At 37.1% G+C, this 72,089-nt stretch overlaps 1 protein-coding gene and 1 pseudogene across 1 annotated transcript; both read right to left on the reverse strand.

Moving 5' to 3' along the window:
- Positions 1-9,001: 9,001 nt before the first annotated feature.
- LOC140820694 (uncharacterized) lies at positions 9,002-21,835 on the reverse strand. Its single transcript, XM_073181020.1, has 16 exons — positions 21,632-21,835; positions 20,074-20,135; positions 19,876-19,966; positions 19,680-19,771; positions 19,483-19,576; positions 19,309-19,388; positions 18,707-18,790; positions 16,288-16,387; positions 16,162-16,230; positions 13,057-13,119; positions 12,663-12,754; positions 12,466-12,559; positions 12,291-12,370; positions 10,469-10,568; positions 10,343-10,411; positions 9,002-9,133 (listed from the first exon to the last, which is right to left on the reverse strand). The coding sequence occupies exons 1-16, from the start codon at positions 21,833-21,835 to the stop codon at positions 9,002-9,004; spliced, it is 1,506 nt and encodes a 501-aa protein (XP_073037121.1).
- A 3,625-nt stretch (positions 21,836-25,460) lies between these two features.
- Positions 25,461-28,224, reverse strand: LOC140820695 (probable U3 small nucleolar RNA-associated protein 11; annotated as a pseudogene).
- Between the last annotated feature and the right edge of the window lie 43,865 nt (positions 28,225-72,089).

The following is a 72,089-nucleotide window of genomic DNA, read 5'->3' on the forward strand; positions in this document are numbered from 1 at the left end:
GTGGCATTTCAGAAGCACTTATGTATAGTTAGAGATTCTGCTGAAACCATTGTATTAACTGGAAAAAGAGAAGGCAACACCTACAGAGTCTCTTGGAACTCAAATCATGTCAATACTCCTACATGCTTAGTTGCTTCTCTTAGTAATAAACACTGGCTATGGCACAAGAAATTGAATCATCTGAATTTCAAGTCAATCACTCATCTCAAAAAGCATAACATAGTTGATGGCTTACATGATATTAATTTTGTTAAAAATCATGTTTGTTCTGCTTGTCAACTTGGAAAATAAATAAGATCTAGTTTCAAGAACAAAGATAGCAAATCAACTTCAAGATGTCTGGAGTTACTGCATATGGATCTATTTGGTCCAATCCCTATCATGAGCTTAGGGGGAGAATGAAATATACTCTTGTTGTTATTAATGATTTTTCTAGATTCACTTGGGTAATTTTCCTTGCAGGAAAAGATCAAACCAGTAGCCTCCTGATCAAGCTTCTGAAAAGAATTCAAAATGAAAAATCTTCTTCCATCATTAAAATCAGAAGTGATCGGGGTACTGAGTTTACTAACAAAATCTTGAGTTATATTTGGATGAACAGGGGATTCATCATGAATATTCAGCTGCCAGAACACCTCAACAAAACGGAGTAGCTGAGAGGAGAAATAGAACTCTAAAAGAAGCAGCTAGAAAAATGCTAGCAGATGCAGACATCTCTCAGCGCTTCTGGGCTGAAGCAATTAACACTGCTTGTTATACGCAAAACAGATCTATGATAAACAAAAGGCATAATCAAACTCCTTATGAAATATGGAAAGGAAATAAACCTAACGTATCTTATTTTCATGTGTTTGGTTGCAAATGTTTTGTACTGAATAATGGCAAAAATCACTTAACTGCATTTGACTCAAAATCAGATGCTGGATTATTTCTTGGTTACTCTGCTGTAAGCAAAGCCTTTAGAATTTTTAACAATAGAACTCTTAATGTTGAAGAGTCGATTCATGTTGTCTTCGATGAAGACAGCAGTGCTCCTGAAATATCTAACATGTCAGATTTGAGTAACAGGCTAGACATGATACACTTGGAACTGGACAGTGAAGATGATGTAGAAGCAAACGTCAAGGATCTTCAAAGTCCAGAACCAGACATTCTGATAGTTGAACCAGAAGTACAGACATTAGATCTGCCAATACCAGCAGAAGACACTCAACAACCCACTACTGATTCCGTCGAGAACAATCTCAACACATCAAATCAGGAAGATATCCACTTAAATCCTTTATTTAGAGAAAATCTCATCATCCATCATTGGTTATTGGTAATCCAGCAGCGCCTTTGAGAACCAGAAGGCAAATGATCAATGAATACATGCATGCTGGTTTTATCTCTCAGGACGAACCAAAGAAAATTGAAGAAGATCTTCTGGATCCTAGTTGGATTGAAGCTATGCAAGAAGAACTGAATCAATTCAAACGGAACGAAGTTTGGTTTCTAGTACCTAGACCTACGCACCAGTAGCAAGACTCGAAGCTCTCAGAATATTTTTGGCCTTTGCTGCTTTCAAGAATTTCAAAGTATATCAAATGAATGTGAAAAGTGCTTTTCTGAATGGTCTTCTACAAGAAGAAGTTTACGTCGAACAACCTCCAGGTTTTATCGATCATTTCTCACCTCATCATGTATTCAAGTTACACAAAGCATTATATGGTTTAAAACAAGCACCTAGAGCGTGGTATGACACCTTATCGCAATTTCTTATTAATCATGACTTTACAATTGGAACAGTAGACAAAACTTTGTTTACTTTAGTTAAAAATAAGCATGTCTTTTTAGTACAGATCTATGTTGATGATATTATCTTTGGGTCAGCTAACCCCAAATTGTGTACAAAGTTTGGAAAATTGATGCAGGATAAATTCGAAATGAGTATGATGGGAGAGTTAACATTCTTCTTAGGACTACAGATTAAATAACTTGATGCTGGAATTTTTATAAACCAAGTCAAGTACACCAAAGAGCTTCTGAAAAAGTTCGGTATGGAAGCATGCTCTGCTGCTTCTACCCCAATGAGCTCATCTATAAACTTGATAAAGATGAAAGTGGAATTCCAGTAGAGGTAACTCAGTATCGTGGTCTTATTGGTTCATTATTGTATCTGACTGCCAGTAGACCAGATATAATGTTTGCTGTTTGCATTTGTGCTAGATTTCAATCTAACCCCAAACAATCTCATTATATTGCTGCTAAACGTATTTTGAAGTACTTAAAAGGAACTCAAAATGTCGGTTTATGGTATCCCAATGATTCATCGTTAAATCTTATTGAATATTCAGATGCTGATTACGCAGGTTGCAAATTAGACAGAAAAAGCACAAGTGGTTTTTGTCAATTTCTTGGTGATAGACTGATATCCCGGTTCAGTAAAAAATAGACTTCCATAGCCACATCTACTGCAGAAGCAGAATATCTGGCTGCTGGAAGTTGCTGCTCTCAAATATTATGGATTCAGCAACAGTTAAAAGACTATGGAATTCAAGCCTCCGAATCACCTATTTTCTGTGACAATACCAGTACCATTGCAATCACACAAAATCCAGTACTTCATTCCAGAACGAAGCACATTGACATCAGACATCACTTTATCAGAGATCATGTGCAGAAGAAGAACATTCGTCTGGAATATGTTTCTACTGATCAACAAACAGCAGATATCTTCACAAAACCTCTGCCAGAAAATAAGTTTTCTTATTTTCGAAACTCTCTTGGATTAATAGATTTAAATTAATTATTTGTTATCTTAACAATTATGCTGTGATTTCATTTGTCTCTTTAGAGTTATTTTGCAGAAAAATAAAAGACAGGAAAAAGAAAAATCAGCAGACAAATATGAAGCTTTATTAAAAAGGAAAGCGGGAGCGTACATCCTTAACCTCCTCCCTAATGTGCTCTATCCAAAAAGCCAACCAAGTGGTCAACTCTCCAGTAGAGGTACGTAGGAACTCCTCTGAAAAAGAAATCTTTTTCAGAGTCTTCAGCTCCTTTAAGAGCATGAGAAGGTAGACGCCATCATCAGAGAAGACGTCTGCACTATCAGCTCTTAGGAGACGGCGATAATGCTTCTGCATTGCTACCAACTGCTTGGTAGTACCCGTCATCCCAGCTTCAAAGGTGGATAGAAGCTCATGAAGCTTAGTCCAAGTGGAAAGTACTTTGTTCAGAACCTCGTCTTCTATTGCTTGTTTTCTAGCAGCAGTTATCATGAATTCCTCAGCTAGATCAGGACTATTCTCTTTTGACATTCTGTTTTGTGATTATTTGGCTTAAACCTCTATTCTTATTTATAGATGTCAAAAAGCACCAAAAATCGAGATTATCACACCTATAGTAAAGGATACTGAAATGTCCTATGTCTGGCTCTTGACAGTTTACATATCTAAATTATCATTAATTTAGAAAGAACATTTTTCTGATTATATGAGATTTCGGTCAGACATAGAAAGAAATTTGTCTTATTATCAAATAGGGCTTTTCGTATATTCCAGTAGAAGCTATCTCAAGTCGACCTCTTTTCTTCTGAACTTCAATTCATAAATTATTTATCTTATTTAGCTAACAATATGTTATTTGCAGAAAAGCAGAAAGGAACTTCAAGTACTTAAACTGAAACTTTATTAGAAACCATTTCAGTACATTAAACGATACAGAAGTAAAAGCAGTAGATCTACAAATGCCTTTTAACCAGAAACTTTACATTTAACTTCTGCTTTCAGTTATCTCAGCAGATCGTAGTATCTTCAACAGGAGAAGGATGATCTTCTTCGAAAAGATTCCAGCAAGCTTGGGTCTAGTAAGAATCTAGCAAGCTTGGGTCTTGTCAGCACTAATGTATTGGAAAAAGATTTGCAGGGGTACAACTGAAGACATCAGTATCATCGATCCACCAGCACTCTCTTATTGCATTAGAGAGTCTCTGGAAAAGATCGATGCTGCATTTCAGAGTAAATGATAGCAACAAATCTTTTTGATTGTTGACATTACATCTCCAAGAGTTTGATCCAAGGATCATTGAGTAAAGAATTAAATCTTCAATCTTCCTTCTGAACATTTTTGCTTCGACTCCTGCATCAAACTTTAACTCTTCTTTGACTTGAGATTTCATTTTAGATTATGAATGATTAACTTCAGCTTAAGTTATGCAGGTATTTATAGCAATCTTAAGAAGAAACAAAGACCCTTGCGACTGTTCATTCTCAAAGGCTCAGATCTCCAAGAGTCGCGTAGTATTTAATAGCCACTTATTAGTTGCAGTTACCGAGGGAGAACAGTATCTTAGTCAGACTAAGATTTTATATCTTTTCAGAAAACAGATAGAATATTTGTCTTTTCGATAAAACAACGAGTCTGCTGGTTTTATCAAACTGCTCAAACTTTTCAGCATTTTGAAACTTCCAGCATACGTTATCATAAAACGACAAATCTTCTTCTGGTTATTCTCAGTAACCGTCTGGACAGCCCGCCTTTTTTTTCAAAATTTTGAAATCATTCGCGTCTCTGACATACTCTACAAGTCTTTTCACACATTCAATCATAAACATACCGACACGTGTCTTTATGTTTACTTGACGGCTGTACATCTAATTTTAAAATATCATCTTTTAACTTTTCACTTTTACCGCTTCAAAACTATTGTGAATCAGCTACTGCTTTCTCTCATCTCTTATCTACTACAAATTTTATCTAATCTTTTGATCGTTAAGAAATGGCCGGAGCATACACTCTTAATGCATATCAAGTCAAATTTTCTTCAGTTCTCAAGATTAAAGATGAGAACCTTGTCAAAATGTTTCAAGTTCTTGAGAAATCAGGACTTCGAAAGTTCCTGGAAGCACCAGCTGTGATTTACAAAACCGCTCTTCTGGATTTCTATGCGAAGGCAACTATGCATGAAGGAAAGATTGTTCACTCTCAAGGAGATGCATTCATCTCCATTGATGCCGGACTGTTAGGAGCAACTTTCCTAATCCCACTTTCAGGTATTTCTGAACTATCAAATATTTCAAAGCTAGATATGTCTATTGCTCTCAGCACCTTCTCAGCCTCTGGAGAAGAAGTGTCTCCGTCTTGCCACAAAAAGTTACTCAAAATGGAATATCAAATTCTTGCTGATATTGTGGCAAAAGCTATTTTGGTCAAGGCTGGCACATTCGATAAGTAAACAAAGGAGAAAGTTCAAGTGATGGTTGCCATCACTAAAGGAACTAAAATGGATTGGAGTCGTTTCATATTCAGAATAATTAAAGACATGGTTACCAAGAGAAGTTCTGGATTTGCTGTTCAATTCAGCACAATGCTTAAGGATGCTGGTTTTTCTTTTACAAGTGAACAGGATGCTGTTTCGGTTACAATGATTGATGCTGAGAATGTACTCGCTTTAAGGCCCAAGCCAACTGTGGCTGAATTTGTTGCCTTGAAAAAGGAGATTGGAGAGACTCTTTTTGAAGCTCAGAAGTCTCAACGAAAAATTAAAAGAAAAAGAGTGATCATTTCTACTGATTCTGATAAAACAATATCAGAAGAATCTGCTGCTGATGATCAACCATCTCTACCAACTCCAATAAAAAAGAAAGCACGCACTGTGCTTAAAATCAAGAAGACTGCAACAATTTCTGAACTTGAGAAAGTGCCAATCAGACAAGTGTTTCCAGCATTGGTTCCATCAGCACGACCCTCTGCACCTACTTCAGGGAAACTACTGCATCTATTCCAGCAACCTCTACTGCTTCTACTTTCAGACCCACATCTGGAATAGTAATTCGAGAACCTTCAAGGGGGTCTTCTGTATTTCGACTCATTTTCCCTATCTCATCAACCGATAAAGGAAAAGGAAAGATGATTGAAGAACCACAATCTTTTGGACTTAAAACAACTGTGACCACAGGTGTTGATCTGCATTTGGCAGAAATAGAAAGTTCTGCAAATGATGATATGACTTTCTTTGATGAATGGCACAAGGTTCGAATTTTCCATTCTTTTGCTTACTTCAAAAAGAAAGGATCCTATGGGAAGATAATGATTGCTGAGAAGAAGGTGTTTCAACTTGCCAAAACAGAAAATGTGATCGAGGCTTTACGAAGAAGAAGCTATATCCTCGAACAGTTGAAATGTCAGAAGTTAGAGTCGGTTCTAAAAACTCTTGAATCAAATTTTGATCCTTCAAATCCTACTGCTGTTCAAGATCAGAACGTCATTCTAATTCTCACTGACAAATTGAAACAGATGAGAGAGCTACTTCTTGAGCAAGAAAAGGGCTTTGGAAAGCCAATTGAATATCAAGTCGGCCTTATTACAGAATTTCCACAAATACAGACAGTTGAGGAACGGACTACAGCTTCACCAAAAGCTTCTGCTCTCAGTACTCCTGCCTCACCGACAAGGCCTATTCAGTCTTCATCTCTTTTATCTGTGCATGAACTGGCTTCAGTTGAAGAAGTCATTGAGTCCATTGTTTCCACGTCTCCTACCACTCAAGAAGCAGTTCCAGCAACTTCATTGCCACCATCACCATCACCAACCACATAACAAATTTTGGCAGAATCAGATGCGGTATCTCTTTTGTCAAATTTAGAGAAGTTTTCTGCTGCTCATCAAGCAGAGATGAAAGTTCTTCTGGATCAGCAATCTGAACCAATGACGGCAGCACAATCAGCTTCACCTACTGCGATTGTTCCAATAGAAGAGAACCTGGTCTCTGACTTGGTTGCTCCTAAAGAAGAGATTGTCCCAACAATGATTGCTGCTGAACCTACTGTCTCTGCTATTCCAGAACAAAGGTCTGCTGACCCTGGTCCATCTACTGCTGTGATGGATGCCATTCCTCTCAACCCTATTCAAGTCTCTACGGCGCTGGTCGCCACTGATCAAACACAGTCAAACACCCGTCTTGATGAAATAAAGCGACAAATGCTTCAGCGAACTCCCTCCCCTGAGTCCGAAACATTCAATCTGGAGTATCAAATTGATGTTCTGCAAAGGGAACTCAATAACCTGATTGATTTAGTCAAGAGGATCTCCTATGAAAATGCATCAGAAAATAGTGGTGCTCAGTTCTTCAGAGAACGAATGAGCAAAGAGATACATAAAACGGCGGAATCCATGGAAAGAATGCACGCTGATACCATTGTTTTCAGACAAGCCGTATCCAGACATAACAGTAACATCGTGCTCGCTCAAACTGACATTCACAATCGACTCACCGAGCATGATGATCTACTTCGATCATTCTCTGCCTCTATGGAAGTAATGGATGCCAAGATTGATTCTCAAATTCAATCTCTCACTATTATCAATGATCATATCTTCACTCAAACTCCGTATCTGGAGATGTTAACAAATGGCATCCAGAACTTATCTGGAAGAATGGATGATCTTTTGGCCCATGTGATTGCCGCTGATGCCAAAAAGAGGGAAGAAAAAGGAAGAGATGCATCTGGAGCAGAACCAAGGCAATCAGAAGCTGAACCTTCGAAAAGAAGATTTCAGGATCCTCAAGATGAAGATATTATTTACAGGGACATTGGAACTGATTGAAAATTTACTTTGTTAATTGCGCTGATACTATCTTGTTTTAAATGATTATCTGTTGTTTAACTATTTCTTACTGTATAGGTTTTGGCATCACAACAAAGGGGGAAATTGATAGACATAAATTAATTGTGGCGATGAGAATAAAAACCAGCAGACCAGCAGCACTGTTTCAAGAAAACAGTAGACATTAAGAATATCAGAAGCTACTGGTTTTGCAAAACAAAAGCAGTAGAAAGATAGAAAAACAGAATCAGTAGAAGATGTTGTCTAACGTGACTATTTTAAATGTTACCGTTAAGGTTTCCATGTACTAGTATTAATTGCAGCATTAAATACTATACGGAGTCATTTAATTCACTATACCGAGTTTAATATAAAACAAGACTGATTGTTTTATAGCTTTTCTGCAGGAACCATTTTTGGTAACAAAGCTGACTCTATCAGAAACCTGAAGACATCCTCTGATTATGAACGTTGAACTCAGTCGCTTATATATACTTGGAACAAATCTTTACAGCGACACGACGCCACGCATAATATCTTTTCAAGGATCAACGTTTTCTTTTACTCAACGAGACAATCTCGAATTCCTTGATAACCATGAGTTCAACACAAAAAAAGTAGCACACGCTTCATAGCAATATCTGATCTCTTGAAGATCATCTCGTGCTACTGATTCTTACACTCTTCACAATCTCATACAACACTTACACTTTATCAAGAAGAGCTTGTAATCTGAAAAGAGTCTTTTCAGAACTTTGTGTATCACATTATTTTCAGTCGTCGAGTAACTAAGAGTTTCAGTAGGGAAAGGTGTGAGTCCTACTGAAGTGGGTGTGTACAAGAGTTGTACTGTAATATCCAAAGTCTTTTAGTTATACCTTCTGGAAACAGGAGAAAGGGAGACGTAGAAGATTTCATCTTCGAACTTCCATAAACAACTGCCGCCTACTATTTTTATTGTTTCACATTTACTTCATCAGATTGTTTCCGCACGTATTATTGTTATCTTGGTGAAAGTACACGTAACAAGATAAACTACCATCTCTAACAGGATTGTAGTACCTCTTTCAAAGAAAGAAAAACGAATAGAGTTTATTCACCCCCCCTCTAAACTCAACTTCGATCCTCAACACGTCGCTATATAGCGACGGTTTTAATTAAGCGACAGTTTATTTAAACTGTCGCTCTATAGAGACTGTTTTGATAAAACACGTCGTCTTTAAAATTAAGCGACGGTTGATTGAAAACCGTCGCTAACATAGCGACGGTAGAATACAAAACCGTCGCACGTGGGCGACGGTTTGTTGAATTGTCGCAATATGAGCGACAGTTTATAAACCCGTCGCTATTATAGCGACGGGTGTTAGGAAAAACCGTCGCTATAATAGCGACGGTTTTATTAAAAACGTCGCTACGCCTTCCGTTTTTTGTAGTGAACCGTGCTATGAATGACAGTTGTAAGTTTATCCACTCTCAGATCCAAATCACGTTCTAATAACTTCACTACTCTATTCTTCAATTCTAAAGCCATCAATCTTTGTTCCTGATGTAACAATCAATATCTCAGCCCACAATCGGACACCATATATCTTCAATGGCTTATAAAAAAAACATGGTCTGAATCTCTTTCAGCCGATACAAGATCATTTTCCACGAACTTAGGAATCTCTTTATTCGTGTTTAATAGTAATTCTTGAACTTCCTTATCAAACCCATTAAAGTAAACATTGATCAACATCGAACTCAAGGCAGATTCTTGAGGCAGACCCCTGCCTAAACAAACCCCACCCAATTCAATGTTGACTATCTCACATTCAAACAACCTTTTTATCAAATCTAGAAATGGCTTATCTTCAATTTTCTCACCCAGTATCAAAAACAACTTATCAATATGGCCAGAACAAATAATTCACGATCAAATTTAACAATAAATCACCAACTTGGGTTCACCACCGAATTCTTTAAATACCAAATCGATGTGTGGCGGCCCAAGTTCGCTCGCTTGTCATAGCAAAAGGTAGAAAACCTAAAAACTTATGCATAAACCATAAAACTTGTTTGAACTCTCTCCAAAGTAACTCTTTTATTACACATATATCTAAATAGAACATATTTTTAAATGTTAGTTTTCTAAATATATATATATATATATATATATATATATATAAAAACATTCAAAACAACACTCTATTTTCCCACTTTTTTCTATTATATTTTTATGGAAAAGAATTTCGACAATGAAAATATAAGCTATAAACTTTAGACACATTATTGTAGTTCTTCGCAGTAAAATTTGATGGATCTGACTGCTCTAATGACAGAGTATTTTTGGGAACTTAAAAGCATGAAATATCACTATATCGGTAACTATATCTTTTTCATTATTTATAATATTATATTATTATTTTATATAATATAACAATTTTCAGTCACACCATAAATTCAACATGTGTTTTTCGATTCGATCAACGGTCCGGTTATGAAGGTGATCCGGTTATGAAAACATTGAAGTATACTTTTGTTTCCAACATCAGTCACAGAAAAATTATGTTTCAACGTTTACGGTTGTTCCGATTAAAAAATCACGCAGTTTCCACACAGTTACAAAAATTGTGCCTCCCAGATGACTACAGGATATTGTTGCACGTCCCCTCCTCAGGTTCTCATTCAAGAAATCTTCGTTATATAAGTATTCTATTAAACGTTTCCTTTCATGTCGCCATTTATACACGGGTCTTGAAGTGGGACTAACCATTTCATCTTCACGCAGTTTGCGTTTATTACCCCTTTTCTGCACCAATGATGCATTAAAATGATTACCCTACAGCGAAACAAGGAAAAAATGAAGCGTATAACGTACTCTCTAAAATATTGATACATGTAACTCTTTCTGCATACACATATCCGTGTATATTTTCTCTAGATCTTTTAACCGTTTTTTTCTAGCCTCTAGCTCTCGATATGAAGAATCTGTCTTCCTGCATGTTGACCGTGTTTCTATACACGATTAAACTAAACTCCTCAACCACAAATTCTAGTCAAACTTCCTCGATGTAGAAGAGAAACAAAAGTAATATAAAGGCCTAAAGCCAAGGAGAGACTGAAAAGAAATTTGGAAATCAACCAAAGCAAAACTCATCAAAAGGAAAAGGATTTGTGCACGGTGGACAGATAACCAACCATTTGATTCGATAAAGTTATGTTCTACAAGAAACAGAAAAGTCATTTGGAATAAAACTAAATACCCAAAATCAAAGTAGAAAGATACATCATAGAAAAAGGATTAAATTTTAGGAAAATGCAGCAACGATTGCCAACAAACAAGACCCTTTAGGGAATATGATAGATAGTAGTTCATGATACAAGAAACGTCGGTTGGGTTTAAATGCTCTAGCACTTGTGCATCAATTCGATTTCTTGAACCAAAGTTCGTCAAGTGGCAAGGATAAATGATGGAGAAAAGTATCATCCCCTAATTCCCTTAAAATTTATACAAAGATACAGCACTCACAATGACGGGATAGTATTGATCTCTAGGAAGAAATAGAAGCCCAGTAGAAAGTCCAGACAAGTCAAAAAGGACACACGGCCATAAATATTTATCATGCACGCATAAATGGAATTATAATTAACTCACATAGCATGCGATTGATATTCCCAATTGGTATATATTTGTGACCAACAAATCCAAAAAAGTTTTTGAAGAGAAAACTCGAACAATAGCAGGGAATACCAAAGAAGTAGAAATTGAAAGCTAAATTCAATAAGACAAATAAGATATTATGACAAGGCACCAAATATCACCATATTCAATCAACAAGTGAGGTATTGATAACTTAAAGGGCGTAAAGTATGGGTGGTGAAGAGACAAATGAAAGAGCTGTGAGGACAGGCAGACTAAAGCAAATTATTTCTGATTGTCAAAGAAAATTTGTAGTCCACTTCGTTTTTGCAATATAGCTTATGGATTGACGGTAATGATATCATTCGGTACTCGGTAGGGATCTTAATTGTGGCGAGGCAAGTAGAAACAGGTTATCAACATGGCAATCCAATTTCGTAGGAGGCAATTGACTAAAAAAAATAGCTTTCAGTACCTCAAAATAACTTTAGGAAAATCTTTAAAAGCTGATGGGTTCCCTTGTTCTGAAACTTTTTTGCGTACTTCTCTTGCCTCCTCCCCAGAAAGAGAATCAACAGCCAGCCAACATACTTCATGAAACACAAAAATATCTACTAAGCTCAAAATGCTATACTACTGAGCAATATTTGCCCTGAACTATTTTATGCATTAATACTTTGTGTGACCAGTACATTACCACCAAATCACTGTCTTGGATGAAAAAAAAAATCTGTCATTTGCAGACACACAAGTGTAAACATGGAATTCAAGTGATTCAAACAGAAGTTCCAGAGAAGACAGTCTCATTGCCCCTTGGTCATTGAACTTTTGAAATTGGCCTTCGGGTAGTTTTATCTTAATTGCCTAGATTACATATTAGACGTTCTTTCCAAAGCAGAAGGGAATAAAATGACTTTGAAGAAATAAATTAATTGAGCTATCAAAAGCGACCATATCTAATAATGAGAAAAGAATAAACTTTGGTGGTGACATAACTGTTATAACATGAAATTAACTACTCTAAAAAATGGGTATGAAAACTATCAAGAATCAGCAGAAAAAGGGCTTGATCACTCACCTGTTGCCGGCATAATAAACATGTTTGGATGATGACTGATTGTCAAGAGAATGCAGCATACCATTAAGTCTTTCAATTTTCTGCATTCAAAAAGTTAAATTTCAGAATAAAGAACCTGCATGACAGCTATCTCGAGAATCCGAGACCCAAAAAACCAGAAACTCTAAAATAAAACATTATTTTCAGTTTGAAGCTTCTGCAAAATATATCCAATGTCTTGGGTCTTCATCAACATCAGCTCTTCGTTAGTGTACTTATTAGCCTGGCTCCTTTACAAAATCCACATTCAACAGCTAATATTCAAATTACACTCAAATAAATATCCTCAAAAGAGAACAGATAACCTCATAAAAATAAAATTTTCCAGCTTACTCGGGTTTATGGAGTCCTCCAACAGTTTTTGTTTTAATCATCTTGAAGTAAAATTCATCTGGGTTCCTCAATGCTGCTTTTTCCTTAAGTTTCTGTTATAAACACGCAGAAGCGACTTACCATAAAATAAGAACTCGCCAAATTTCGTTCATAAAATGCTACCAAAACCAACAAGACGCAGGGTAGTAGAAATTACCAGTAAAGTCTACTCCTTCTGGTGATAGGCTCGTGCACGAATGACATAATCTTTATGTTTTTCGAGCAGCCCAAATTTCCTTCTCAAATGCCTGGTACACACAACAAATCATCAATTGAGTGAACCGGAAATATACGTCAAAATATTTCAAAACGGGCAATAAAGAAATTAATGGCCCCAAAAAATAATCACACTTACGGCTGAGCGCGCTCCTTGTGAGCTTTTCTTGGAATAGCATTCCTTAAAGACGACATCTTTATGCTAGCAAAAAAAATTCACAGAACTTTAAAATCAATTTACGCACTTCAGAAAGGCAAAAACCACTACAGAAAACATAAAGGGATAACAAAAATCTTGAGTTGAAATAATTTAACCGTGAAACAGAGAAGATTATCGGTACAGAAAAAAAAACAACGGATTTCTTTCGTATTTACACCAAATTCAAAATAAATATTAAGCACAGAAGACTCGCCTGTGGAAAGCGGTGAAGGCTTAGGGTTTAAAGGAGACACCAATGCAGAGAATCTTGATTTGATGAAAAGTATTTTATATTGTGGCAAAAAAATTATTCTAAATTAACTAAAATTCAATCATGCAAATTGGCTTCCGGATTGAGTGCAAAAACTTATGTGAGACGATATCACGAATCGTATTTTGTGAGATGGATCTCTTATTTGGATCTTCCATGAAAAATATTACTTTTTATGCTAAGAGTATTATTTTTTATTGTTAATATCGGTAGAGTTGACTCGTCTCACAGATAAAGATTCGTGAGACCGTCTCACAAGAGACCTACTCCTGATTGAGTATACAAATACACACACAACACACAAAATTATGATATCACAGAAATAAAAAAACAAATTCTTGATATTATATTAAAAAATTTAGAAATAATTTTTATATGATTTTCTTATAATTAACTAGAATAATTACTTAAATATGATAGTATTTTATTATTTCAAATTTATGAAATTGTTAGAGATGATATCATATTTTAAAAGATTAATTTGGTTTATAAACATAAAGAAATATTTATTAGCATATGATAATTATAGACGAACCACAAATTTTATAAAAATAGGCTTTGGCGATATTTTTTATTAAACAAAATAAAATATTTTATCATTTGTTTGAGTTGATTTTTGTTACATAAAAATTAGATAATGACATTAAATTTAATTACTTCAGGTCTCTTAATGTTTAATAATACTAATATCATTGTGCATGCAATTATTTGATTAGAGTTTCATTAATTTTTAGATTAAACTATGAAGATTGATATTGAAAATATTAATGATTCTTTTGTTATAGTTTGGAATTATTATTTAGATAATGAAAAGGGTAAGGCGACGGTTTTAACGACGGTTTCGCGATCCGTCACCGGAGGCTGCATCGCATTCTAGAAGCGACGGTTTTTCAACTCCCGTCGCTTATAGCGACGGTTCTTTGGAAGAAGATCGTCGCTATTTTTGCGACGGTTTTAAGAAACCGTCAACGGTTTATACAAAACCGTCGTTAATATTAGCGACGGGTTTTAAAAACCCGTCGCTATATTTAGCGACGGTTTCGTAAAATCCGTCGCTATATTTAGCTTGAACCGTCGCTATATAGCGACGGTTTTATGAAAACTGTGGCTTATCAAATTAAGCGACGGTTTATGTAAATTGTCGCTCTATAGAGACTGTTTTGATCAAACCCGTCGTCTTTAAAATTAAGCGACGGTTGATATAAAACGGTCGCTAACATAGTGACGGTAGAATACAAGACCGTCGCACATGGGCGACGGTTTGTGGAATTGTCATAATATTAGCGACGGTTGATGAAAAATCGTCGCTAATATAGCGACGGTTTTAATAAACCCGTCGCTATTATAGCATCGGGTGTTAGTAAATTGTCGCTAAATTTAATAGGCGACGGTTTTTATTTTTAATAAAAATACCGACGGTTTTTATTTTAATAAAAATAGCGACGGTTTATTTTTTGTAGTGAACCGCGCTATGAATGACAGTTGTAAGTTTATCCACTCTCAGATCCAAATCACGTTCTAATAACTTCACTACTCTATTCTTCAATTCTAAAGCCATCAATCTTTGTTCCTGAAGTAACAATCAATTTCTCATCCCATAATCGGACAGCATAAATCTTCAATGGCTTATAAAAAAAACATGGTCTGAATCTCTTTCAGCCGATACAAGATCATTTTCCACGAACTTAGGAATCTCTTTATTCGTGTTTAATAGTAATTCTTAAACTTCCTTATCAAACCCATTAAAGTAAACATTGATCAACATCGAACTCAAGGCAGATTCTTGAGGCAGACCCCTGCCTAAACAAACCCCACCCAATTCAATGTTGACTATCTTACATTCAAACAACCTTTTTATCAAATCTAGAAATGCCTTATCTTCAATTTTCTCACCAAGTATCAAAAACAACTTATCAATATGGCCAGAACTAAATAATTCATGATCAAATTAACAATAAATCACCAACTTGGGTTCACCACCAAATTCTTTAAATACCAAATCGATGTGTGGCGGCCCAAGTTTGCTCGCTAGTCATAGCAAAAGATAGCAAACCTAAAAACTTATGCATACACCATAAAACTTGTTTGAACTCTCTCCAAAGTAACTCTTTTATTACACATATATCTAAATAGAACATATTTTTAAATGTTAGTTTTCTAAATATATATATATATATATATATATATATATAACATTCAAAACAACACTCTATTTTCCCTCTTTTTTCTATTATATTTTTATGGAAAAGAATTTCGACAATGAAAATATAAACTATAAACTTTACACACATTATTGTATTTCTTCGCAGTGAAATTTGATGGATCTGACTGCTCTAATGGCAGAGTATTTTTGGGAACTTAAAAGCATGAAATATCACTATATCGGTAACTATATCTTTTTCATTATTTATAATATTATATTATTATTTTATATAATATAACAATTTTCAGTCACACCATAAATTCAACATGTGTTTTTCGATTCGATCACCGGTCCGGTTATGAAGGTGACCCGGTTATGAAAACATTGAAGTATATTTTTGTTTCCAACATCAGTCACAGAAAAATTATGTTTCAACGTTTACGGTTGTTCCGATTAAAAAATCACACAGTTTCCGCACAGTTACGAAAATTGTGCTTCCCAGATGACTACAGGATATTGTTGCACGTCCCCTCCTCAGGTTATCATTCAAGAAATCTTCGTTATATAAGTATTCTATTCAACGTTTCCTTTCCTGTCGCCATTTATACACGGATCTTGAAGTGGGACTAACCATTTCATCTTCACGCAGTTTGCGTTTCTTACCCCTTTTCTGCACCAATGATGCATTAAAATGATAACACTACAGCGAAACAAGGAACAAATGAAGCGTATAACGTACTCTCTGAAATATTGATACCTGTAACTCTTTCTGCATAGACATATCCGTGTATATTTTCTCTAAATCTTTTAACTGTTTTTTTCTAGCCTCTAGCTCTCGATATGAAGAATCTGTCTTCCTGCATGTTGACCATGTTTGTAGAACCCGAAAATCAGATTACGTATAAGCCATGCATAATTTATATTATTTAAATTAAAAATGAATTTTTATGAAAATATGAAGTGTTTTATTTATTTTAAAAAGTAGATGTTTAGTTTTACCTTTTCAGGATAAATACGCGAGGTCGGACCGGAGTTTGGAGATTTGAGATAAGATTAATAATAAGACAAATATTCCTAAATTTAATTTAAGTCAAGAAATAATTTAATTTGAAGAAAAAGAATGTTTTAGGATTTATTAAATTAATGGGAGTCAAATTAGTAAATAAATTCTATTATGTTCAATATTTAATTAAAGTTTAATAAAATGTGTAAACATTTGGGGATGAACTAACATAGGGTAAATATATTCAAGAAATTAAAAGTAGCATTTAAACATTTAAATTGAGGTCATGTATGCCATGCAAAAGTTCTAAGCAAGATGCTAAACTAAATTAATTTGTTAATGCATTAAAATAAATATAATGAAGGTTTAAAATCTTAAACAATTAAAATGCAATGTTTAAATAAAAATATACAATGCAAATTAATAATAATGACCAACATTTAAAATATTTCAAAGGTTGATAACTCTCCATTCAAACTATCTCTAATTACACTTCATGGTGTATTCATGTCCTATTCTAATTCTCTAATTAGTAGGAAATTTAAATGCAATAAAGCACCTCATTTCTCCCAAACTAATTACCGAGAAAATGAATCAGACGCTTACGTTATGTTATGGGCCACTAGCTTAGAAACATTATCTCTACCAGAAAATTATGATATGATATGACAGAGCTCTATTGAGCAAAGATTTTACGTATGATTTTCAGATATGCACGTAGTTATAATTATTCATTATACGTTTATCACCGCACGCTTTATGATATGATGATATTTATAAGTTTCATGCGATTTTACGGTAAATTTATTTGTTATTCACGATATATTTTGTTGAGTCTTTAGACTCACTAGACTTGATTGTTGTAGATATTGATGAGGCCGACCAGTGAGCGATCTTGGGACAGCAGTAGTAAACCCGAGGACCTCATGTTTTAGTTTATGCACCTGTTATCTTTCAAACTCGATTTTATATGTTGGATTATTTTTAAATTTTTGTTTGAAATATTACGTTGATTTCCGCTGTTATTTTTAAAGTTTAAATTATTTACATGTTTATTTTATAAATGAGGCAAGTTATTTATTTATTTAGAAAAATTTTAATAATTCCGCAAAATTATGAATACGAAATACGGACCTTTACAGTGTTTCTATACACGATTAAACTAAACTCCTCAACCACAAATTTTAGTCTAACTTCCTCGATGTAGAAGAGAAACAAAAGTAATACGAAGGCCTAAAGCCAAGGAGAGACTGAAAAGAAATTTGGAAATCAACCAAAGCAAAACTCATCAAAAGGAAAAGGATTTGTGCACGGCGGACAGATAACCAACCATTTGATTCGATAAAGTTATGTTCTACAAGAAACAGAAAAGTCATTTGGAATAAAACTAAATACCCAAAATCAAAGTAGAAAGATACAGCATAGAAAAAGGATTAAATTTTAGGAAAATGCAGCAACGATTGCCAACAAGCAAGACCCTTTAGAGAATATGATAGATATTAGTTCATGATACAAGAAACGTCAGTTGGGTTTAAATGCTCTAGCACTTGTGCATCAATTTGATTTCTTGAACCAAAGTTCGTCAAGTGGCGAGGATAAATGATGGAGAAAAGTATCATCACCTAATTCCCATAAAATTTATACAAAGAGATACAGCACTCACGGCCATAAATATTTATCATGCACGCATAAATGGAATTATAATTAACTCACATAGCATGCGATTGATATTCCCAATTGGTATATATTTGTGACCAACAAATCCAAAAAAATTTTTGAAGAGAAAACTCGAACAACAGCAGGGAATACCAAAGAAGTAGAAATTGAAAACTAAATTCAATAAGAAAAATAAGATATTATGACAAGGCGCCAAATATCACCATATTCAATCAACAAGTGAGGTATTGATAACTTAAAGGGCGTAAAGTATGGGTGTTGAAGAGACAAATGAAAGAGCTGTGAGGACAGGCAGACTAAAGCAAATTATTTCTGATTGTCAAGGAAAATTTGTAGTCCACTTCGTTTTTGCAATATAGCTTATGGATTGACGGTAATGATATCATTCGGTACTCGGTAGGGATCTTAATTGTGGGGAGGCAAGTAGAAACAGGTTATCAACCTGGCAATCCAATTTCGTAGGAGGCAATTGACTAAAAAAAATAGCTTTCAGTACCTCAAAATAACTTTAGGCAAGTCTTTAAAAGCTGATGGGTTCCCTTGTTCTGAAACTTTTTTGCGTACTTCTCTTGCCTCCTCCCTAGAAAGAGAATCAACAGCCAGCCAACATACTTCATGAAACACAAAAATATCTACTAAGCTCAAAATGCTATACTATTGAGCAATATTTGCCATGCACTATTTTATGCATTAATACTTTGTGTGACCAGTACATTACCACCAAATCACTGTCTTGGATGAAAAAAAAATCTGTCATTTGCAGACACACAAGTGTAAACATGGAATTCAAGTGATTCAAACAGAAGTTCCAGAGAAGACAGTCTCATTGCCCCTTGGTCATTGAACTTTTGAAATTGGCCTTCGGATAGTTTTATCTTAATTGCCTAGATTACATATTAGACGTTCTTTCTAAAGCAGAAGGGAATAAAATGACTTTGAAGAAATAAATTAATTGAGCTATCAGAAGCGACCATATCTAATAATGAGAAAAGAATAAACTTTGGTGGTGACATAACTGTTATAACATGAAATTGACTACTCTAAAAAATGGGTATGAAAACTATCAAGAGTCAGCAGAAAAAGGGCTTGATCACTCACCTGTTGCCGGCATAATAAACATGTTTGGATGATGACTGATTGTCAAGAGAATGCAGCATACCATTAAGTCTTTCAATTTTCTGCATCAAAAAGTTAAATTTCAGAATAAAGAACCTGCATGACAGCTATCTCGAGAATCCGAGACCCAAAAAACCAGAAACACTAAAATAAAACCTTTTTTTCAGTTTGAAGTTTCTGCAAAATATATCCAATGTCTTGGGTCTTCATCAACATCAGCTCTTCGTTAGTGTACTTATTAGCCTGGCTCCTTTACAAAATCCACATTCAACAGCTAATATTCAAATTACACTCAAATAAATATCCTCAAAAGAGAACAGATAACCTCATAAAAATAAAATTTTCCAGCTTACTCAGGTTTATGGACTCCGCCAACAGTTTTTGTTTTAATCATCTTGAAGTAAAATTCATCTGGGTTCCTCAATGCTGCTTTTTCCTTAAGTTTCTGTTATAAACACGCAGAAGCGACTTACCATAAAATAAGAACTCGCCAAATTTCGTTCATAAAATGCTACCAAAACCAACAAGACGCAGGGTAGTAGAAATTACCAGTAAAGTCTGCTCCTTCTGGTGATAGGCTCGTGCACGAATGACATAATCTTTATGTTTTTCGAGCAGCCCAAATTTCCTTCTCAAATGCCTGGTACACACAACAAATCATCAATTGAGTGAACCGGAAATATACGTCAAAATATTTCAAAACGGGCAATAAAGAAATTAATGGCCCCAAAAAATAATCACACTTACGGCTGAGCGCGCTCCTTGTGAGCTTTTCTTGGAATAGCATTCTTAAAGACGACATCTTTATGCTAGCAAAAAAAATTCACAGAACTTTAAAATCAATTTACGCACTTCAGAAAGGCAAAAACCACTACAGAAAACATAAAGGGATAACAAAAATCTTGAGTTGAAATAATTTAACCGTGAAACAGAGAAGATTATCGGTACAGAAAAAAAAACAACGGATTTCTTTCGTATTTACACCAAATTCAAAATAAATATTAAGCACAGAAGACTCGCCTGTGGAATAGCGGTGAAGGCTTAGGGTTTAAAGGAGACACCAATGCAGAGAATCTTGATTTGATGAAAAGTATTTTATATTGTGGCAAAAAAATTATTCTAAATTAACTAAAATTCAATCATGCAAATTGGCTTCCGGATTGAGTGCAAAAACTTATGTGAGACGATATCACGAATCGTATTTTGTGAGATGGATCTCTTATTTGGATCTTCCATGAAAAATATTACTTTTTATGCTAAGAGTATCATTTTTTATTGTTAATATCGATAGGGTTGACCCGTCTCACAGATAAAGATTCGTGAGACCGTCTCACAAGAGACTTACTCCTGATTGAGTATACAAATACACACACAACACACAAAATTATGATATCACAGAAATAGAAAAAAAAATCTTGATATTATATTAAAAAATTTAGAAATAATTTTTATATGATTTTCTTATAATTAACTAGAATAATTACTTAAATATGATATTATTTTATTATTTCAAATTTATGAAATTATTAGAGATGATATAATATTTTAAAAGATTAATTTGGTTTATAAACATAAAGAAATATTTATTAGCATATGATAATTATAGACGAACCACAAATTTTATAAAAATAGGCTTTGGCGATATTTTTTATTAAACAAAATAAAATATTTTATCATTTGTTTGAGCTGATTTTTGTTACATAAAAATTAGATAATGACATTAAATTTAATTACTTCAGGTCTCTTAATGTTTAATAATACTAATATCATTGTGCATGCAATTATTTGATTAGAGATTCATTAATTTTTAGATTAAACTATGAAGATTGATATTGAAAATATTAATGATTCTTTAGTTATAGTTTGGAATTAATACTTAGATAATGAAAAGGGTAAGACGACAGTTTTAACGACGGTTTCGCGATCTGTCACCAGGAGGCTGCGTCGCATTCTATAAGCAACGGGAGTTGAGCGTACGGTTCTTTGGAAGAAGATCGTCGCTATTTTTGCGACGGTTTTAAGAAATCGTCGTTAATATTAAGCGACGGTTTATACAAAACCATCGTTAATATTAACGTCGGTTTTAAAAACCCGTCGCTATATTTAGCAATGATTTCGTAAAATCCGTCGCTATATTTAGCAACGATTTCGTAAAATCCGTCGCCATATTTATCGGCGGTTTTTTTAAAAAACCGCCGTTTAAGAAGCGACGGTGTTTATCAATAAAATCTATACAAAATAACTACTATGCAAAAATTAAAATTATATATTAAATTTTTTGTAAAAAAAAAAAGAACTTTAAAACCTGATTTGCGCGAAGATATGCAGTTTCACGTAACGCTGGAAGATCGCACCGACGAGGAAATCTACGAAATAAATAGGAAAAAATGTTAGTACAAAATAAAAAAAATCGAAACTTCGAAAAATTTGATAGAGTTTCGCTACTACCTGAGATAGATGAAAAATCGTTCAAGGAAATGATCGCGAACCTCGGTATATATAGAATCATAGCGACGGTTTTTCACAAAGGGTCGCTATATAGCGACGGGTTTCTCTAAAACTGTCGCTATATAGCGACGGGTTTACCAAACTGTCGCTATTATAGCGATAGTTCGGCATATACCTTCGCCGATCTAGATCGGCGACGGTATTTTCATAACTGTTGCAGATCTAGATCGGCGATGGTTGATGCATAACTGTCGCTAATATTCCGACAGTTAGCTTGAACCGTCGCTATATATAGAATCATAACGACGGTTTATGCCCAAACAGTCGCTATCTAGCGACAGGTTTTTCATAAACCGTCGCTATATCGGTTTATGCCCAAACAGTCGCTATCTAGCGACAGGTTTTTCATAAACCGTCGCTATATAGCGACGGTTTACATAAACCGTTGCTCAAATAGCGACGGTTTGGCAAATACCGTGGCCGATTAAGATCGGCGACAGTTTATTCATAACCGTCGCGGATCTAGAAGGACACACATCATTACTTATCAAATTAAGCGACGGTTTATTTAATCTGTTGCTGTATAGCGACCGTTTTGATAAAACCCGTCGTCTTTAAAATTAAGCAACAGTTGATTGAAAACGGTCGCTAACATAGCGACGGTAGAATACAAGACTGTCGCACATGGGCGACGGTTTGTGGAATTGTCGCAATATTAGCGACGGTGGATGAAAAATCGTCGCTAATAGCGACGATTTTAAAAAAACTGTCGCTATATAGCGACGGTTTAGGAAAAACCGTCGCTACGCCTTCCTTTTTTTGTAGGGCCATTAACTCGTAATCGTGATTACAATGCAATTAGATTAGCATTAATTAATTATAGCGGAAAACTAGTTAAAATTTTCTTTACAATGAGCCCAAAACATATTATTTGAATACTAAAAATAATATTTCATCTCACATCATAAAACATGCCCACACGTAATCAAAACCAACTAAATACAAACAACCACTAAACCTCAACTCAACCATGACTTCCTCCAGAAGTACTATCTCCGGTCTCCTGATAACTCGAAGTACCTGTCATTGTCAACATACAAAGACAACAACAGCCCCCTCTGGAGTGAGCAAAGCTCAGTCTGAAACAACCACAACATATACCACAGATATCTAAACAATGATATATGATATGCAATGCATGTATGTCGTGGAGGTATCAGGTCAAATGTCCAATCCACTAAGCACATGTCAGAATCAAACAAATCGCTATAAAATCAATGCTCGAGCTGGCACACCTGCCTCAATCAGAGATACTCGTATGATAGCGTCGAAAAAGCGCCATCAAATCCCAAATCTCAATCAATCATCGGGGCCACAAATGATTATGCTTTAAGGGTCATATAATACCAAACATAGCATCGTGTTCACAAACCCAAGAATCAAATCAAATCATATCAGGGTATCCAAGGATCATAGCTCAACGTGCATGTCATGTATGCCACATAAAATCAACAAATATGGCATATAGACATGTATTCTCAATCCATTCATTCACACATATCATAATACAGATACCTGTTGTATGTTACCCGGTCGCAACATACCTCAGTTCTTCGTTTCCAGTCCACTGTAGATTTAGATTTCAGTATAAAAATCTATCTACATCAATAGCATATTCATTTCAATCAATAACCTAATTCAAATTCAATAATATAAGTTTCAAATATCTTTTGAAACTTCAAAAATTGATATCAAATTCAAATTGTAGCATAATTCAATTCCGACTTCAAAACTTAGTTTCTTGTCGGTTATTCTACTGCATATATTTATCAGAATTAATAAAACTGACAAATAATTCTCCAATCTCAATCAAACGATTAAAATTCTCTAATTATAATAAATTAGGAATAATTCAAAATAACATCACTATAATATTCTCTACTCCGTTAAAATCATACACTACTCAACAATTTTCAATTTTAGTATGATTTAAAGATTTATCGGATTTATTCCAAAAATCGACGAATTTAAAACATCATCAAAAATATAAAATTTATACCTCAAATCGAAGACCTCATGTCACCGATCCCAGAACTGAAGTCGGTTCGTCGATTAGATAAACCGATAAATCGCACGATCGAAAAGAAAATATCAAAACTCTTAATATTCCCTCGTTCTCTCGACTCACTGCAAGAGTCGAATGAATCAATTCAATTTATTCATATTTATATTTTTTGGTTTGTTTAATAATATTATATTATTTACGAAATTGCCATCATTGCCATCACATAATTACGAAAATGACATCAAATAATTACGAAAATGCCATCACATAATTACGAAAATACCATTGACATTTTAGCATCAGTATATCATTTTGGACCAGTCAAACGATCCAATTTTTCAAAACTCAAAACATGAAACTTCTATATCTTTGAGTTTTCTTCGTTATATCCAAATCTCAAATCATTTAGACTTCATATGAAAAAGATATGTCACTATTTACCATTTTACCCTTAAAATTTATTCATTATTTTTCAACTTATATTTTTCAACTTATTTACCAAAATGCCATCAAAGCTATTTTACAAGTGTTTAGTCTCGGGGTCTCAAATTTTTGTAGTGAACCGCGCTATGAATGACAGTTGTAAGTTTATCCACTCTCAAATCCAAATCACGTTCTAATAACTTCACTACTCTATTCTTCAATTCTAAAGCCATCGATCTTTGTTCCTGAAATAACAATCAATATCTCATCCAATAATCGGACAGCATAAATCTTCAATGGCTTATAAAAAAACATGGTCTGAATCTCTTTCAGCCGATACAAGATCATTTTCCACGAACTTAGGAATCTCTTTATTCGTGTTTAACAGTAATTCTTGAACTTCCTTATCAAACCCATTAAAGTAAACATTGATCAACATCGAACTCAAGGCAGATTCTTGAGGCAGACCCCTGCCTAAACAAAGCCCACCCAATTCAATGTTGACTATCTTACATTCAAACAACCTTTTTATCAAATCTAGAAATGTCTTATCTTCAATTTTCTCACCCAGTAACTCTTTTATTACACATATATCTAAATAGAACATATTTTTAAATGTTAGTTTTCTAAATATATATATATATATATATATATATATATATATATAAAAAACATTCAAAACAACACTCTATTTTCCCACTTTTTCTATTATATTTTTATGGAAAAGAATTTCGACAATGAAAATATAAGCTATAAACTTTACACACATTATTGTAGTTCTTCGCAGTGAAATTTGATGGATCTGACTGCTCTAATGGAAGAGTATTTTTGGGAACTTAAAAGCATGAAATATCACTATATCGGTAACTATATCTTTTTCATTATTTATAATATTATATTATTATTTTATATAATATAACAATTTTCACTCACACCATAAATTCAACATGTGTTTTTCGATTCGATCACCGGTCCGGTTATGAAGGTGATCCGGTTATGAAAACATTGAAGTATAATTTTGTTTCCAACATCAGTCACAGAAAAATTATGTTTCAACGTTTACGGTTGTTCCGATTAAAAAATCACTCAGTTTCCACACAGTTACGAAAATTGTTCATCCCAGATAACTACAGGATAATGTTTCACATCCCCTCCTAAGGTTCTCATTCAAGAAATCTTCGTTATATAAGTATTCTATTCAACGTTTCCTTTCATGTCGCCATTTATACACGGGTCTTGAAGTGGGACTAACCATTTCATCTTCACGCAGTTTGCGTTTCTTAACCCTTTTCTGCACCAATGATGCATTAAAATGATTACCCTACAGCGAAACAAGGAAAAAATGAACCGTATAACGTACTCTCTGAAATATTGATACTTGTAACTCTTTCTGCATAGACATATCCGTGTATATTTTCTCTAGATCTTTTAACCATTTTTTTCTAGCCTCTAGCTCTCGATATGAAGAATCTGTCTTCCTGCATGTTGACCGTGTTTCTATACACGATTAAACCAAACTCCTCAACCACAAGTTCTAGTCTAACTTCCTCGATGTAGAAGAGAAACAAAAGTAATATGAAGGCCTAAAGCCAAGGAGAGACTGAAAAGAAATTTGGAAATCAACCAAAGCAAAACTCATCAAGAGGAAAATGATTTGTGCACGGCGGACAGATAACCAACCATTTGATTCGATAAAGTTATGTTCTACAAGAAACAGAAAAGTCATTTGGAATAAAACTAAATGCCCAAAATCAAAGTAGAAAGATACAACATAGAAAAAGGATTAAATTTTAGGAAAATGCAGCAACGATTGCCAACAAGCAAGACCCTTTAGGTAATATGATAGATAGTAGTTCATGATACAAGAAACGTCAGTTGGGTTTAAATGCTCTAGCACTTGTGCATCAATTCGATTTCTTGAACCAAAGTTCGTCAAGTGGCGAGGATAAATGATGGAGAAAAGTATCATCCCCTAATTCCCATAAAATTTATACAAAGATACAGCACTCACAATGACGGGATAGTATTGATCTCTGGTAAGAAATAGAAACCCAGTAGAAAGTCCAGACAAGACAAAAAGGACACACGGCTATAAATATTTATCATGCACGCATATATGGAATTATAATTAACTCACATAGCATGCGATTGATATTCCCAATTGGTATATATTTGTGACCAACAAATCCAAAAAAGTTTTTGAAGAGAAAACTCGAACAATAGCAGGGAATACCAAAGAAGTAGAAATGGAAATCTAAATTCAATAAGAAAAATAAGATATTATGACAAGGCGCAAAATATCACCATATTCAATCAACAAGTGAGGTATTGATAAATTAAAGGGGGTAAAGTATGGGTGGTGAAGAGACAAATGAAAGAGCTGTGAGGACAGGCAGACTAAAGCAAATTATTTCTGATTGTCAAGGAAAATTTGTAGTCCACTTCGTTTTTGCAATATAGCTTATGAATTGACGGTAATGATATCATTCGGTACTCGGTAGGGATCTTAATTGTGGGGAAGCAAGTAGAAACAGGTTATCAACCTGGCAATCCAATTTCGTAGGAGGCAATTGACTAAAAAAAATAGCTTTCAGTACCTCAAAATAACTTTAGACAAGTCTTTAAAAGCTGATGGGTTCCCTTGTTCTGAAACTTTTTTGCGTACTTCTCTTGCCTCCTCCCTAGAAAGAGAATCAACAGCCAGCCAACATACTTCATGAAACACAAAAATATCTACTAAGCTCAAAATGCTATACTACTGAGCAATATTTGCCCTGCACCATTTTATGCATTAATACTTTGTGTGACAAGTACATTACCACCAAATCACTGTCTTGGATTAAAAAAAAAATCTGTCATTTGCAGGCACACAAGTGTAAACATGGAATTCAAGTGATTCAAACAGAAGTTCCAGAGAAGACAGTCTCATTGCCCCTTGGTCATTGAAATTTTGAAATTGGCCTTCGGATAGTTTTATCTTAATTGCCTAGATTACATATTAGACGTTCTTTCTAAAGCAGAAGGGAATAAAATGACTTTGAAGAAATAAATTATCTGAGCTATCAGAAGCGACCATATCTAATAATGAGAAAAGAATAAACTTTGGTGGTGACATAACTGTTATAACATGAAATTGACTACTCTAAAAAATGGGTATGAAAACTATCAAGAGTCAGCAGAAAAAGGGCTTGATCACTCACCTGTTGCCGGCATAATAAACATGTTTGGATGATGACTAGTTGTCAAGAGAATGCAGCATACCATTAAGTCTTTCAATTTTATGCATCCAAAAATTTAAAATTCAGAATAAAGAACCTGCATGACAGCTATCTCGAGAATCCGAGACCCAAAAAACCCGAAACCCAAAAATAAAACCTTTTTTTCAGTTTGAAGCTTCTGCAAAATATATCCAATGTCTTGGGTCTTCATCAACAGCTAATATTCAAATTACACTCAATAAATATCCTCAAAAGAGAACAGATAACCTCATAAAAATAAAATTTTCCAACTTACTCAGGTTTATGGACTCCGCCAACAGTTTTTGTTTTAACATCTTGAAGTAAAATTCATCTGGGTTCCTCAATGCTGTTTTTTCCTTAAGTTTATGTTATAAACACGGAGAAGCAACTTACCATAAAATAAGAACTCGCCAAATTTCGTTCATAAAATGCTACCAAAACCAACAAGACGCAGGGTAGTAGAAATTACCAGTAAAGTTTGCTCATTCTGGTGATAGGCTCGTGCATGAATGACATAATCTTTATGTTTTTCGAGCAGCCCAAATTTCCTTCTCAAATGCCTGGTACACACAACAATTCATCAATTGAGTGAACAGGAAATATACGTCAAAATATTTCAAAACGGGCAACAAAGAAATTAATGGCCCCAAAAAATAATCACACTTACGGCTGAGCGCGCTCCTTGTATGCTTTTCTTGGAATAGCATTCCTTAAAGATGACATCTTTATGCTAGCAAAAAAAATTCACAGAACTTTAAAATCAATTTACGCACTTCAGAAAGACAAAAACCACTACAGAAAACATAAAGGGCTAACAAAAATCTTGAGTTGAAATAATTTAACCGTGAAATAGCGAAGGTTATCGGTACAGAAAAAACAACGGATTTCTTTCGTATTTACACCAAATTCAAAATAATTATTAAGCACAGAAGACTCGCCTGTGGAAAGCGGTGAAGGCTTAGGGTTTAAAGGAGACACCAATGCAGAGAATCTTGATTTGATGAAAAGTATTTTATATTGTGGCAAAAAATTTATTCTAAATTAACTAAAATTCAATCATGCAAAATGACTTCCGGATTGAGTGAAAAAACTTATGTGAGACGATATCACAAATCATATTTTGTGAGATGGATATCTTATTTTGATCTTCAATGAAAAATATTACTTTTTATGCTAAGAGTATTATTTTTTATTGTTAATATCGGTAGGGTTGACCCGTCTCACAGATAAAGATTCGTGAGACCGTCTCACAAGAGGCCTACTCCTGATTGAGTATACAAATACACACACAACACACAAAATTATGATATCACAGAAATAAAAAAAAAAACAAAATCTTGATATTATATTAAAAAATTTAGAAATAATTTTGATATGATTTTCTTATAATTAACTAGAATAATTACTTAAATATGATATTATTTTATTATTTCAAATTTATGAAATTGTTAGAGATGATATGTAGTGCCCAAATTCAGTACACGTATAACCCATGCATTTATTTAATTATTGAAGCACGCATTTAATTTTAAAGCGAGTCCTAGTAGTGCATGATTTATGAAAATGCATTATTTTAAATTATTCATGTTTATGTGATGCACGTTAAAATATTTTTTTCGAGTTTAATATTTCAGGCGATTATTCGAGGCGGGATCGAGGAAAAGACCGGTGACGATTTTGGCAATTTAGAATGTGGTATTTTGTTTTTAAGATTTAGGATGGGGTATTTTAAATAAATTATAGAGTTTTAGAATTTTAAAGTCTTATTTATGTATTGAGTGATTTAAGAGTTTAAAACTTTTAAAATGGTGTGTAATTATTTTAATTGTAGAGTTTGATTAAATTAGTGTGAGTTACCCTTTAATTAGTATTTTTAATGAATTAATTTAGCACTAATTTCTCCTAATTAAAAAAAAACACACACGTTTTCTACCTCACACACACTTACATACTTTTACACACACCTGTACACGACTAAACACACACACTCACTTCACGTTTCAGATTTTTATTATTTTGAAAGAGAGAAAAACTAGGGTTCTCCTTCCCAGCAGCAGCCGCTCCATCCCCGTCACCATTCCATCAATTTTCAAGAGTTTTTATCGCAAGATTTTAGCGCCACGTTCGTCTCGGATCGAGCCTCCCACCGTCTCCGCTTCGGTATCGTCGTATCGATATTTTTAAATATCAAAAGGCACGTATATTCTGTTCTTGATGCATCGATCATGTCATATTATGCGTGCGTTGTTATTTATGCGTAAAACCGTGTGTATGTTGTGTAGAAATTTGAGCAATCATGTTTAAATCTCTTTTGAAACCCTTTTTAGATCTGAAAATCACGTTTTTATTGTTCTGGTTGAAACTGAGAATTTTCAGTCGAGATTTTGTAAGGACCGTGTATCGAATTAATCGTAAATCCTATGTGATTATCGATAATGTATGAAATTATCATGTGAATATATATTTGATGTATATCATGATAATGAATTGATGAAAATAAATATTGAATATGATTTGATGTTGTAAGAACTCAATTGGATATGCCGGACGCCAAATTAGTACAAACATAAATAATTGTACAGAACATGTGGCGCCCGAGCGGTAGAAAATGACCGCCCGAGCGCCAGAGTATGTGAAATTTATGTTCGGGCAGAACATGTCGCGTCCGAGCGGTAACTTTTGACCGCCCGAGCGCGGTACAAACAAAGTTCGGGGGCAGAGTATCTCGTGCTCGGGCACGAGAATTCTACCGCCCGAGCGTCGAAACGGTGAGGATAAAGATCAGATTTTCTTCTTTCTTCTTTCATTTTACCGATAGTAACTTTCGAGAAAGTTGAAAGAATTCAATTTTCTTTCGTCCGAATCGACTTCGAAACACTGTCTAAACGCGAAACAAATTATATATTTGTGATCTTCGCGTCGAGGGCTTCTGACTGAGGTAATTTTCTTCTGGTTTCGGCAGCTTTAAATATCAAAGTGCTGGAATAGCATGTAGTTGAAGTTAAATTTCTGATATGTAGTAGAATAACCGACAAGAAACTCATATTCGAAGTCGGAATTGAATTATGATATGATTTAATTTTTGAAGTTTCAAATGATATTTGAAACTCATATTAATGAATTTGGAATATGTTATTGATTGAAATGAATATGTAATTGATGTAGATAAAGTGTTATACCAATATCTTCCAGCTACATCAATTGGAACGAAGAATTGAGGTATGTTGCGACCGGATAACATACGACAGGTATCTGTATTATATGATATATGTCGGCTTGATTTGATTGATTGGGATGAGATTATGGGTCTATATGCCTTATTTGTTGATTGATGTGGCATACATGACATTGAGATTTGAATATCGATGTATAAAATAAATGTTTTGTTAACACACATCATTTTATGCATACATCGATACATGACATGCACGTTGAGCTATGATCCTTGGATACTCTGATATGATTTGATTGGATTCTGGGGTTTGTGAACACAATCGCTATGCCGGTATTATATGACCCGTAAAACATAGACAATTGTGGCCCCATATGATTGGATATGAGATGTGAGATTTGATGACGCTTTGCCGACGCTATCATACTTGTATCCCATATTGGCCGGTGTGCCAGCTCGAGCATTGATTTGATAGCGATTTGATTGATTCTGACAGGTGCTCAGTGGATGGGCATTTGACCCGATACCTCCACGACATACATGCATTGCATACCATATATCATTATTTAGATATCTGTGGTATATATGATTGGTTGTTCCATACGGAGCTTTGCTCACCCCCAAGGGGGGCTGTTGTTGTCTTGTGTGTGGACGATGGCAGGTACTCCAGGATATCAGGAGACCGGGGAAGGTACTTCTGGAGGTAGCCACAACCTGGGTTGAGGTTTATGTTTATGTCTTACAAATGCTCCTGCTATCTTCATGGATTTAATGAATCATGTCTTCCGAGATTATCTAGACCGATTCGTTATTGCTTTTATTGATGATATTCTTGTGTATTCGAAATCGAAGAAGGGGCATGCTGAACATCTAAGACTAGTACTTCAAACTCTTCGTACTAGTCATTTGTATGCCAAATTGTCTAAATGTGAATTCTGGATGGACAAAGTGGTATTTCTGGGCCACGTCATTTCGAGACATGGCATATCTGTTGATCCTGCGAAGGTCGAAGCGGTATTAAATTGGCCGAGACCTACGAATGTTCCTGATATCCGTAGCTTCATGGGTTTAGCTGGTTATTATCGTCATTTTATCGAAGGATTTTCGAAGATAGCTAAACCTATTACTCAACTGACACAGAAGAATCAGCGATTCATTTGGTCAGATGAATGTGAAGCTAGTTTTCTTGAATTGAAGACGAGATTGACCACAACACCTGTGCTTACTATCCCCTCAGGTACCGGAGGATTTGTGGTATGTACAAATGCGTCTGGTAAAGGTTTGAGCTGTGTTCTGATGCAACATGGCAAGGTGGTTGCTTATGCGTCTCGTCAATTGAAATCTCATGAAACACGTTATCCTGTTCATGATCTCGAATTGGCCGCCATTGTGTTTGCTCTGAAGATTTAGCGCCATTACTTGTACAGAGAAAAGTTTGTTATTTATTCGGACCATAAAAGTCTGAAATATCTCTTTTCTCAATCTGATTTGAATATGAGGCAACGCAGGTGGATGGATCTCCTGAAAGATTTTGATTGTGAGATTCAATATCACCCTGGATCGGTGAATGTTACTGCGGATGCCCTGAGTCGTAAAGTGCATGATTCTGTTTTAGCCTCTGTCAATGTCGCCAAGGTACATGAGGATATATGTACTTCTGGTTGGACTTTTCACTCGAATTGGAATTTTGTCACTGTCTCAGCATTGCAAATTGAGCCGAACTTGATATCGAAAATACGAAAGGCCCAACGAAGCAATGCTCAGATCCAGAAGTCGAAAGAACTTGTATCTGCAGGACATCAGTCTGGATTTCAGATTATGTCTGATAGTTCTTTACGACTTAATGGTCGGCTGGTAGTTCCTGACGACTCTGATTTGAAATATGCCCTTCTTCGAGAAGCACATTGTAGCAAATACAGTATTCACCCTGGAGGTCGAAAGATGTACTTGACATTGAGACCTCAATTCTGGTGGAAACGTATGAAGAAGGACATTGCTGAGTTTATTTCAAAATGTCTTGTCTGCCAGCAAGTGAAAGCCGAGAGAATGAAACCTGGAGGATTACTCCATAGTCTTGAAATTCCGAAATGGAATTTGGAACATATTGCTATGGATTTTGTGACTCATTTACCTCGTTCACCCAAGGGCTGTGATGCTATTTGGGTTATTATTGATCGGCTTTCGAAATCTGCACATTTCATTCCGTATGAGCGGACTTATCCTTATAAGAGAATGACCCATTTATACAACGAGAATATTATGAAACTGCACATTGTGCCAGTCTCAATTGTATCTGATCGTGATCCCAGGTTTGCTTCTAAATTCTGGGGTAGTTTTCAGGAAGCAATGGGTACGCATTTGGCTATGAGTACTGCTTATCATCCTCAAAGTGATGGCCAAACCGAGTGTACGATTCAAACGTTAGAGGATATATTGCGTGCGATTGTGATGGATTTCAGAATGGGATGGCAAGATACCTTACTATTGGTTGAATTTTCTTATAATAATTGTAGAACCCGTAACTTAGACTACGTATAAACCGTGCATAATTCTAGTATTTAAATTAAAATGATTTTTTATTGCATGAGTTTCTAAATTTAATTATTTTACATAGTAGTTTAATTTTTAGCATTTCAGTTATTTCGGTGAGGCCGAACTGGAGTTGGAGTTTAGAGATAAAATTTATGATTTCAGAAATATTTCCAGGATTTATTTTAGCTAGTAAGTAAGTTCATTTAAGTTAAAAAGGAGGTTTGAGGATTTAATTTAATTACTTGAGGTGATTAAGAAATAAGTTCACTTAAGTTCCAATAATTAAGGGGTTTAATTCACTAAATTAATTAAAGGATTGGTGAGGCTTTTAAGGTTTAATAATTTAGTAAATAATCAACATTTCCCTTCAATTTATTTTGAAAATTTCGGCCCCTTAGTTGCTAGACTATTTCTTGCCAACTCATCACCTTCAACCCTTTGTATTTAATTAAGTAGGATAATCCTTCAATTTCAAGCACCATTTAATTAACTTATTAGCATTATCCTAACCTAGTCTAAGCATAAAAAAAATCGGCCACCCCATCCACAAGCACCCCAAGAAGATTTGATATCAAACAACTTTTCAAATTTCAAAGAAAGGTAGACTTGGTATCCCTTTATTAGTGGATCTCTCCTCACTCTCTTATCAACCATTTCTCCTCTCCCTCACCACCGAAATCAGTAGAAATTCAGTAGTGTTAAACAAAAAAATAAAATCGAGAGATTTAGTGAGAAAGAAGAGAGAAAAGATAAGGAAAGAAGCGCTCCACTCCTCCGCGCCGTATCGTCTCTTCTTTTCGTTTTTTTCTTTCAAACGAAAATCCAGGCATGTCTTTATTTCTTTCAAACCTCAATCAAGTCCTATTATAATTATTTTTCATTCCATGATCATCACTGTTATGTTAAAACCGAAATATACCAGCAAATTTCAGAAACTTACACATGCAGAATTTTTCGATTTTTCAAGATGCATTTCACGGTTTGCCTTGTGTTGTGAGTTTCAGGTATTGGTTCGATTCCAGGCTCCCAAGGCGACATCTATACATGTAATAGGATGCATTAGGACCACATTTTTCCATTGGTTTAACCCCATGATCGCTGGAAAGCAAGAAAATGACAGCAACTTTCCCTTTGTGTCCATTCATGTTCGAAAATCTGATGTGCTGTCAAAGGGTTATGAATCGGATCATGGCTGCTACAAAGCCTAAAGCCATGGTTATATCACTCCCCTAGCATGTCTAAGACGTTACAATGTCGCCCTTTTGGTGGCTTGGTCCATGGTGCATCATTTTTTTAAATCAAATGCAAGAACAGCCCCTCCCCTCTCGGCCCCTTCGATTTTTGATAGCATGTGTTGTTTCAATTTTGTGGAATGGTGTGGATCTTGGTTGGCCTATGGCCCTTATCCACGGTTCATACAATGCCTCTATATGTCTAGATCGTGCCATGGTCAATCAAATGGCCATTGAAACGACACGAGACAACAATCAAAGCAAAACACTACCCTCGCATGTAGGAGTGCTCTCGGGTGAATCACTTCGAGTGGTTGCTGGAATAATTCGAATTGTGTCTGGTCTAGGGCCCTTAGCCATGGTTCAAATCATTCCTTGGGATGTTGGTAAGAGTATCTGGTCGGTGGTTCACGCTCCAATGGCCGGTAGTCTCGAAAACAACACAAGACATGCAATTGCGCAGCTGCTGGAATTTGACAGCAACTTGCTGTGTCGGTTCAGAGGCGTCGTTCGAGTTCTCGGTTGGCTTTTATCCTATGGCCTTGGACTGGACAGTGCCTCATTGAGTTGGGAAGGTCATGTTTTTGACCGTTTGTCATTCGGATCATTTTTGAGGTCGTACGAGAATTTACGGTGCGATGTGCCAAATTGACTCTCGAAAGAGCGTTTCTTGTTTTGGCCTCCATTCACCTAGATTTCGACTCGCATCATCTTAGGAGCATTAATTCATCATTTTAAGCGTATTTTAATCATGACTAAATGACGTTTCAGTGTTGGCTCAGGTTGGTTCGGAGTCATGATTAAATACGAAGTCGGTAGGCGTAATGGTCACATTTTAGAATGTTATTGCATAGTTTGGTCCCATAAATCTATTTCTTATTTTTCATGACATATTTAGGTTGCAGCGAGCCTGGGAGCGATCCAATCCAGACGGAAATTTTTTTACAGGATATTTAATCGTACCGTTTAATTATATTACGTGCATAAATGTAAAATGTTCATTTTTAAGATTATGCGATATTGCTTGTGGCCAATACACTATCATGGGATTATTGCTAAATCCGGTCGCCAGTTACCGGTCCGGTCGTCAGTTACCGGTCAGTTGAGTTTGTTTCACCCAGTATACTGTGGCTACAGTCTGATCAGATGTTTACTATTTTATCCGGTCGCCAGTTACCGTTCATGGGAGCATTTTATTATCCGGTCACCAGTTCCCGGTCAGTTTTAGTGCAGGGGCCACTTGCGTATACCATAATCTCACTAGTAAAATTATTACAGGCTATTTCAGTGCAAGGCTCGAAGGAGCAAACATTTTTACCATGATATTTTCAGTTCAGTGATGCACGTATTATAATTAGTCATGACACGACACTTTTACGATATGCCTCATGACATGATATTTTTATCCCATGCAAAACTATATTTATTTTTTATCTACGATATATGCATGTTGAGTCTTTAGACTCAATAGATTTGATTGTTGTAGGTTCTGATGATGCCGGGGCCGATGGCGGGGACCAGTGAGCAGGCTCGAGTCGGCGGTAGTAGGACCCGAGGACCTCAGTTCAGCTTTTATTTTTAATTGATGGCTCAAACATTTTAATTATTGTTGGAAAAACTTTTTACTGTTATTTCAAAAATGTTAATTTCTTCCGCTGCCATGTTGAACATCAAACTTTATTTACAAGTTCGTTTATGAAGAAGGCAATTTTAATTATTTTAAAAGAAAAATTTTAAATTTTCCGCAAATTTTTCAAGTAAGGATTTTTAGGCCTTTATAATAATAGCTTTCAGACGAGTATCGGTATGGCACCGTTTGAAGCTCTATATGGGAGACGATGTAGATCACCATTATTCTGGGATGAGATTGGTGAGAGACAATTGACTGGACCTGAAATGATACAGGAAATGAACGATAAGGTTCAGTTAATTCAGCAGCGGATGAAAGCTGCTCAGGATCGTCAAACAAGTTATGCGAATAAACGAAGACGACCCCTGGAATTCCAGAAAGGTGACAGAGTGTTTTTGAAAATATCTCCCTTTAGAGGTACTGTTCGATTTGGCATGCGAGGGAAATTATCTCCTCGATATGTTGGTCCATATGAGATCCTTGATCGAGTTGGTGATCTTGCCTATCGATTGGCATTGCCACCAGCTTTATCTGCTATTCATGATGTGTTTCATGTTTCTATGTTGAGGAAATATGAACCAGATCCATCACATGTACTTGCACCTGATGAGGTTGAACTAGATCCTTCTCTTTCCTATGTTGAACAACCTGTTCGGATTATGGATCGAAAGGAAAAGATATTGAGAAACAAATCGATTCCTCTAGTACGAGTGCAATGGACACGACATGGTGTTGAAGAATCAACGTGGGAGTTGGAAAGCAAAATGCGAGATTCGTACCCGCATTTATTTGATGCTAGTCCATCTGTTCCATTGTATTCGATGTATTCTGATCCTTATTTTGATTTTAGTTTTTATATGTACTATAACAGGTGACATATGTATGTTTACCAATGTTATGTATATAGAGATGTCTGAGATTTCGAGGACGAAATCTTTCAAGAGGGGGAGAAATGTAAGGACCGTGTATGGAATTAATCGTAAATCCTATGTGATTATCGATAATGTATGAAATTATCATGTGAATATATATTTGATGTATATCATGATAATGAATTGATGAAAATAAATATTGAATATGATTTGACGTTGTAAGAACTCGATTGGATAGGCCGGACGCCAAATTAGTACAAACATAAATAATTGTACAGAACATGTGGCGCCCAGGCGGTAGAAAATGACCGCCCGAGCGCCAGAGTATGTGACCTTTATGTTCGGGCAGAACATGCCGCGACCGAGCGGTAACTTTTGACCGCCCGAGCGCGGTACAAACAAAGTTCGGGGGCAGAGTATCTCGCGCTCGGCGCGAGAATTCTACCGCCCGAGCGCCGAAACGGTGAGGATAAAGATCAAATTTTCTTCTTTCTTCTTTCATTTTACCGATAGTAACTTTCGAGAAAGTTGAAAGAATTCGATTTTCTTTCGTCCGAATCGACTTCGAAACGCTGTCTAAACGCGAAACAAATTATATATTTGTGATCTTCGCGTCGAGGTCTTCTGACTGAGGTAATTTTATTCTGGTTTCAGCAGCTTTAAATATCAAAGTGCTGGAATAGCATGTAGTTGAAGTTAAATTTCTGATATGTAGTAGAATAACCGAAAATAAACTCATATTCGAAGTCGAAATTGAATTATGATATGATTTTGAATTGATATGAATTTTTGAAGTTTCAAATGATATTTGAAACTCATATTAATGATTTTGGAATATGTTATTGATTGAAATGAGTATGTAATTGGTGTAGATAAAGTGTTATACCAATATCTTCTAGCTACATCAATTGGAACGAAGAATTGAGGTATGTTGCGACCGAGTAACATACGACAGGTATATGTTTTAGATGATATATGTCGGCTTGATTTGATTTATTGGGATGAGATTATGTGTCTATATGCCTTATTTGTTGATTGATGTGGCATACATGACATTCAGATTTGAATATCGATGTATAAAATAAATGTTTTGTTAACACACATCATTTTATGCATACATCGATACATGACATGCACGTTGAGCTATGATCCTTGGATACCCTGATATGATTTGATTGGATTCCGGGGTTTGTGAACACAATCGCTATGCCTGTATTATATGACCCGTAAAACATAGACAATTGTAGCCCCATATGATTGGATATGAGATATGGGATTTGATGGCGCTTTGCCGATGCTATCATACGTGTATCCCATATTGGCCGGTGTGCCAGCTCGAGCATTGATTTGATAGTGATTTGATTGATTCTGACAGGTGCTCAGTGGATGGGCATTTGACCCGACACCTCCACGACATACATGCATTGCATACCATATATCATTATTTAGATATCTGTGGTATATATGATTGGTTGTTTCATACGGAGCTTTGCTCACCCCCAAGGGGGGCTGTTGTTGTCTTGTGTGTGGACGATGGCAGGTACTCCAGGATATCAGGAGACCGGAGAAGGTACTTCTGGAAGGAGCCACAGCCTAGGTTGAGGTTTATGTTTATGTCTTGTTCCCAGTATATATGTATATGTATCTATATACTGGGGCATGTCCCGAGAATATGAGTTGTTTGTACGTGATTGGTTTTGATTACGTGTGGGCGTGTTTTATGATATGAAATTAAATACTATTTTTAGTATTATAATTCTAGAAGAAATGTTTTGGGCTCATTGTAAAGAAAATTTAAACTCGTTTTTCCGTTGTGATTAATTAACCCTAATCAAATTGTATTGTAATAACGATTAGGAGCTAAGGGCCCCACAGATTTTGAGAAAACTTTCAACTAGAAAATTGTAGAAATTTTCGATGCCTTCGATTTGATATAAAATTCGAGATTTTTGTATGAAAATTGAGTGAGTTATGACGTTTTTCGTGGGGCTGCTCAAACTGCGACTTTTATGAGAATTTGTGTTCTTGAAGTTTATTTGTTGCAGGCTTCGTTGGGGATCGACGGGTGATCGTTGCTGCGTCTAGGTATGTTTAGCATGAGGTTAAGTTGTATATTGATGGGTCGTTTCATTTTGTTAGACATTTGGGAGAACGAGTAGCCGTGTAAACTATTTTCTGTCAAAAGTGTTGTTTATAGATTATTGAATTACTTCGGGATATGTGGTTGTTTTGGGGACAATCGTATAGGCTCGAGTCATTGTTGTGGTATCCTAAGATGGTCTCGTGGTGTCGATTCATGGTCCGTACAATCGAGTCTAGACTGTTAAGAAAAAACCTGTACAGAATTTACGCAGGTTGACTTGTCCCGTAGGTACACGGACCCACGCACGGACCCTAACACGGGGTCCGTGCCTTTGTTACCTCCGTAGTGTCAAGAAACCGAGAGTACACGGACCCTTACCCGGACCTCGACACGGGGTCCGTGCCTTTGTTCTTCCGGAGTGCCTTTTTCCAGAGTCTACACGGACCCATACACGGACCTAAGCACGGGGTCCGTGTATCCTCTTTTCTGCACACACATTTTACAGTACCTACACGGACCTGGAGCCGGACCTGGGCACGGGGTCCGTGTCTTGCATATTTTGGGGAAAATATTTTAGCATGCTTTGAGGTTTGATGTCATGGTTTAGTGCAAGGATTATCAAAGTCGTGTCATGGGGAATTTTAGAATGTCCTAAGTAATGATTGAACTCGAGAGTAAGTATGATTTCTACGTTAAGTTATGCGAGTTAAGTATGCAAATTCATGTTAGTATGTGCAGCAACGGCCCCAGTCGAAGTCCAACGAATCCCTCAACGCCAAGTAAGTATGTTGACGTGCAAAAAGAAAATATTTTAAGTTTTTGAGGTATGATAAATGTCTTGTGACCAAATTATGTTTAGGATTGGAAAGCGTTAAATTATGAACGGGGACCAATCCGCCCGTTAAATTATGATCGAGTTAGATCGAGGTTGGAAAGCGTTAAATTATGAACGGGGACCAACCAGCCCGTTAAATTATCAACGGGAATCTCATGTATGTGGCAGTGGATACGTCCCTGTCAGCCCAGTACTGTGGTGTGTCTGATCAGGCGTTCATTATGTATGGGTCACTTGTTTTGAAACATGCCTCTATGAAAAATGATGAAGTTATGTATGTTCAAGTATGCAGTATATTTATGAAAGTTTATGTTGATGGCACATCTAGTTATGTACGTACGTATGTTCAAGTTTATTATGCAAGTTCAAGTTTCAAGTTACGTATGTCCTATTTTAAAGTTGCATGCGATTTTATTACGTAGTACTCGTTGTTCCAGTTTATACGTGTTGAGTCTTTAGACTCACTAGGCTTGATCGATGTAGGTGATTATGTTGATGAGGAGACAGGAGGTGGTGACCAAGGGGCAGGCTTGGACTGAGCGGGAGGCTAAACCCGAGGACCGCCATGTTTATGTTTTTTTTTTATGCAAATGTTAATTTACTATGATTTCATGTTTTGAGGGAAACACTTTGAGCAAACCTTTGTGAGCAAATTTTATTGTAGTTATTTTGAACAACCATGTCTTATGGGGGACTTGGTTGAGATATTTTATGGTAAACTTTGAAGGTTATTTTATGTTTAAGAAAATTTTAAATTTTTCCGCAAATTTTGAGTATGAAAAGTACGGTACATTACAGTTGGTATCAGAGCCGTGTTCTTGTAAAGGGTTACGCCTACCGCCAGTCGCAAGATGCTCACGAAGTCACACCTCAAGTCTGTAAGTTTAAAAGTTTTGAATTATGTTATTTAGTAAGCATCAAATCATGTTTCAGCATGCTTACATGTAAAGTTCAAAGTACGTGCATCTTATGTTTTTGTATTACATTCATGCATGTTGGGTTTACGTGTTGGGTAATTTACTGGAACAGTATGCCTCCTAGACGTGTTATTAATCGGGAAGCCAGGGAGGAGGACAGAGAGCCTCGAGTTGAGGAGAGGGCTAATTCTCCACCACCACCTCATGATATGCAGGCGCAGATGCTTGCGGGTATGACGCAGTTCTTCGCACAACTTGCGGGGAACCAGGCTACAACAGTAGGTGCAGGGGCGAGGCCCCAACCAGAGGCAGTGTATGAACGGTTTACGAGGATGAGCCCAAGGAGTTTGCGGGTACCACTGACCCGATGGTAGCCGAGGGATGGATAAAGTCCATCGAGGTAATTTTCGACTTTATGGAACTGACTGATGCAGATAGAGTCAGGTGCGCCACGTTCCTTCTGACAGGGGACGCTAGACTTAGGGATGTTAATGAACCAAACCGTTTGCGAGCTATTCGAAGATCGGCTCGATAAAAAGCTCGTTTGAGTTTGTTTGTTAATCATATCAAACCAAGCTCAAGCTCGATTTTGAGCTCGAAAATTTAATCAAACCAAGCTCAAGCCTAAGGATATTCGGCTCGTGAGCCTGCAAACATGTTTGATAATAGGCTCGCGAGCTCGAGCTCGAGCTTGGCTCGTTTAGGTGGCTCGCAAATATGATTTTGGAATGTTCAATAATATACTGATTTATGTTTTCTTTAGCTCTTATTTGTGTCGTTTTTGTTATTTATGAATGAATTTACATTTTTATGTCTGATTTAAAATTATTTTATAGATATTTTTAATTTTTAACAAGCTCGATTCAAACTCGAACTCGAGCTCAATTCTATGCTTATCGAGCTCGAAAACGAGACGAGCTCAAGCCAGGCTTGTTAAACATGCTAAACGAGCTATTAATGAATCAAGCTCGAGCCTGGCTTGATTAACATGCTAAACGAGCTTTTAACGAGCCGAGCTCGAGCTTTTCTCGAGCTCAGTAATTTCAATACAAACCAAGCTCGAGCCTGATAATAGAAGCTCGAATCGAGCTCGAGCTCGAGCCTCAAACAGTCTTAAACAAACCAAGCTCAAGCCTCATACTGTTTGGTTTGGTTTGAATCGTTTACATCCCTAGCTAGACTATGGTGGGAGAGCGCATCAGTGGCAGTTAACTTACAGGTGTTGCCATGGAATGGTTCCAAGGAGGTCTTTTACTCCAAGTACTTCATTGAAGAAGTACGTTCCCGTCTGAACAGAGCGTTTATGATGTTGCGTCAAGGAGACAGCAGCCTGGCAGACTTCGTCAGGAAGTTTGAGAGGGGGTGTTACTTTGTACCCCTGATTTCAAACGATGCCCAGGAAAAGCTGAGGCATTTTATGGATGGTTTGCGACCGATCTTGCGCCGTTATGTGAGGGTAGCTGGCCCTACTACATATGCAATTGCCGTTTCTAGGGCTTTGGCGGCAGAGCAAGACCAGCAGGATATCGAGGCGGACAGGTTGGGCAAGAGGCCCTACCAGGCACCACCGCAGCTGCAGCATCAGCATCAGTGACCGCATCACAAGAGGCTGTTTCAGGGACCACAGGGAAGAAACCATATCCGGGACCGCCAAAGGGCAATGGTCCAATCCAGCAGCATGGGGTACCTCAGAAGCCCGTTATTTTCTCAGTGTGTCCTAAGTGCAACCGCCAGCACCCAGGACAATACTTATATGGATCAGGCAAGTGCTTCAAGTGTGGAGCTAGTGACCACATGCTAAAGCAGTGCCCATAGTGGCATCATCCGACTCAGGGCAGAGTATTCGCCATGCATGCGCAGGAGGCGAATCCAGACACGACCTTACTTGTAAAGGCCCGAAAATTGTTGCTTGAAAATTTGCGGAAAAATTAAAAATTTTCTTTTTAAATAACTAAAAGGCCTCAATCATAATAAATTGATAAATAAAGTTTAATGTTCAAAATGGCAGCGGAAGAATTTAATGTTTGCAAAGTATCAATTTATAATAATTCATCAACAGATAAAAATTGAGTTCGGAAAATAATAAATGCTAAAAAAAATGAGGTCCTCGGGCTCCACTACTGCCGACCCAAGCTAGCTCACTGGTCCCCGTCCTTGGTCCCGACCTCATCAGTACCTGCATCAATCAAGTCTAGTGAGTCTAAAGACTCAGCATGCATATATCGTATATAACGAGTAAATAAATAAATAGTAAAATTTTGCATGGGGTAAGATGTCGTATCAGGAGTCATAAAGTGAAAATACTTCACCATACACAATTATAATACGTCCATAACTAAACTGAACATCGTATTAAAAATGGTTGCTCCATCGAGCCCTGTCATAAATATCAAGTAACAATTTTCTGGTGAGATTATGGTATCCGCAAGTGGCCACTGCACTAATATAAACTGCAAAATAACCGGTGACTGGCGACCGGATTTAAATATGCTCGTCTGATCAGACAAAATGCCACAGTATACTGGGTGGTACAAACTGAAACTGACCGGTAACTGGCGACCGGATTAACAAAGTCTCCCATGATAGTGCTACGGCCACAAGCAATATCGCATAAATCTCAAAAATGAACATTTTAAATTTCTATGCACGTAATATAATTAAATGGCATCATCAAATCTGAAAAATTTCAATCTCCTGTATTAAAATCATTTACTTGCGATAATTTTAAAAAAATATCTATCTGACTTGATTGAAGAGTCAAATGAGATATAAACATGCCTTGGTTTGTTTTGACAGAAAACAAACGAAACAACGACGCGGCGCGGCGGAGACGGAGTGATCTTCACTTTCTCACTTAATTCCTTTAAATTAAGCATGCACCATAATTATTATAATAGCGAAAAAAAATCATAAACGTGATGCATGAACATTTAAAATTTCATTAATTAAATTCTATCATTCATTGATTATGCATAAAATGCGTAAAAATCATGCATCACAAATTAATAAAATAATCGTGCATATAATTCTTTAAAATAATTAAATAAGATGCCAAAGAATTTCATGACTTGCATGCATGCCAATTACTAAAAATTATATTTACTAACATGCTAAATTACCCTTCTAAAATAAAATAAAATTAAATCTTTATTAACTTATCTCCATACTCAATCTCCAGTCCGGCCTCACTTAAATATCTGAAAAGACAGCAATTAAACCACTACATAAAATAATTAAATCTCAAGAAAGCATTTAAATACCCATGCAATAAAATCATTTTAATTTAAAGTACTAGAATTATGCATGACTTATACGTAGTCTAGTTACGGGTTCTACAACTCTTCCCCCCTTAAAAGAAATTTCGTCCTCGAAATTAGAACTCACCGAATAGCTCTGGGTAGCGACTCCTCATCTCTAGCTCAGACTCCCAAGTAGCTTCCTCCTCTGAATGGTTGAGCCATTTGACTTTGACTCGCTGTACCACTTTGTACCGAAGCTTCTTCTCCTGTTTATCTAAGATCTGCACTGGTCTCTCCTCATAAGACAGGTTTGGGGTAAGCTGCAACGGCTCGTAGTTCAGAACATTCGAAGGGTTTGCCATGTACTTCCTCAGCATAGAGACGTGGAACACATTGTGTACTCCGGCCAGATTCGGCGGAAGAGAAACACGATAAGCTAACGTCCCAACCCTGTCGAGGATCTCAAACGGTCCAATAAATCTCGGACTGAGCTTTCCTTTCTTTCCAAATCGCATGACACCTTTCATAGGTGCCACCTTCACAAAAACATGATCGCCCACTGCAAACTCTAAATCTCTCCTCCGCTGGTCCGCATAACTCTTCTGTCTTCTCTAAGCAGTCCTCATCCTATCACGGATCTTGACTACTACATCTGCAGCCTGCTGAATAATTTTTGGACCCAATTATGCTCTCTCTCCTACTTCATCCCAATGAACAGGAGACCTACACTTACGGCCATACAGTGCTTCATACGGAGCCATACCTATAGAAGATTGGAAACTGTTGTTATAGGTGAATTCTACAAACGGCAAATTCGACTCCCAACTCCCAGAGAAATCAATCACACAAGCACGGAGAAGGTCCTCTAAGATCTGAATGACTCACTCAGACTGACCATCTGCCTGTGGGTGGAAAGCTGTGCTAAACAACAACTTCGTACCCATGGTCGAATGTAAACTCTTCCAAAACGAGGAAGTGAATCTAGGATCTATGTCAGATACGATCGAAACCGGAATACCATGAAGTCGGACTATCTCTCGGTTATACAACTCCGCATACTGAACCATGGTGAAAGTCGTCTTAATAGGCAAGAAGTGCGCTGATTTGGTAAGACGATCAACAATCACCCAGATGGCATTCGATCCCCTGGCTGACTTCGGCAGTCCGGTCACAAAATCCATAGTAACGTTCTCCCACTTCCACTCGAGAATAGGAAGTGGCTTGAGCATACCTGCTGGTCTCTGATGCTCCGCCTTCACTAACTGGCAAGTCAGACACTCGGATACAAATCGTCTGATGTCTTTCTTCATACCAGGCCACCAATACAATGACTGCAGGTCTTTGTACATCTTCGTACTCCTCGGATGAATCAAGTACGGCGACATGTGGGCCTCTGATAAAATATCTGCTCGGATAGAATCACTGCTAAGGACCCACATCCTGTCTCGATACCTCACAATACCGTCACTGACTGTATACAAGACACTACCCTTGGCCTCATCTCTTTGCTTCCACTTGGTCAATTGTTCATCTGTTGCCTGACCACTGCGAATACGATCCAAAAGAGAAGACTGAATAGTCAAGGTAGATAGACGGGGAACTCTACCTCGGGGATAAGACTCTAGATCAAACCTCTGTATCTAAATCTGAAGAGGTCTCTGAACTGTCAAATGAGCCAATACTGCGACTTTTCTGCTCAATGCATCCGCAACTACATTAGCTTTTCCTGGGTGGTAGCTAATGTCACAATCATAATCTTTCACGAGCTCCAACCAACGCCTCTGATGCATATTCAGCTCTTTCTGTGTGAAGAAATACTTGAGGCTCTTGTGGTCGGTAAAGATCTGACACTTCTCCCCATATAAATAATGCCTCCAAATCTTCAAAGCAAAGACTACAGCGGCCAACTCTAGATCATGGTTAGGGTAATTCTTCTCATGAATCTTCAACTGTCTAGAAGCATACGCTATCACCTTCCCATGCTGCATCAATACTGCGCCGAGACCGAGCTTCGAAGCATCGGTATACAGAACAAACTCACTGGGCCCTGACGGCATGGCCAATACTGGTGCTGAGATAAGAGCTTGCTTCAAAGTATCGAAGCTCTTCTGACATTCATCGCTCCACACAAATTTCACACTCTTCTTGGTCAATGCTGTGAGTGGAACTGCGATAGAGGAGAATCCCTTAATGAATTTCCGATAATAACCTGCTAGGCCGAGAAAACTGCGGATCTCTGATGCATTCTGAGGTAACCCAATCTCTGACTGCTGCAACTTTCGCTGGGTCGACCTCAATACCACTGCTGGAAACAATATGGCCTAAGAACGCCACCTTCTCTAACCAGAATTCGCACTTGCTGAACTTTGCGAATAACTTATGCTTCTGTAAGGTCTGCAATACTGTGGCCAGATGTCTGTTGTGATCCTCCTGATTCTTAGAGTAGACGAGAATGTCATCTATGAATACTATTACAAACTGATCGAGATACGACTGAAATACGCGATTCATGAGATCCATGAAGATCGCTGGCGCATTCGTTAGACCGAATGGCATCACAAGGAACTCATAGTGGCCATAACGAGTCCTGAAAGCGGTCTTAGAAACATCGGCATCTCTCACCCTCAACTGGTGATAACCAGAGCGCAGATCAATCTTGGAGAATATCGAAGCTCCCTGCAACTGGTCAAACAAATCCTCGATCCTCGGAAGTGGGTACTTGTTCTTCACTGTAACCCTGTTCAACTCCCGGTAGTCAATACAAAGTCTCATAGAGCCATACTTCTTCTTGACAAACAGAACTGGCGCGCCCCACGGTGAAAAACTCGGACGAATAAACTCCTTGTCCTGAAGCTCCTGAATCTGCTTCTTAAGCTCTGCCATCTCTGTCGGTGCTAGTCGGTACGGTGCTTTCGAGATCGGAACCGTACCTGGCATAAGCTCAATAGAGAACTCCACCTCTCTCTCGGGTGGCATACCAGAGACATCCTCTGAAAAACGTCTAAGAAGTCTCTAACAATCAGAACATATTCTGCTATCTGACTAGGTGCCTTGGGGACATATATAAAAGTTGCTAAGAATGCCCGACACCCTTTATGCATGAGCTTCCTAGCCTGGACATAAGGAATAATACGCGATAGAGGAAAATACCTGTCTGGCTCAAATAAGAACTGCGTCATTCCCGGCGGTCGGACTAGAACATATCTCCTCTGGAAGTCGATCAAAACTCTGTTCCGCAATAGCCAGTCCATCCCTAGAATAATATCAAACTCTGGCATCGACAATACAATCAGATCCGCATAAACAAGGTTGCCATGAAGCTCCAGATCTATGTCTCGGATCACATTGGTGGCTGCCATCTCCTCACCGGAAGGTAATACTACTGAATGGGCTACATCTAGTCCAATGGTCTTGACCTTGAGAAAATTAGCGAAGGTCTCCAAAATGAAGGAATGAGTAGCCCCTGAACCTATCAGGGCTTTCGTAGCTGACCCCGCTATAAAAATTCTCCCTGAAAGTTTGGAACATCAAGCTCAAACCAAAAATCTCAAGAACTATTCTACGGACATGCATAGGCCAAATTTCTTCTAACTAAGATTCCCAAAGTAATACTGAGTTGAGCATTCAATCCTATAACAGTTTCTAAGTTCAAAATATAAATTCCGGTTCCCAAAACGATGAAATTCAAATAATAACTTAAAGCTTAAAGGTACCTATCATAAGAATCGTATCTGGGTTCGTCTCCGTAGCATGGAGAGAAAACACTCTGCCTTGGGTAGGTTGCTTCCTTTGAGGGCACTGCAAAAATAAGTGGTCTGGACTACCACATGTATAGCACTTCCCTGAACCAAACATGCATACTCCAGGATGACGGCGTGAGCATTTAGGGCAAACTGGGTGCTCCATGGCCCTCGGGGCTGGGCGTCCCTGCTGCTGTTGCTGCTGACCTCTGTTCCTGGGCGGCCCGTGAAAAGGCCTCTTGATCTGCTGCTGATGCTGCTGAGGAGGAGGGCGGTGTGGTACTTGGACTGGGTGCTTGCCCAAGCGGTCTCTCTCAATATCACGCTGATCTTGCTCTGCAGCTAGAGCTTTGGAGACAGCAACCTCATAAGTAGTAGGGTCAGACACCCTAACATCACGGCGCAAGATCGGCCGTAGACCCACCAGAAAATGCATCAATTTTGCTTTAGCATCGTTCGCGATCAGGGGTACAAAATGACAACCCCTCTCAAACTTACGGATGAACTCCGTAACAGTCAAATCTCCCTGTCTTAGGCTAATGAACTCAGTGGTCAATCTGGTGCGCACCTCCTCAGTAAAATATTTGGAGTAGAATACCTCCGTAAAACGTGCCCAAGTCAGTGTATTCAAATCCAGGGCTACCGATGCTCCTTCCCACCATAAGCGGGCATCTCCTCCTAGTAAGTAAGTGGCACATCTGACTCTATCTGTATCTCCAAGCTCCATAAAATCGAATATAACCTCGAGGGACTTGATCCAGCCCTCGGCTATCATGGGATCGGTCGTCCCTGAAAACTCCTTTAGACGCATCTTCATAAATCTCTCATAGATAGCCTCGGGCCCTGTCGGCCTAGCTGCTCCAGTGGCATTGTTCCCCGCAAACTGTGCTATGAACCGATTCATCCCAGCTAACATTTGGGCATTCATATCGGGTGGAGGGGGTGGAGGTCCATATCCCTCCTGTCTCTGATCTTCCCTGTCCCCATGATGGCGCCCACCACCACCTCTCGGGCGTCCAACCTGGCGTCTAGGAGGCATACTGTTCCATAAAAACCCATACGTAACTAACATGCATAATTCCATAATTTATTTTAAATAAACACTGAAATAATTAAAGAATCTGAATGTAAAATATTTCATGGAGGCATGCAGTTAAAATAATTCATGCTTTAAATAAAATGATGAAATTTAAAACTTACAGACCGAAGACGTGGCTTCGTGAGCTCCTCGTGGTCAGTAGTAGTGTAACCCTTTACAAGAACATAGGCTCTGATACCAACTGTAAAGGCCCGAAAACTGGTGCTTGAAAATTTGCGGAAAAATAAAAAATTTTCTTTTTAAATAACTAAAAGGCCTCAATCATAATAAATTGATAAATAAAGTTTAATGTTCAAATGGCAGTGGAAGAATTTAATGTTTGCAAAGTATCAATTAAAAATAATTCATCAACAGATAAAAACTGAGTTCGGAAAATTATAAATGCTAAAAAAAATGAGGTCCTAGGGCTCCACTACTGCCGACCCAATCTAGCTCACTGGTCACTGTCCTCGGTCCCAACCTCATCAGTACCTGCATCAATCAAGTCTAGTGAGTCTAAAGACTCAGCATGCATAAATCGTATATAACGAGTACATAAATAAATAGTAAAATTTTGCATGGGGTAAGATGTCGTATCAGGAGTCATAAAGTGAAAATACTTCGCCATAAACAATTATAATACGTGCATAACTAAACTGAACATCGTAGTAAAAATGGTTGCTCCATCGAGCCCTGTCATAAATATCAAGTAACAATTTTCTGTTGAGATTATGATATCCGCAAGTGGCCACTGCACTAATATAAACTGCAAAATGACCGGTGACTGGCGACCGGATTTAAATATGCTCGTCTGATCAGACAAAATGCCACAGTACACTGGGTGGTACAAACTGAAACTGACCGGTAACTGGCGACCGGATTAACAAAGTCTCCCATGATATTGCTACGGTCAGAAGCAATATCGCATAAATCTCAAAAATGAACATTTTAAATTTCTATGCACGTAATATAATTAAATGGCATCATCAAATCTGAAAAATTTCAATCTCCTGTATTAAAATCATTTACTTGCGATAATTTAAAAAAATATCTATATGACTTGATTGAAGAGTCAAAGGAGATATAAACATGCCTTGGTTTGTTTTGACAAAAAACAAACGAAACAACGACGCGGCGCGGCGGAGACGGAGTGCTCTTCACTTTCTCACTTATTTCCTTTAAATTAAGCATGCACCATAATTATTATAATAACAAAAAAAATCATAAACGTGATGCATGAACATTTAAAATTTCATGAATTAAATTCAATCATGCAATGATTATGCATAAAATGCGTAAAAATCATGCATCACAAATTAATAAAATAATTGTGCATATAATTCTTTAAAATAATTAAATAAGTTGCCAAAGAATTTCATGACTTGCATGCATGCCAATTATTAAAAATTATATTTACTAACATGCTAAATTACCCTTCTAAAATAAAATAAAATTAAATCTTTATTAACATATATCCATACTCCATCTCCAGTCCGGCCTCACTTAAATATCTGAAAAGACAGCAATTAAACCACTACATAAAATAATTAAATCTCAAGAAAGTATTTAAATACCCATGCAATAAAATCATTTTAATTTAAAGTACTAGAATTATGCATGACTTATACGTAGTCTAGTTACGGGTTCTACATTACTGACCGGTAAACTTTTCTACCTAAGCTCAGTATTATTTTGCCTCGCATGTAGAATTTTTATTTGGGATTATTAGTGTATTAGTGGTATTTTGTGTGACTTGGGATATTGAGTTCTATTATGCTTTAGGTTACTGTTTGTATGTTAGAGATATAAGCTTTGTGTTGTGCTAACGCATCTCAGGAAACATTTTTATTAATAGATTATCCACAACCGCACTGATAGATTCAGGAGCCACTCACTCCTTCATATCGGAGACTTTTGCTAATCATTTGGACCTCAAATCCATTGACCTAGACGTGAACTTTTCAGTGACAGTCCCATCAGGGGAAGAGCTGTTAGCTACCAGTGTGGTCAGAGATATCGATTTAGAACTGCATGGCCACCTGGTATATGCAGATTTAATCCTATTGTCGATGTCAAAATTCGAAATCATATTGGGAATGGACTGGCTGACTAAGAACATTGTTCTTATTGACTTTCAGAAGAGATCAGTGCTAGTCAGACCATTGGACATGGAACAGTTTCTTTTTGAGCCAGCCCGATGGAGGAGTTTCCCGCGAGTGATCTCTTGCATGCAGGCACGGAGACTCATTTCGAAGGGGTGTCAGGCCTTCTTGGCCAGCGTCATCTCAGCACCGGACGTGCCCACTCCTTCTATATCAGGGGTGCCAGTAGTCAGAGATTTCCCAGACGTCTTTCCAGACGACGTCGCAGGCCTTCCACCAGATAGAGGTGGAGTTTGCGATCGATCTCGTGCCAGGCACAGTGCCAATCTCTAAGGCACCATATAGATTAGCTCCAGCAGAAATGTTAGAACTCAAGCAGCAGATTCAGGAGCTCTTAGACAAATAGTTCATCCGCCCGAGTTTCTCACCGTGGGGCGCACCAGTGCTCTTTGTGAAAAAGAAAGACGGAAGCATGAGACTATGCATCGATTATCGTGAGCTGAACAAGGTAACAATCAAGAATAAGTACCTGTTGCCTAGAATCAAAGACTTGTTTGATCAGTTGCAGGGAGCTACCATGTTCTATATGATAGATCTTCGATCAGATTATCATCAGCTGAAAGTGAAGGATGCAGATGTCCACAAGACAGCTTTCAGGACCCGATATGGGCATTACGAGTTCTTGGTGATGCCATTTGGATTGACAAATGCTCCAGCAATTTTCGTGGATCTCATGAACCGAGTATTTCAGCCGTTTCTCGATCAATTCGTCATAGTATTCATTGACGACATCCTTATATACTCGAAGAGCCATGAGGAGCACAGCCAGCACTTGAGGACAATTTTACAGATTTTGCAGAGTCGCAAGTTATTTGCGAAGTTCAGTAAGTGTGAGTTTTGGTTGCAGAAGGTAGCGTTTTTGGGGCATATAGTATCTAGCAGTGGCATCGAAGTGGATCCAGCAAAGGTAGCAGCCTTAAGGAATGGGTTGAACCGAAGAATGCATCAGAGATCCGCAGTTTTCTGAGTTTAGCCGGTTACTACCATAAGTTCATTAAGGGATTTTCGTCCATAGCAGTGCCACTCACTTAACTAACCAAGAAATATACTAAGTTTGTGTGGAGTGAAGAATGCCAGAAGAGCTTCGATACCTTGAAGCAAGCTCTTATTTCAGCGCCGGTGCTATATACCGATGCATCTAAGCTCGGGTTAGGCGCAGTATTGATGCAGCAGGGTCGGGTCATAGCTTATGCTTCCAGGCAGTTGAAGGTGCACGAGAAGAACTACCCGACGCATGACCTTGAGTTAGCCGCCGTTGTCTTCGCACTGAAAATTTGGAGACACTACCTATACGACGAGAAATGTCAGATTTTCATCGACCACAAAAGTCTCAAATATTTCTTCAGGCAGAAGGAGCTGAATATGAGACAGAGACGGTGGTTAGAACTTGTGAAAGATTACGACTGCGAGATTAGCTACCATCCGAGAAAGGCTAATGTTGTCGCAGATGCTTTGAGCAGAAAGGTGGCAGTTGTAGCTCAGTTGTCAGTGCAGAGACCTCTTCAATCTGAGATTCAAAAGTTTGGTCTAGGGATTTATCGCGAGGGCAGAGCTCCTAGGCTGTCTAATCTGACAGTCAAATCTGATTTGCTAGACCATATCCGGGCAGGTCAGTCTTCAGATGAGCAGCTACAGAAATGGAGACTGAAAGATGAGGCCAAGGGCAGTATTCTTTATACAGTGTCAGATGGGATTGTGAGATACAGAGGTAGAATGTGGGTGCCTAGGGGTGAATCGATCAGACAAGATATTTTGACAGAGGCACACACATCTCCGTATTCTATCCATCCAGGAGGTACCAAGATGTATAAGGATCTCCAGATATTGTATTGGTGGCCAGGGATGAATAGAGACATCCGCCAATTTGTGTCATAATGCCTCACTTGCCAGCAAGTAAAAGCTGAAAATCAGGGCCAACAGGATTGGTTAAGCCACTCCCCATTCTCGAGTGGAAGTGGGAGAACATTACTATGGATTTTGTGGTTGGGTTGCCGAGGTCAGTCCGAGGATCGAATTCTATTTGGGTTATAGTGGACCGACTCACTAAATCAATGCATTTTCTACCAGTGAAGACGACTTTCTCCATGACGCAGTATGCAGAGCTCTATATCAAGTAGATAGTCCGATTGCATGGGTTCCCAGTTTCGATTGTGTCCGACAGGGACCCGAGGTTTACGTCGTCCTTCTGGAAGAGCTTACATGCAGCCATGGGGACAAAGTTACTGTTCAGTACAGCTTTTCACCCGCAGACGGATGGCCAGTCTGAGCGGGTGATTCAGATTTTAGAGGATTTGCTGAGAGCCTGTATGATTGATTTTCAGGAGACTTGGGAGTCTAAGATATCACTAGTGGAGTTTACCTACAACAACAGCTTCCAATCATCTATAGGTATGGCTCCCTATGACGCGTTGTATGGACGGAAGTGCAGATCACCAGTCCATTGGGATGAAGTTGGTGCAAGGGCAGAACTTGGCCCAGAGATAGTTCAAGAGACTGCAGATGTGGTGGTCAAAAATCCACATTCAACAGCTAAAATGTATTTAAAATGCCCCATCCTCAACTTAAAATAAAAAACCATCCTTTAAATTTCCAAAAATCGCCACCGGGTCTTTTCCTCACTCCTGTCTCGAATAATCGCCTGAAACATGAAACTCGAAAAATATTTTAAGGTGCATCACATAAACATGAATAATTTAAAATAATGCTTTTTCATAAATTATGCATGGCTAAAACTCATTTAAAATTAATTAAATGATTTAATAATTAAAGGAATGCATGGGTTATACGTGTACTGAATTTGGGCTCTACAAAAATGACTTTGAAGAAATAAATTAATTGAGCTATCAGAAGCGACCATATCTAATAATGAGAAAAGAATAAACTTTGGTGGTAACATAACTGTTATAACATGAAATTGACTACTCTAAAAAATGGGTATGAAAACTATCAAGAATCAGCAGAAAAAGGGCTTGATCACTCACCTGTTGCCGGCATAATAAACATGTTTGGATGATGACTGATTGTCAAGAGAATGCAGCATAGCATTAAGTCTTTCAATTTTCTGCATCCAAAAAGTTAAATTTCAGAATAAAGAACCTGCAAGACAGCTATCTCGAGAATCCGAGACCCAAAAAACCAAAAACTCTGAAATAAAACCTTTTTTTCAGTTTGAAGCTTCTGCAAAATATATCCAATGTCTTGGGTCTTCATCAACATCAGCTCTTCGTTAGTGTAATTATTAGCCTGGCTCCTTTACAAAATCCACATTCAACAGCTAATATTCAAATTACTTTCAAATAAATATCCTCAAAAGATAACAAATAACCTCATAGAAATAAAATTTTCCAGCTTACTCTGGTTTATGGACTCCGCCAACAGTTTTTGTTTTAATCATCTTGAAGTAAAATTCATCTGGGTTCTTCAATGCTGCTTTTTCCTTAAGTTTCTGTTATAAACACGCAGAAGAGACTTACCATAAAATAAGAACTCGCCAAATTTCGTTCATAAAATGCTACAAAAACCAACAAGACGCAGGGTAGTAAAAATTACCATTAAAGTCTGCTCGTTCTGGTGATAGGATCAGGAAAGAGTTTAGAGGGGGGGGGGGTGAATGAACTCTTTCAAAATCTTATTTGTTTTTGAATTTTTCCTATCAACCATTTTTAGGCGGTTGGAAAATATTTTCTCTAACGGTTGAAAACTTGAACTACTGATTGTGCAGAAAACAGTTCAGAGTATTTCAATGACCAATAAAATCAGTGACACCTTCAACAACGATAAATGACTGAGAAGTATCAAAGTATGCTAGAAATAGATCACACAGGATTTTATGGATGTTCGGAGATTGAATACTCCTACGTCACCCCTTCTTCCTTTGTTAAGAAGGATTCCACTAAAAGAATTTGACTTTACAAAATGTTTGTAACAGTCCAATCCAACCAGGACTTATCACATTGCCTGCATTGGAACTATTAGTGATCACTTTACACTTCTGGATATTAAGAACACTCAGTTCTCCAGACACCACAATTTTAATCAAGTAACCACAAGGTTACTGATATGAAACCGTAGTTTGTTTGAGTAGCACGAAAAGATCTTTGAATGATCAAATGTGTTTCTGTTGAACGACATGCACAGAGAGAGCGAAGATGACTATTGGCTATAATTGCGCTCTAAGATATTTGAAGGCAAGCTCAATGATCTTTTGGATTTCTGAATAAGCTGTATTGCTTCCCTTACGTTTTGGCTAGCAACCCTTTCTGTTGATATAGTCGAATGACTTTACGGTCGGAAAGGGCAGTTAACGTAAACCTGAGCTTCTGAATCAGACGAGTCGTTTTCATATTTATGAGCAATAAATGTGTGCATTAAATTTCCTTTTGCTCATCATAAATCTGAAGCTCTTTCCTTGAGGATTTCTTTTTAAGGCAACTGTTCTCTTAGTATCAGAATAAGACATCTAAATTTGAGCTTCCTTTCTGGGATAGAGAGATAAATGCATATCATTCTTGTAATTGATGTGTAATCGTTGACTTCAAGGAGTTTTGAATGCATTCAACCGGTCAGAGAATGTCTTTTATTCTCTTAAATGAGTCGGTTCTCTTTTGCCGAAGTCTGAAGAGTCAGCGGTCGAAAATCACCGATTTGAGAGCGAGTGGGCTAATTGGAATTCCAGCCGCGGTTGATTTTGATTTGTCATACACCAAAATTCTTGAAACCTTAGTTTCATTTCTTAACAATTTCCCCCTTTTTGGTGATGACAAAACTGAGCTGAAAGTTTGTTTATCAGAACTAAGAACCCAGATTTTATTAACAAAAACCAAGAAACCAGAAACTATTTTATATAGAAAATCCTGAACTCTATTCCTTGGCTTTAGCCTTGTCTTCCTTTTTCTTCAGGACTGCTAATTCTTCTTGAATTTTCTTTTTCTGCTCTCTTTCCCCCTTTTTGACATCACCATGAAAAAGAAATTCCATAATTTCTGTAAGTTTAGTACCTTGGGCGTCCATTAGTTGTTCAAGACGAGTGATTTGTGCCGAAAGACCAAGGCACATATTGATATGAACCATATGATGATGATCCTGTCAGTGGGAAGTTCTCGTGGTCATGGCATCAAAGTCTTTGGTCATGGCACGTTTGATAGAGTAAAAGTCTTCTTTCATATAAAACTGTTTGCGATTTAGAGCGAGGATAGATTGATCCATATTTGCGAGGCGGTTCAGAAGTTGTTGTTTGAAGTTTTCGTCGACAAATTCGTCCTCCTCAGTTGCTGCCAGTTCAGCAAGTTGGTCAGTCTTGAAAGCAATTAATTTTGAGGAAGTTGCTTTGTCAGCAGATGGAGTAGATCCAGTCGCATGAGGTTCCGCCGTGATACTCTCAATAAATTGATCGATGTCCTCATTTGAGACGAATGAGTCTGAACCGATTACCTTTGATTCCTCTGGTTTTTCAATTTGATGATTGGGTGAGGGAGTTATTGACGAGATGGATACTCCAGCTTCATGTACTTCCTTTGAGGGAGATTTTAGTTGTTCCTGTAAAACGATCGGAGTATCATCCGTAATGTGATCTTGCGAAGAGATAACGGGCTCTTGAACTGATTTAGCCGTATCAAAATCAGAAAGAAACTGTTCTGCCTCAACAACTGAAAGAGATGGAGCTTTGTTTGAGTCATCAGGAAGTGGAGAGGCAGATGCGCCCCGAGCATAAAGTGGTGGAGAGACAACTAAAAGAGCCGAAACATCCTGACATCATTGTTGTTCAGCACTTGGAGGGTCTGCCACCATTTGTTTTTCAGAGGGTGTATGAGCGGGCGCTATATGAGTTTGTTGTTCGATTTCAAGAAGAGTCTCAGGTGAGTATGCTTTATCAAGCGCAACTGATGAGTGGTCTTGACCAGCGGAGAGAGCTTGTGGCTTTTCTATTTGTGGAATATTCTGAATAACATCTAGCTCCTTCTGAGCTGTTTTGGTAGTTTCTGGTGAAGAGGATTTAGAGCTAGTGCTAGGAATGAACGAGGAGGCCTTGTGAGTGGCAATGCGGTCAATTGATGCAGAGCTAAGATCGTCATTAATATCCATCAAAGAGTCACATTTACTTTGTTCCGCAATCTTCGGGAGATTGAGCTCCTGGCGCATGTGAGCTAATGACAAAGCGTCCATTTCAAGTTGAGATATGACTGCAGAGTCATCCTTGGCAATAGGACATGTAGAGTCAAATTTTTTCCTTTTCAGCTGTATAAGGATTCGAAGAGTGCTTTCTTTCATTTGAAGTTCCAGAAAGTCGCGTCTTTGAAGAGCGGTTTGAATGTTTTTTATTTCGGCCCATTCTAAAATAGACCGTTCAAGCTTGGCCGCTGCCTGTATCTTCCCGGTTTGAAGGAGCGAGTCAAAAGTGACAGCAGTGCGATATTGAACCCATTTGTCAAACATCTTTATTTTTGTCTGAACTGCTTCATTGACACGCTGACTGGTAAGGATGATGGCCGTATGAACTGCATTGTTTTGTGGAGGATTATCAGTCATCACCTGTTTGCCTTTATCGGTGGAGAGAATAATAAGAACTCCTGAATAGGAGGATTGAATGTTGGGTTCTGTAATTTGAATTTCTTTCATCTTGGCGACAGATACTGCAGGGAGAGGAGCAGGGATGAGTGGTGCAGAAATATGCTTGATTAGCTTAATCTTTGTTGGGTGTGCTGTTCTTCGTTTCTCGAAAACCTGAGCAACTGGAACATTGTCTTTGGATTCATCATCAGAGCTTGTTTGAACAACCAGTCTTCTTTTGGCTTCTTTGGGAGTAGAGACACTCAGTTTCTTTTGTTTCACATACTCAACAACAATTTCTGTTTTGACAGGGATGAACTCTTCATCTGACGGTTTGTTTTTCTGAATCAATTCATCAACCGATACCCAGGAAAACAATTTTGTTTTTCCAACCTCAATCATGTCAACCGGTTGGACTCCCGCTTTGATCAACATGTGGCAGATTTGAACCGCGAAATCGGGAGATTGATTTTCTTTCTTAATCATGGCTACTAGTATTTTGAAGAGAATATCAGACCAGTTGATTCTGACATTTGAGGAGAGGGTGGCCATAAAAAGGAATTTTTCCAAAGTAATTTTATCATATGCACCAGCTTTTGCAAGAATTCCTTTTGTCACAATATCGGCTAACAGTCGAAATTCGATCTTTAAATCTCGCTTCTGGCATGTTGGATAATAAATAGGAGAATCAGTAAGTGAAAAGCTTCTTTGCCAAATATCAATGTTGCCATCTGGTAGTGTTGAGAAGTCAGTCATGCCATTCTTCGGTAAGCTAAACAATTCAGCAAACACTTTCTGGGTGAAGATAAGTTGTTTGTTTTGAACTGAGCAAAGAATTTCTCCGTTCTTCATGTGAGCATAATCAAAGAATTCTTTCAGTAAGGTTTCAGAATAGTTGTAGCTGCAGCCCAGAAAAGCGCGAAGTCCTGATTCTTCGAGTGAACGGAACATAGTCTTCATAGACTTGTTGGGCATCGCGAAGATGGATGGGAAGTTGATGGCTACTGTATTTTGTGCAATGGAGGCAGCCATATGTCTTCAATTTGCAAAGAACTTTGTTTGCGTGTGCCTGCAGAGTGAGCTTACTGAGAACGATGATGTGAATGATGGTATGTATGTCCGGTTCAAAAAGTGCACTAGTTAGTCCATGTGGAGGACTGTTGGTGAAGGATTTTGTGAAAACATTTGAAAATTTGGACGGCGGTAAAATGAGTATTTTTAAATTTGAAGGATAAAACCGTCAATTCATAAACGCAGTAAAAAAGTTGGAGTGTTTTTTACGAAAATGACGTGGATGTATTATGTCCACAGAATTTGAACCGGCCGATTGATGTGATTAGGAAGGGATCGGTTAAAGAAGATAATAATTATTCTTAACCACTGTTCTCCCTAAATACGTGCATGGATGATAAATAACCGTCGGTTGCTTCTGAGAGAGCGCTTCACATTTCCCACCGTAGTCATGATGACTTTAAACTTTTGGCGTTTAGATTTTCACCTATAAATACAAGCAGCTATGTTATAAATAAAATCAAAGAGAAGAGATGGAGAGAGATAACAACCCTGACTTAGCCGAAGAGTTCATGAGTTATGTGGTGGCTTCTCGAAAACTGGCTATTGAGGATCGAGTGATGAGGAAGACGCTGGCTATGTGGGAGAAAGTTCAGAGACTCCAGTCTATTTCTGAATACGGACGAGCTGCTTCCTCTAGAGAGATTTCGGCACTGCGAATATATCGGCGACGTCTTCGCGTGGCTGATAATGTTAGCGTCTTTTATGACAATGGATTTTATCTTCTCATGCTGTTGAAGGAAAGGATGGCTCTGAGAAAGATAGCCTTCTCAGAGGATTTTGCACGTATTTCTATCGAAGGACTGAGCCGCTGGTTTGCAGTTTGGAGGTTGAAAGTAGATAGGGAGATTGAGAGTGTGCGTTCCCGCCTCTGTTGATGTACTGCCCCCGCCGCTTGTCTTGTACTGCCCCCACCGCATATTTTGTACCGCCCCCGCCGCGTATTTTGTACTGCCCCCGCCGTGTATTTTGTATTAGTTGATGGTTTCTTACCTTTCCTTTTTTTTATAATATTTCATGCAAAATTACATTGAGGATACAAAAAACCTAATCATATCATGATAAATCAATCAAACCAAGCATATTACGAAAATAAGAGAATTTAGCTTCGGGTAGTGGTTTTGTGAAAATGTCGGCTGTTTGTTGATCATTATGAACATATTCAAGCTGTATTTCTTTTTTCATGACATGTTCTTGGATGAAATGCTGTCTGATATCGATATGCTTTGTTCGAGAGTGCATGACAGGGTTGTATGTTATGGCAATAGCGCTTGTGTTGTCGCAGAATATGGGAGATTCAGCAGCTTGGATTCCATAGTCTTTTAATTGTTGTTGTATCCATAGCATCTGAGCACAACAACTTCCGGCTGCTACGTATTCTGCTTCAGCAGTTGATGTAGCAATTGACGTTTGTTTCTTGCTAGCCCATGAGACAAGTCTTTCACCTAAGAATTGGCATGAACCACTTGTGCTTTTTCGATCGATTTTGCATCCAGCATAATCTGCATCTGAGTAACCTACAAGACTAAAACTTGAGTCTTTGGGATACCAAAGACCCACATTTGCAGTTCCCTTTAAATATTTGAGTATGCATTTACCTGCAGTAAAATGAGATTGCATGGGTTTAGCTTGAAACCGTGCACATAAACATACAGAAAACATAAGGACAGGTCGACTTGCGGTTAGGTATAGTAAGGACCCAATTAGTCCTCTGTATATTTTTTCATCCACTGAAATTCCCCCTTCATCTTTATCTAATTTGACTGATGAACTCATTGGAGTGCTGGCTTGAGAGCAATTTTCCATTCCAAATTTCTTTAACATATCTCGTGTATAATTGGCTTGATTAATGAAGATACCATTTTCAGACTGTTTGACTTGCAGCCCTAAAAAGTAGTTCATTTCGCCCATCATACTCATTTCAAATTGTTCATGCATCATATTATAAAATCTTCCACATAACTTGGGATTAGTTGATCCAAAGATAATATCGTCCACATAAATTTGGACAAAAAGAGAATGATCCTTTTTGGAGAATTTAAAAAGAGTTTTATCAATTGTACCAATAGTGAATCCATGCTCAAGCAAAAATTTGGTTAGTGTGTCATACCATGCTCTCGGAGCTTGCTTGAGTCCATATAGAGCTTTATCCATTTTGTAAACGTGATCAGGAAAGGCATGATTAACAAAACCGGGTGGTTGTTCGACATAGAATTCCTCATTTAATAAACCATTCAGAAAGACAGATTTAACATCCATTTGATATACTTTGAAGTCCTTAAATGCTGCAAAAGCTAAAAATATTCTAATGGCTTCTAATCTGGCAACAGGGGTAAAAGATTCATCAAAGTCTATTCCTTCTTCCTGTCTATATCCCTGAGCTACTAGACGAGCCTTATTTCTTATGATTAAACCACTTTCATCCATTTTTTTTGTAAACCCATCTAGTTCCAATTATGTGAGAATTATTAGGTCGAGATACTAAGTGCCATACTTTGCTCCTTTCAAACTGATTAAGTTCTTCTTGCATAGCCTCTATCCGGTTTGTGTCTAGCAAAGCGTCATCAATTTTCTTGGGTTCTATTTGACAAACAAAAACAGCCTGCATAAATTCATTTATCATCTGATTTCTAGTTCTAAGAGGAGCAGTAGGGTTACCAATGACCAGTTTGAGTGGGTGATCCTTGTTCCACCGGAGACAAGGTCCATTTGGATTTGGCTCGATTGGTTGATTGATGTCATTTTCTTATTCTGGTGCCTCTTCTTCTGTTTGAATGTTCTGCAGTTGATAATTGTTCTCTGGTTCATATGTTTGCTGATTTTGATCTTGACCGGTTGGGTTTTCTTTGGGGATGATTTCACCTGTTCTTCTTAGGTCTATCTCATCATCATTGCTAGCTTCAAGGTTGACAGCTTCAAAATTATTTATCAGATTATGCATGCTACTGTTACTATTGTCATGACATATAGATGATTCATCGAACACAAAATGTATGGATTCTTCGACAGTAAGAGTTTTTTGATTATACACTATGTATGCTTTACTTACTGCTGAGTATCCCAGAAAGATGCCTTCTTCAGCTTTTACATCAAATGCAGTGAGATGCATTTTCCCATTTATATGAATAAAACACTTACAGCCAAATATGCGAAAGTACCCCACTTCTGGCAATTTGCCGGTCCATACTTCATATGGAGTCTTTTCATGATTTTTATTGATCATAGACCGATTCTGAGTGTAACAAGCTGAATTGATGGCTTCAGCCCAAAATCGTTGTGAGATATCAGATTCAGCCAGCATGGTTCGAGCTGCTTCCTTCAGAGTGCGGTTTCTTCTTTCTGCTACTCCATTTTGTTGTGGCGATCTTGCAGCTGATAATTCGTGTTTAATGCCATGATCTTCAAGGTAAGATGACATGTATTTGTTCAGAAATTCGGTTCCTCTGTCACTCCTTATACTGCCAACTTCTTCCCTTTTCTCATTTTGAAGCCTCTTGAGTAGCTTGATTAGTTGATCGGCAGTTTGATCTTTGGAGCTTAGGAATAATACCCATGTGAATCTGGAGAAGTCATCAATGACTACAAGAGTGTATTTCTTTCCCCCTAAGCTTATTACCGGAATAGGTCCAAACAGGTACATATGAAGAAGTTCCAAACATCTTGCTGAAGATTTTCTTCCCTTGCTTTTGAAAGTTGATCAAACTTGTTTTCCTAGCTGACAAGCATTGCATACTTTATCTTTGGCAAAATCAACGTTAGGCAATCCAGATACCATCTTAAGCTTACTAATAGTGGCAATAGATTTTAAATTTAGATGATTGAGCCTCTTATGCCACAGCCAATTCTTATTACCATTTAGAGCAACGAAGCAAGTAGATGCATTTAAACGTTCATCATTCCATTCTACTCTATAGGTATTTTGACTTCGGTAACCAGTCAGCACAATGGTGCCTACATTAGTTTTAACCATGCATTTGTCTTTATGAAATTCAATCGTATACCCATTGTCACACAGATGACTTATGTTGATCAGGTTATAACATATATTTTCTACTAGGAGTACATCTTTAATGATGATTTTGCCATGAATAATCTTACCCTTACTTATGGCTTTACCTTTAACGTTGTCACCGAAAGTGATTGTTGGCCCCTTGAAATTTACAACTTCTGATAAGAGATTTTTGTTTCCTGACATATGTCTGGAGCATCCGCTGTCTAAAAACCATGTTGATTCTTCCAAGTTTTTCTTCTTTAGTTCCTGAAAATTTAAGATAAGAAATTGGTAACCTTTCTATTTGGGTCCTGAGTTAATTAGACCCTTAGGAATCCACACTTGAATTATCCTTGCGGATTTTTTGTTATGTGTTCCAAGGTAACCATGAATGGATAAATAATCTGATGGTGAATGCAATATATGTTGTTTGGACCTTTGGTTATTGTCATTCAATCTATACCTCTTTTGAACTGGTCGGCAATTGTAGTAATTTTTGGATCTGGTTCTTGAGTGATATCCAGTTGAGCCATCGTAACCGGTTGAGTTTGGCCTGAATTTGCGCAAATATGGTATGGATTTATCATTCTGAACATAACCCAAACCACGTCTCCTTCCATTATTCTCAAGATTCATATTTTGAATACCTTGAACTTCAGGTTTATCATGTTCATATACCGAGCTAGATCTGACAAATTTAATTGATCTTAAACTGTCTTTTTCTAGCACTGTCTCCGGCTGGTTTTTGCATCTTATGTATCCTATTAAGAGAAGCAGAGGACTTGTTCCAAGTATTGACAATATTTATCAACCGTTTGTTTTCTTTTAGTGTAGCATGGAACAATCTTCGTAAATCATCATTCTCAGCCGCTAGCATACTTAACTTAACTTTCAAACTTTCAACCTCTTTGTGTTGCGAACAGTTAGAGAGAGTTAACTTGTTTTTTAAGTCTTGTTTTTCTGCTTTATCTTCATTGAATCTCATAGATAGTCCTTTGAACTCATTTACCATGTCATGTAGTGCTGTAACAAGATCTTCTCGTGTAAATTCTTCAAAGTTAAAGTCAAATACCATTTCATCTGTGGATTCTTGATCTTCTTTGGCCATGAGACACTCCACAATCCCGTCTTCGCTTTCCCTTGAAGATGCCTCAGAAGAGGATTTTTCTGACTCGGTTTCCGCCCATTTACCTTTGTCTTCTTCTGCGATCAGAACTCGCTGATTCTTTTTCTTGATGAATTGCTTCTTTGCATCATTCTTTGGCCTGTTGCATTTTGTGGACTCTACGACCGGAATTGTCATTGTAGCAGCTTCCAAAGCCTTGGTTTGTTGAGTTGCGGATGGCTCTTCTTCAGTTCGTATTCCAAGCTCAAATTCGTATACTTTAAGATCAGAAAACAAATCATGGAGTTCCAGTTTGTTCAGATCTTTGGATTCGCGCATTGCTATAGTCTTTACATCCCATTCTCTGGGAAGGGCTCGCATAACCTTCAACGCGATTTCTTTGTAGGAGTACTCTTTTCCAAGTGAGATGAGCTCGATGATAATGCTGCTAAACCGTTCATCAAATTCTGCAAGAGTTTCTCCTGGCTTCATCTTTGCATTATCGAATATTTGAATAGCCACGGTCAATTTTTTTTCTTTGGTCTGATCATTGCCTTCGCATAGTTGAGTAAGTTTTTCCCATATCTCCTTTGCAGTGGTACATGTCTTGATTTTGGCAAACATGTTCTTATCCAGAGTCTTATAGAGAATGTCTTTTGCCACGTTGTCCAGGTTTGCTTTCTTTTTATCCTCAGCTGTCCATTCAGATCTATGTTTTTCTATCATTTGACGAGCACCTTCAGTTGTCCCCACAGCTATGTTTACTTTCATGATCTTCATTTGTCCATCGGTAATTATGAACCACATATCGTCATCCTGTGCTGCTAGATGTGCCTGCATGCAAATTTTCCAATCATCATAGTCTTCCTTGGAGAACATAGGAATTTTGTTGAAGGATGCCATGATTATTTGAATAATGTCAGTGTTTAGAGAAAACCCCGCTCTGATACCACTTGTTAGGATCGGGAAAGAGTTTAGAGGGGGGGTGAATGAACTCTTTCAAAATCTTATTTGTTTTTGAATTTTTTCTATCAACCGTTTTTAGGCGGTTGGAAAATATTTTCTCTAACGGTTGAAAACTTGAACTACTGATTGTGCGGAAAACAGTTCATAGTATTTCAATGACCAATAAAATCAGTGACACCTTCAACAACGATAAATGACTGAGAAGTATTAAAGTATGCTAGAAATAGATCACACAGGATTTTATGGATGTTCGGAGATTGAATACTCCTACGTCACCCCTTCTTCCTTTGTTAGGAAGGATTCCACTAAAATAATTTGACTTTACAAAATGTTTGTAACAGTCCAATTCAACCAGGACTTATCACATTGCCTGCATTGGAACTCTTAGTGATCACTTTACACTTCTGGATATTAAGAACACTCAGTTCTCCAGACACCACAAATTTAAATCAAGTAACCACAAGGTTACTTATATGAAACCGTAGTTTGTTTGAGTAGCACGAAAAGATCCTTGAATGATCAAATGTGTTTCTGTTGAACGGCGTGCACAAAGAGAGCGAAGATGACTATTGACTTTAATTGCGCTCTAAGATATTTGAAGGCAAGCTCAATGATCTTTTGGATTTCAGAATAAGCTGTATTGCTTCCCTTATGTTTTGGCTAGCAACCCTTGCTGTTGTTATAGTCGAATGACTTAACGGTCGGAAAGGACAGTTAACGTAAACCTGAGCTTCTGAATCAGATGAGTCGCTTTCATATTTATGAGCAATAAATGTGCGCATTAAATCTTCCTTTTGCTCATCATAAATCTGAAGCTCTTTCCTTGTGGATTTCTTTTTAAGGCAACTGTTCTCTTAGTATCAGAATAAGACGTCTTACTTTGAGCTTCCTTTCTGGGATAGAGAGATAAATGCATATCATTCTTGGAATTGATGTGTAATCGTTGACTTCAAGGAGTTTTGAATGCATTCAACCGGTCAGAGAATGTCTTTTATTTTATCTTAAATGAGTCGGTTCTCTTTTGCTGAAGTCTGAAGAGTCAGCGGTCGAAAATCACCGTTTTGATAGCGGTTGGGCTAATTGGAATTCCAGCCGCGGTTGATTTTGATTTGTCATACACCAAAATTCTTGAAACCCTAGTTTCATTTCTTAACAGAATGACATAATCTTTATGATTTTCGAACAGGCCAAATTTCCTTCTCAAATGCCTGGTACACACAACAAATCATCAATTGAGTGAACCGGAAATATACGTCAAAATATTTCAAAACGGGCAATAAAGAAATTAATGGCCTCAAAACATAATCACACTTACGACTGAGCGCGCACCTAGTGAGCTTTTCTTGAAATAACATTCCTTTAAGACGACATCTTTATGCTAGTAAAAAAAATTCACAGAACTTTAAAATCAATTTACGCACTTCAGAAACGCAAAAACCACTACAGAAAACATAAAGGGCTAACAAAAATCTTGAGTTGAAATAATTTAACCGTGAAACAGCGAAGGTTATCGGTACAGAAAAAAACAACGGATTTCTTTCGTATTTACACCAAATTCAAAATAATTATTAAGCACAGAAGACTCGCCTGTGGAAAGCGATGAAGGCTTAGGGTTTAAAGGAGACACCAATGCAGAGAATCTTGATTTGATGAAAAGTATTTTATATTGTGGCAAAAAAATTATTCTAAATTAACTAAAATTCAATCGTGCAAATTGGCTTCCAGGTTGAGTGCAAAAACTTATGTGAGACGATATCACGAATCGTATTTTGTGAGATGGATCTCTTATTTGGATTTTCAATGAAAAATATTACTTTTTATGCTAAGAGTATTATTTTTTATTGTTAATATCGGTAGGGTTAACCAGTATCACAGATAAAGATTCGTGAGACCGTCTCACAAGAGACTTACTCCTGATTGAGTATACAAATACACACACAACACACAAAGTTATGATATCACAGGAATAAAAAAAACAAAATCTTGATATTATATTAAAAAATTTAGAAATAATTTTTATATGATTTTTTTTATAATTAACTAGAATAATTACTTAAATATGATAGTATTTTATTATTTCAAATTTATGTACTTGTTAGAGATGATATCATATTTTATTAGATTAATTTGGTTTATAAACATAAGGAAATATTTATTAGCATTTGATAATTATACCACAAATTTTATAAAAATAGGCTTTGGCGATATTTTTTATTAAACAAAATAAAATATTTTATCATTTGTTTGAGCTGATTTTTGTTACATAAAAATTAGATAATGACATTAAATTTAATTACTTCAGGTCTCTTAATATTTAATAATACTAATATCATTGTGCATGTAATTATTTGATTAGAGTTTCATTAATTTTTAGATTAAACTATGAAGATTGATATTGAAAATATTAATGATTCTTTTGTTATATTTTGGAATTATTATTTAGATAATGAAAAAGGTAAGGCGACGGTTTCGCGATCCGTCACCAGTGGCTGCGTCGAATTCTAGAAACGACGGTTTTTCAACTCCCGTCGCTTATAGCGACGATTTGTTGGAAGAAGACCGTCGCTATTTTTGCGACGGTTTTAAGAAACCGTCATTAATATTAAGCGACGGATTATACAAAACCGTTGTTAATATTAGCGACGGTTTGGTAAAATCCGTCGCTATATTTAGCTTGAACTGTCGCTATATTTAGCTTGAACCATCGCTATATAGCGACTGTTTTGATAAAACACGTCGTCTTTAAAATTAAGCGACGGTTGATTGAAAACAGTTGCTAACATAGCGACTGTAGAATACAAAATCGTCGCACGTGGGCGACGGTTTGTTGAATTGTCGCGATATTAGCGACAGTTTATAAACCCATCGCTATTACAGCGACGGGTGTTAGGAAAAATCGTGGCTATAATAGCGACGGTTTTATTAAAACCGTCGCTACGCCTTCCGTTTTTCTGTAGTGAACCGCGCTATGAATGACAGTTGTAAGTTTATCCACTCTCAGATCCAAATCACGTTCTAATAACTTCACTACTCTATTCTTCAATTCTAAAGCCATCAATCTTTGTTCCTGAAGTAACAACCAATATCTCAACCAGTAATCGGACAGCATAAATCTTCAATGGCTTATTAAAAAACATGGTCTGAATCTCTTTTAGCCGATACAAGATCATTTTCCACGAACTTAGGAATCTCTTTATTCGTGTTTAATAGTAATTCTTGAACTACCTTATCAAACCCATTAAAGTAAACATTGATCAACATCGAACTCAAGGCAGATTCTTGAGGCAGACCCCTGCCTAAACAAACCCCACCCAATTCAATGTTGACTATCTTACATTCAAACAACCTTTTTATCAAATCTAGAAAAGCCTTATCTTCAATTTTCTCACCCAGTATAAAAAACAACTTATCAATATGGCCAGAACAAATAATTCACGATCAAATTTAACAATAAATCACCAACTTGGGTTCACCACCGAATTCTTTAAATACCAAATCGATGTGTGGCGGCCCAAGTTCGCTCGCTTGTCATAGCAAAAGGTAGAAAACCTAAAAACTTAAGCATAAACCATAAAACTTGTTTGAACTCTCTCCAAAGTAACTCTTTTATTACACATATATATAAATAGAACATATTTTTAAATATTAGTTTTCTAAATATATATATATATATATATAAAACATTCAAAACAACACTCTATTTTCTCACTTTTTTCTATTATATTTTTATGGAAAAGAATTTCGACAATGAAAATATAAGCTATAAACTTTACACACATTATTATAGTTCTTCGCAGTGAAATTTGATGGATCTGAATGCTCTAATGGCAGAGTATTTTTGGGAACTTAAAAGCATGAAATATCACTATATCGGTAACTATATCTTTTTCATTATTTATAATATTATATTATTATTTTATATAATATAACCATTTTCAGTCACACCATAAATTAAACATGTGTTTTTCGATTCGATCACCGGTCCGGTTATGAAGGTGATCCGGTTATGAAAACATTGAAGTATACTTTTGTTTCCAACATCAGTCACAGAAAAATTATGTTTCAACGTTTACGGTTGTTCCGATTAAAAAATCACGCAGTTTCCACATAGTTACGAAAATTGTGCTTCCCAGATGACTACAGGATATTGTTGCACGTCCCCTCCTCAGGTTCTCATTCAAGAAATCTTCGTTATATAAGTATTCTATTAAACGTTTCCTTTCATGTCGCCATTTATACACGGGTCTTGAAGTGGGACTAACCATTTCATCTTCACGCAGTTTGCATTTATTAGCCCTTTTCTGCAACAATGATGCATTAAAATGATTACCCTACAGTGAAACAAGGAAAAAATGAAGCGTATAACGTACTCTCTAAAATATTGATACATGTAACTCTTTCTGCATAGACATATCCGTGTATATTTTCTCTAGATCTTTTAACCGTTTTTTTCTAGCCCGTAGCTCTCGATATGAAGAATCTGTCTTCCTGCATGTTGACCGTGTTTCTATACACGATTAAACTAAACTCCTCAACCACAAATTCTAGTCAAACTTCCTCGATGTAGAAGAGAAACAAAAGTAATATGAAGGCCTAAAGCCAAGGAGAGACTGAAAAGAAATTTGGAAATCAACCAAAGCAAAACTCATCAAAAGGAAAAGGATTTGTGCACGGCGGACAGATAATCAATCATTTGATTCGATAAAGTTATGTTCTACAAGAAACAGAAAAGTCATTTGGAATAAAACTAAATACCCAAAATCAAAGTAGAAAGATACAGCATAGAAAAATGATTAAATTTTAAGAAAATGCAGCAACGATTGCCAACAAACAAGACCCTTTAGGGAATATGATACATAGTAGTTCATGATACAAGTTCGTCAAGTGGCAAGGATAAATGATGGAGAAAAGTTTCATCCCCTAATTCCCATAAAATTTATACAAAGATACAGTACTCACAATGACGGGATAGTATTGATCTCTGGGAAGAAATAGAAGCCCAGTAGAAAGTCCAGACAAGACAAAAAGGACACACGGCCATAAATATTTATCATGCACGCATAAATGGAATTATAATTAACTCACATAGCATGCGATTGATATTCCCAATTGGTATATATTTGTGACCAACAAATCCAAAATATTTTTTGAAGAGAAAACTCGAACAATAACAGGGAATACCAAAGAAGTAGAAATTGAAAACTAAATTCAATAAGAAAAATAAGATCTTATGACAAGGCACCAAATATCACCATATTCAATCAACAAGTGAGGTATTGATAACTTAAAGGGGGCAAAGTATGGGTGGTGAAGAGAAAATGAAAGAGCTGTGATGACAGACAGACTAAAGCAAATTATTTCATATTGTCAAGGAAAATTTGTAGTCCACTTCGTTTTTGCAATATAGCTTATGGATTGACGGTAATGATATCATTCGGTACTCGGTAGGGATCTTAATTGTGGGGAGGCAAGTAGAAACAGGTTATCAACCTAACAATCCAATTTCGTAGGAGGCAATTGACTAAAAAAAAATAGCTTTCAGTACCTCAAAATAACTTTAGGCAAGTCTTTAAAAGCTGATGGGTTCCCTTGTTCTGAAACTTTTTTTCGTACTTCTCTTGCCTCCTCCCTAGAAAGAGAATCAACAGCCAGCCAACATACTTCATGAAACATAAAAATATCTACTAAGCTCAAAATGCTATACAACTGAGCAATATATGCCCTGCACCATTTTATGCATTAATAATTTGTGTGACCAGTACATTACCACCAAATCATTGTCTTGGATGAAAAAAAAATCTGTCATTTGCAGACACACAAGTGTAAACATGGAATTCAAGTGATTCAAACAGAAGTTCCAGAGAAGACAGTCTCATTGCCCCTTGGTCATTGAACTTTTGAAATTGGCCTTCGGATAGTTTTATCTTAATTGCCTAGATTACATATTAGACGTTCTTTCTAAAGCAGAAGGGAATAAAATGACTTTGAAGAAATAAATTAATTGAGCTATCAGAAGCGACCATATCTAATAATGAGAAAAGAATAAACTTTGGTGGTGACATAACTGTTATAACATGAAATTGACTACTCTAAAAAATGGGTATGAACACTATCAAGAATCAACAGAAAAAGGGCTTGATCACTCACCTGTTGCCAGCATAATAAACATGTTTGGATGATGACTGATTGTCAAGAGAATGCAGCATACCATTAAGTCTTTCAATTTTCTGCATCCAAAAAGTTAAATTTCAGAATAAAGAACCTGCATGACAGCTATCTCGAGAATCTGAGACCCAAAAAACCAGAAACTCTAAAATAAAACCTTTTTTTCAGTTTGAAGCTTCTGCAAAATATATCCAATGTCTTGGGTCTTCATCAACATCAGCTCTTCGTTAGTGTACTTATTAGCCTGGCTCCTTTACAAAATCCACATTCAACAGCTAATATTCAAATTACTTTCAAATAAATATCCTCAAAAGATAACAAATAACCTCATAGAAATAAAATTTTCCAGCTTACTCTGGTTTATGGACTCCGCCAACAGTTTTTGTTTTAATCATCTTGAAGTAAAATTCATCTGGGTTCCTCAATGCTGCTTTTTCCTTAAGTTTATGCTATAAACACGCAGAAGCGACTTACCATAAAATAAGAACTCGCTAAATTTCGTTCATAAAATGCTACCAAAACCAACAAGACGCAGGGTAGTAGAAATTACCAGTAAAGTTTGCTCCTTCTGTTTATAGGCTCGTGCACGAATGACATAAAATGCTACCAAAACCAACACTTACGGCTGAACGCGCTCCTTGTGAGCTTTTCTTGGAATAGCATTCCTCAAAGACGACATCTTTATGCTAGCAAAAAAAAATTCACAGAACTTTAAAATCAATTTACGCACTTCAGAAAGGCAAAAACCACTACAGAAAACATAACGGGATAACAAAAATCTTGAGTTGAAATAATTTAACCGTGAAACAGCGAAGATTATCGGTACAGAAAAAAACAACGGATTTCTTTCGTATTTACACCAAATTCAAAATAAATATTAAGCACAGAAGACTCGCCTGTGGAAAGCGGTGAAGGCTTGGGGTTTAAAAGAGACACCAATGCAGAGAATCTTGATTTGATGAAAAGTATTTTATATTGTGGCAAAAAAATTATTCTAAATTAACTAAAATTCAATCATGCAAATTGGCTTCCGGATTGAGTGCAAAAACTTATGTGAGACGATATCACGAATCGTATTTTGTGAGATGGATCTCTTATTTGGATCTTCCATGAAAAATATTACTTTTTATGCTAAGAGTATTATTTTTTATTGTTAATATCGGTAGGGTTGACTCGTCTCACCGATAAAGATTCGTGAGACCGTCTCACAAGAGACCTACTCCTGATTGAGTATACAAATACACACACAACA

Source organism: Primulina eburnea, unplaced genomic scaffold (assembly GCF_022965805.1).
Source record: "Primulina eburnea isolate SZY01 unplaced genomic scaffold, ASM2296580v1 ctg1360_ERROPOS210268, whole genome shotgun sequence".
NCBI lineage: Eukaryota > Viridiplantae > Streptophyta > Magnoliopsida > Lamiales > Gesneriaceae > Primulina > Primulina eburnea.

Coding starts and splice junctions, on each gene's coding strand:
- LOC140820694 (XM_073181020.1), bottom strand. CDS start 21,835: ATGATTCTATATATACCGAGGTTCGCGATCATTTCCTTGAACGATTTT. Junction 20,136..21,631: donor CATATCTTCGCGCAAATCAG/GTTTTAAAGTTC, acceptor TTTTTTTGCTAG/CATAAAGATGTCGTCTTTAA. Junction 18,791..19,308: donor GTTTATTATGCCGGCAACAG/GTGAGTGATCAA, acceptor TTCTCTTTCTAG/GGAGGAGGCAAGAGAAGTAC.